The sequence below is a fragment of the Jaculus jaculus genome, chromosome X (assembly GCF_020740685.1).
Source record: "Jaculus jaculus isolate mJacJac1 chromosome X, mJacJac1.mat.Y.cur, whole genome shotgun sequence".
In the NCBI taxonomy this organism is placed as follows: Eukaryota; Metazoa; Chordata; class Mammalia; order Rodentia; family Dipodidae; genus Jaculus; species Jaculus jaculus.
In genome coordinates this window covers 78,576,228-78,648,316 of record NC_059125.1, presented here as the reverse complement: position 1 = coordinate 78,648,316, position 72,089 = coordinate 78,576,228, and the positions used below count along the sequence as shown (strand labels likewise).

The 72,089-nt window shown below is 37.1% G+C and overlaps 1 pseudogene; it reads right to left on the bottom strand.

The window, feature by feature from the left end:
- Window positions 1-47,622: 47,622 nt before the first annotated feature.
- LOC101605450 lies at window positions 47,623-49,749 on the bottom strand (annotated as a pseudogene).
- Window positions 49,750-72,089: the final 22,340 nt, after the last annotated feature.

The following is a 72,089-nucleotide window of genomic DNA, read 5'->3' as shown; positions in this document are numbered from 1 at the left end:
TTGTTTAAATCACCATTTCATGGTTAGCTATCAGCAAAAGTATAATTTCACATATTTTCCTTATTTATGACTTGATTGCATTTAGAAAGACCACCACAAATAGAAAAATGAAAAGGTTGATTGTATTCTGTGATGCGCTAAGAAAAGCAAGTAATATGTTTTTCAACTGCAAATGTAAAATCAACCAAGAGTCAGTATGATATATTTCAAGTTGTTAACATGTGACTCTAAAGTGAGAATAATAAGAGCCTATCCTTTATACATAATTATCTCAACGTTAAATACTTAAGAACTGATGTTCCCTAATCTCTATTAACTGTGTCAATGAATTTCTAATGTACAAACTTTTGTGCTTAAATTCTAGATGGCTATTACCTTTATTGTCATTTTTCCCTAGGTGTATTTAGATTTGAGAAGAACATATGTGAAACAAAAATCATTCATATGTTAATTTGTCTAATATTTTTGACATGTATAATAAATTTCTACCTATCTTAATTGCTTTTGCAATATAGTATTTCCTATATAGAAGTTTATTTAAGTAGGAAAAATCGACAAAAATATATAAAGTGATGAAAAAGTCGTTCTTTTTGAGCTTAGATGTCATATTTGTTAATAAAATACACTTCGATTTCTCAGGAATTATAGTACACTTTTTTTTAAAAAAATAAGGCTTTAGGTATTGATGCCATAGTGGGTCTTCTTTTTTAAGAATAAGTTATTTACAAATAATTTACATTAAAAGTGACTTTAGTGCAATTCAATGCCTAAAAACTAGTCATTTTCTTTCTCCCTTTTATCATTTTAATCTAGTTTTCTTGCCTTTCCCTATTTCTATGTTCATTTTTGTTCTTTGTTCTATTCTCCTTTATTTGAGAAGGTTCTCACGGTATAACTCAGGCTGGCCTGGAATTCAAATGATAGCCCAGGAAGGCCTTGAATTAAGAACCCTCCTGCCTCTGTTTCTGGCATGTTTGCAATGTCCCACAAAAACACTTTAGCTTGCTTGCTCAACATACATTCTCAGACACCAAGTTTTCCTTGTTTTCTTTCTCTGAAGAGACTAGGAATAATAAAAAACAGTCCTTTCAAAGTTATTTCCATCAAAGAATGGCCAGATAACATGACTTTGGTAAATGACATAGAAGTAAAACTTATTGGAAATTACATATACTTTTGCCTCCCTATTCTTTCTTCTTGCAAAGCCCAGGTGCACAGCAATTAGAATAAAGAAATGATTTATAAAACCCTTATTAAAGCAACAATAGGGAAGTAATAGAACAGTAATATATAAAATGCTCAATGGCTGTGATGACAATATTTCATTTTTATATCAGCTTTTCACTAATTACCCAGATTTTGTTCTCAAGTGGGGTAAACCAAAAGAAAATGCATTACTTTGTAAGTTACTACTTAGGGATGTTTTCAATTACCTTTGAATGACCACAACTTTAGATGATAATTATCTCATTACTCACACATTACAACAAATATTAATTGGGAAATCAAGAACATACCTCCAGATCCTGGCCATCTCTAACACAATTTACCATCCATTTGTTTTCATTCAAGATTTCTTCCTCCCTCTCTCCCTCCTTTCCTCCTTCCCTCTTTCCTTCCTGCCTTCCTTCTTCTTCCCTCTCTCTCTCTCTCTCTCTCTCTCTCTCTTTCTCTCTCTCTTTCTTTCTTCTTTCTCTCACCCTCCATCCCTCCATCCCAATCTCCTTTTTTTGTACCTTCTTTCTTCTCTTCTTTCGCTCTAACTTGTTATCACTAATTCTATTACTTTTTTCTCCTTTCATGTTCAAAGACTTTTTGTAGTTGAAAATCCAGGCTTCTGAGCTCTTTTTATTAAACATAGCTGGAACTCTGACTTTGTGTTATTTTATTATTTTGTTTTTGAATGGAAGGGAAGGTGTTTGTTTGCATTTTTTTGTCATTTTACTGGAGACTCATGCATATTTTAAATGGGAAAAACATGTTGATTATATTCAAACTCAATTAATTTAACTAGTCTTGTTATTACTTATAGTCAGGAACCATTTTAATTGTATTTATAATATATATATATATATATATATATATATATATATATATATATATATAGAGAGAGAGAGAGAGAGAGAGAGAGAGAGAGAGAGAGAGAGAGAGATGAGTATGCCAGAATCTCCTGCCTCTGCAAACAAAGTCCATATGCATTTGTACTTTGTGCATCTAGCTTTAAGTGGATAATGGGGAATGAAACCAGAGTCCTCAGACTTTGAACTCAAGCACTGTTAACCATTGTGCTGTCTCTCCTACCACTCTTCTACCAATGTAAAATTATCACTCTCATTTAAAGAACGTTCCAGAGGTAGGAGAGAGGGCTCAGCAGTTAAAGGCACTTGCTTGAAATATCTGATGGCCCAGGTTCCCTCACAATGCCAGATGCACAAAGCAGTACATGAATCTGGACTTTGCACTGACAAGAGGCTCTGGCCTGCACATTCCCTTTCTTTCTTGCTTTCAAATACATGCATACATATACATACATACATAAATACATAAATATGTGAATACATACTGGGATATATGGATATATGGGATTTGTCTCATCAACAACAGTAAACAACAACATATTTAACTTTTTAATTATTGTATTGGTAGCCATGTTTTCATAAAGACAAGATGCTGTTTCAATTTATTTTATAAATCTTGCTTACATCTTATATATTCATTATCAGGCTACTTAATTGTTCTAAAGTACTACATACTAGGAATTATTTATGAGATCAGTACACAATTAATTATTAATGAGCATTTACAATTGGTTATAATTTTTTGTCACTTGCTTAAAATCAGATAATAGTCTAACAGCCCACTTTCATTGAAGCCAGTGGAGAATAGTTCAGAATGATTACTGCTGATTACTTGCAGTGATTGCATCAAGGTTCCAGTTAATAAAGAATAATTGTGGAGATGACATGTGTGGCATGGCTGGTAATTATATGGATGGCATTATTTCACTCACTTCATGGCAAATATTCACTGTACAAAATGTATATGAAGCTGCAGGACTAACAAGTTAACAAGGAGTATTAATGCTAAAGCAAAATAGATATGCTGATTAAGCATCTATCTATTGCAACATAAAGCGAAAGTATCTACTGGTGCTACAAATTTATAAGAGAGTGGAATACTGATTAAGAGAAATCAATGTATAGGCTGACTCGAACTTTTATCAAGGAAAGAACATTGTCAAATTTAATATACTGTACACTGTACAATATTTGTTTGTACAATGTTGATTATCTTTGTTGAGCACCAGTCAAGCAATTCAAATTGACAGTTAAAATCAATTAAGAACACAGGTAAAAATATCTGTGTTAGTAACTGTGTAGAGGTAAGTCCAAAATAACTGGAAAATCTAATTTTTGATGTTTTCATATTTTGTTCTCAAATCAAAATGTAAGTTACCTAAGAATATATAAGCTAACAATAACACGTCAACTAATGAATAAAGAAATTATAAAAGTATAAATTTATGTTGTACTTTTTATTGAATAACTCATTTCTAAAATGTAAAGTTGGCCAAAAATCATTTGCTCCTTTTTAAAATTTTATTTTTAGTAATATCCTTAGTATGAGAATATGGGGCACATTTGGTCATATTTTCATCAGGATGTGCTCTAATGTCCCCTATTCCCCACCTCAAGACATATTTATACACTCAATTATTCAGAAATTTCTTTGTCACTCCTATGCTATCTGAGGCATAGAACAGGTTGAATATTCTGGGCCTGAAGTGTTTAGAGACAGACTTTTCAACTTCAGTTTTTCTGACTTCAGAATATTTTAAAGTACATATTGAGATATATTGTGCATGACAGCCAATTATAAAAATGAATTTAATTCATGTTTCATATGTACCCATGCACATACACTCAAGGTAATTTTATATGATATTTTAGTGTGCCTGCATTTTGCCTGTGATCTATTTTTTTTCTTTTAAATATGTTTATTAACTTATTTGAGAAAGAGAGAAAGAAAGGCAGACAGGGAGCAGGGGAGTATGGGCACACCAGACCTTCTTGCCACTGCAAACCAAGTCCAGATGCATGGCTCATGTGCCAATTTGTGTATCTGGATTTGTGTTAGTCCAGCAGAATTGAACTCAGGTCTGTGACCTTTGTAAGCAGGCACCCTTATCTGCTAAGTTATCTTCCCAGCTGATTTATCCTATTTTATATCAGTTGTGACATTATTATGGTATTTTGATAGTGCTCAAAATGTTTCACACGTTGCAGCATAATGGATTTTTAGATTTTGTGATTTGGAATAAGCAGTTGGTGATTTATCATTGCTTACCAAATTTGAGTGAAATTAGTTGAGTATGCCACTGAACTGAGAACTCCTCTAGGGCAGAGTCTATTGCTTACTAGTTTTTTTTTTGTATTTTTTTTTGAATCTTTTCTCAAGCTCTTTTCCAATGCCCATAATAGAATTTTCACCAGAAATATTTAATATTGACTTCATCAGCTGCTTCACATCACTCTGCTTTCTCCAGTCTTATTCAACAATAATATAATCACCTAAAATTTCCTAAATAAAAAGTAATATTGACTGGAACATAAGTATTAAATGTTATTGACCTTATTAATTTTTAAAGGGTTATAATTATTATTTAATTTTTGAGAGAGCTAGAGAGAGAGTAGGTACGCCAGGGTTTTTCAGCCACTATGAATGAACTCCAGATATGTGTGCTCCCTTGCGTCACATGTGCAACATTGCCTGCTTGCATCCATGCAGCTGGCTATGTGGGACCTGGAGATTTATATGGTTCTAAAGGAGGAAAATGGACATTATCAGGAACTGAGCTGGAGAAAGTATATATAATCTTCTGACAAAGAAACAGGATACAGTTATCCCATGTCCTCAGAATTTAAGGGAGGTTAAATTTAAAGGTACTGGACTTGTTTATTAAAACAATTTAAAGATAGTTCAGTATTCTAACTGTGCAACCCAGCTTTTGTTAACTGATCTTATTCACATCCACATGTGAAAATAAAACAATTAAAATACAAAACAAATAAAAAAGATCTAAAATATGTGAAATTTATCTGACCTAGGCTGATAGCAGCTTTATCCTAGGAGTACAAAAGTATTTAGAAGAAAGTTCCCCTAGGGCCTGTATCATGCCTAATCTCAGGCTTTTAACTAGGTTGATAATATTAAGCATGAATTCTCTTCAGTGGAGTGGATTGCAAAATGAATCAGAAAGCAGTTAACCCTAAAACAGCCATATTACTATTATACCAATGGTCACAGCTCATCTGGCATGTTGATTTTATATAATGCAAATTCCATAGCTCGGTCAACCCATCCATCACTACTTCTTTCAGCCTGGTATTGTCTTCCAATATTATGAAAGCTAGCTAGCAGAGATGAAGCTTCCTGCTAAGTTCTAACTTTATTTTTCTGGATCCTGTATTCAAAGTGTGTGATGTCTTCAGCAATAGTGTTTTGCCATCTAGTTCTGGTAGGCAACCAACAGCAATGCCAATATGTTGGGCTTCCCTGACCAACAACTCACGGGGAAGTATCCCACACTTGACAAGGGGATTTCCTATAATAAACTACTACTTCTGGGAGCAGCATCATCTAGTTATGTAGGATAATTCTGTCCAAACATTGTGAAATATATATATTTAAGTTATCATTTTAAGCAGTAGGTTTCTGTTTAAGTTTTCATATATCTATACCTCTCCACCTACCTTTCCTCCATCTGCATGATATGAACATTTCAAGCCTTGTATTCCTTCACCTACATTTACATATCACACGTGCTTTAGAATTTCCTGCCCCTTTAAGACTATTTTTCACATACATATTTCCTTTTGTGCTTCCTTATCTATATGGTCAAAAAAAATCATAAAAAACCAATAATATAAAAAATATTGAAAGTAGGATTTACACATGAGAGAAAACATGAGGCATTTGTCTTTCTAGTTCTGGGTTATCTCATTCAGAATACTAGTCCTAGCCATTTTCTAGAAAATTTCATAGTTTCATTTTCCTTAATCATTGGATAAAATTCTATTCTGTATATGTACCACCACTTTATTATCCAGTCTTCTGTTGATGACATTTAGATTGGTTTCATTTCTTAGCTACTGTGACTTGGGCAGCAATGAACATATGTGCACAAGTATCTATTAAGTAGGGTATAAAGTCCTTTGGGTATGTGCCTAGGAGTGGTATAGCTGAGTCATATATGTTACATCTATTATTATCCTTCCTTCCTTCTTTTCCTCCTTTCTTCCTTCCTTTCCTCCCCCTCCCTCCCTCCCTTCTTTCTTTATTTTTCTTTCTTTCTTTCTTTTGAGGCAGGATCTCAGTCTAGCCCATGCTGACCTGGAACCTACTCTGTATTTCCAGGTTGGCCCCAAATTTACAACAATGGTCCTACCTCTGCTTCCCAAGGGCTTAGACCTATGAATTAAGATCTCCCCAGTCACAGACTTTTGATTAGGTTTCCAGTACCAGGCATGAATTCCCTCACATGGAGTGGACCTCAAGTCAAATCAGAAAACAGTTAGTTTCCACCTATAACAGACATGCTACTTTTGCATCAGTTAGTATATTTGGTTTGACTGGCAGCCTGTAATACTGGAAAGGTCTACTGCTGGTTAAGACCCTTGATTACTTTTCTCCCAGTATTCTGATAGCTTCTCAGCAAAGTAGAGGTATCCAGCTCAGCTCCAGTTTTTGTTCTCAGTGACCTGCAGCCCAATCATTTAAGACTTCAGCAATAGGCTCTTACCATCTAGTTCTGGTGGGCAATGAAGACTCTTGGAAAAAGGCAGCAATGTTTTGGGGTCATCAAAAGCTTCATGACCTACAACTTAATGGAAGGTATCACCCCTGACACTGAAATATTCTTGGGACAATATATGGCTTCTGAGCATAACATTATTCAACCTCACAGGGTATTTCCACCCAAATTCTCTATGTTTTAGTATATGTACTATTTAGCTAGAAAAGAATCAAGTTTCCATATGGCATATTCATAACCTCTTTAAGTTAGATTAATCTTCTCCTCACCACTTCTTCTTTTAATATTACCTTTTGAGAAACCTCCACACACATTTCCATGGTGGCCATAAACATTTGTACTCCCACCAGCATTGAATAAGGGTTCTTTTTTATCCTCATCCTTGGCAAGATCTGAAGTTATATTTTTCCTTGATTAAAGACTTCTTTTTTTAAAAAAAAAAATATTTATTTATTTGAGAGCGACAGACACAGAGAGAAAGACAGATAGAGGGAGAGAGAGAGAATGGGTGCACCAGGGCTTCCAGCCTCTGCAAACGAACTCCAGATGCATGCATCCCCTTGTGCATCTGGCTAACGTGGGACCTGGGGAACCGAGCCTCGAACCGGGGTCCTTAGGCTTCACTGGCAAGCATTTATCCGCTAAGCCATCTCTCCAGCCGTAAAGACTTCTTTTTGAGGTAGGATCTCACTCTGGCCCAGGCTTACCTGGAATTCACTATGTAGTCTCAGGGTGGTCTTGAACTCATGGCAATGCTCCTACCTATGCCTCCCAAGTGCTGTGATTGAAGGCATGTGCCACCACACCCACTTGATAAAAGCCAGTCTTACTGGGGTGAGATGCATTCTCAAAACTTTTTTATTTGTATTTTCCTGATTGATAAGGGAGGTATAGTGGTGTCCATTCTCTGGTTTATGAGCTGGGATATATTTGGTATAATGAGGGGCTGGTGTATAGGGAGCAGGAATGGTGGTTGTATGTCCTCTGGCCTCGTGAGCTAGAGAGCATGTGTAAGATTTAGGTGACCCCTTTCACTAAGTAAAGTATATCACTCTGTGAACACAATTTTTTTTTCTTTTCTCCATCAATATTTTCTGATGATAATTTCATATAAGTAGGTATATATTCTTTTCATTATCTTATTTTTGGAAAATATTACTTTATCTCACTTGTTGATGTTATTGTAATTCCATAATCAGTGTTCTATAGATACTGATACTGAAATTGGCTCTTATTTATTATATGTAAGAATACAATGCATAGCTTGGTATATAAATTATTCTTTACTTTTGGAAAAGTATAATTAGAGATTGTGTTTTAAAAGTAAAACTGAATGTTTTACCTCTGAATCAAAGTGTAAATAGATGTAAGGATTTTATACATAGATATCACACTGTTCTTCATTTTTACTGAGAGTTTTAATGTTATTATTATTATTATTATTATTATTGTTATTATTATTATTATTTTCATATGGATGCATCATGTGTTGATACCCATTTTTCCCTCATCCTTGTCCCCATTCCATTGGGGACACTTCTCAGTTTTAGTGCATAAATATGCTGCAATTTGATCATAATGGCCTCCAGTTTCCTATTTTTGTTCCCCTTCCCCAACTACATTCCATTGAACTTACTGCTATTACCATGTAGTCCTTACATCTTCATTCCTATTTTTTTTTGACCTCTATTCTTTGGAGCACTATCCTCCAGATGTGAACTGAGTAGTACATTCATTATCTCACAGTAGATGTCATAACCTCCTCAATTCTACACAATATTTACACAGCTCTTCTTAATAGGGTTTATACTTTTTGATCATTTTTAGCATTGGTGTTTGAGGGAGCTTGAATCCTAGCAGAAATGAAGAATGTCTGCTGTCAAAATTTTAGACACATAATGAATAATCCACATGGGATTATCTGCAACCCCAATGAGGAGGGCCCCTTTCAGAAAGGGGGCATGGATGAAAGGAAGGATTATACAAACACATGGTGTTTCCAAACTAAGTATGTCTATAGTCAATACAAAAAGAATTAAAGAAGAACAAAAATTTGTATTTGGGAAACAAGTAGTTAACCAATAACATACATGTGCAGTTTTAATGTCTTTATCTAAATATGGCTGATATTAAGTATGTTTTCATTGATTAAAACTTTCTATTAATTGTCCATTAATTTATTTTCCATATTTTTATCTAAGGTGTTTAACCTGCTCATATCTTTCCATGTTTAATAGTTCATTGTCAGTGATAGCCATATTAACACTTTTTAAATAATATTGTAGAAACACATGATTTCAAATTATAATTTTTACTTTTATTTTGTCCTAAAATTCACAGATACTCATTACAGAGGAACTCTCAGCAAAATGATGTTAAACAAAAACTATCATATCTTCTTTTACTTGCTAAGAGACCATGACAAGACATATGGTCTCCTCGGTTATGTTTTTTCTCATGGCTTCCACAACAAAGGATCAAAAGCTTAATGTTTTAAAACAATACAAATGTGTAACCTTGGGGTTATAAAGTCTTACAAACATTTTTTTAATTTATAACTATCCAGCATGAGGCACGATGTTCTGGAACAAGTCTATAATAACAGCACTCTGGAGGTGGGAATAGGAGTATTACATGTTTACATTCAGCCTGTGGTACATAAGAAAAGCCACCTGAAAACAACAACAAGAAAAAGGTATCTGGCCTCAAAAAATACAGCAAAATATTATCCAGCCATAAATGTTTTGTTATAGTAAGAAAAAATATGTAATGATTTTTAAACTTATATGTTTTAACTTTGTAATTGTATTATATTTTCAAACACTATGTGCATATCAGATATATGATTTTATATATTTTATTTTTTTATATTTTAGGTTGTTTTTTTACCTCTTTGAACAATCAATTATATTAGGTAGTCAAATTTTATTACATATTTAAAATCAATTGCCTATGTGTGGGGACTTAGCCCAGTGTTAGAGTACATGCCTATGTGATGTGTGAAGACATGAGTATAATGCTCAGAAGTCAAAAACTCAATTGCCAAATCTATAGTTAAGGAGACTTAACTTTTGCTTTTTTTAAGTGTTTTATTGTTTCAGTTCTTTGGATAATTGATGCATTTTGATTCCATTTTTAACTTCTTTTTCTAATGTTATTATTAGCATTATTATTATTAACAATATTTTTTGTATGGTTATATCATGTGTTGGTACCTTCTTTTCGCTAGTACTTGCCCCATTCCGTTTGGGATGCTGCTCAGTAGGGTTGCAGGTATTCCCCATGCTTTTGTAGTTTATGTGTTGTGGGAGCAGTAGTCAGTTATTTTAAATGTGATGCGAGGTCGAGGTCCACCATCATTGTTTTACATGTGTGTACTTAGTTTCCCTAGAGCTGTGTCTTAAGAAACTAAGCTTTCATTATTGAATAATCATGGTATCATTGTTAAAAATTCATTGTGTATAGATGTATGGAATTACTTCTTGATTCTTGGTTCACTTCCATTGACCCACATGTCTATGCTGATGCCATTATCATGCGATTTTGAATACTTTATACCTGTTAGATCTGTATCAAGCATACAGATTGGAAACTTTGAGGCCACTAGTTTTGTTTTTAACAAAGATTGTTTTGCCTGTTGGTGGTTCCTTAAAATTCTACATGCATTTAAATATATATATATATATATATATATATATATATATATATATATATATATATATATATATATATATACATATATGTATATATAATTTCAGAAAAATGGCTTAAATTTTGATAGGGTTTTCATTGAGACTGTAGTGGTTTAGGGTATAGTATGAACATCTTTATTTAAATTTTGTTTATTTTTATTTATTCATTTGAGAGAGAGAGAGAGAGAGAGAGAGAAACAGGCACAGAGTGAGAGAAAGAAAATGAGCATGCCAGGGCTTCCAGCCACTGCAAACAAACTCCAGACACGTGTGCCCCCTTGTGCATCTGGCTAAAGTGAGTCCTGGGGTATTGAGCCTCCAACCAGGGTCCTTAGGCTTCACAGGCAAGCGCTCAACTGCTAAGCCAACTCTCCAGCCCTAGTATGAACATCTTGACAATGTCCAGTCTCATAATATCTGAAAAAGTGACATTGTTACATTTATTTAAACCTTAGTAACTCTCAATAACTTATTAGTATAAAATATTTTCATTTCCTTGGTTAAGTTTAATTCCAGATATTTTCTTTATGAGGTGAATATTTTGATTTGAATTACTCATTTGGTTTCCTTTTCATTCTTCCCATTACACACACACACACACACACACACACACACACACATCACTGTTGGCTATTAATCTTACACTGTTTAATTCTACTGAATTTATTAGTTGTAGTTTCTCAATGTTATTTTTGAGGACTTCACAAGGAATCAATTTATGTGAAAGAATGTTTTTCTAATTTGGATGCCTTTTATTTATTTCTTAATTGGTCTGGCTAAAATTTCCAATATATCTTTAAAGAATAGCAATGAAAGCTGTATTCCTATTATAAGTAAGATAACTTTCAATATGTCCCTATCTATTATGCTGTTAATTATAGAATACTCATGATTTACCACTACTATACTTAGAAAGTTTATTTTATGCAGTTTTGTGTAAGTTTTCAATTATGAATAGAAGTTTGATTTTTGTCAAATGCGATTTCTGCATAAATTTTTATTTGGGTGATATCAGTAGTAATGTTTACACACTGATTTCAAAGTTTTTTAATTTTCTCCTTCGTATATTTTGTAATGGTACCTAAAATTATTTCAGCTGTATTATTTTGGGAAGATAGAGTTGTATTTAGTTTGGAACAAGAAGAAAAAAACTCACAAAGATTTTGAGCACTTTAATTTGCTTTTTTTCTCAATTTCACATTTGTTTGTTTATTTTGACATTTTAGCTGTTTTCTAAAGCACTAGCAATGTTGATTCTTGGAGTTTTCAAAAGTTTCTTAGGTGAAGTAAATGTTAACAGTTCATTTGTCCAATATTTTTCTGATATAATTCCTTAGGAGTTTTTTTTTTTTTTTTTTTTTTAATTTTTTTCTAGTATCATATCCTTGGGTTTATTTATCTATGAAAGTTTGCTTCAGTTTCATATATATATATATTATGCATTACCAGACATTGTTGTAACAAGTTCTGAATCTTGGCTATATTAGACTGAGTAAACTCCCTGAGTTCAAGTTGGAATATTTATTTGTGTTTATGTGTTCATGTGTGTGCAGGTACATTTGTATATGAAGGTGTGTGTGTGTGTGTGTGTGTGTGTGTGTATGTGTGTGTGTAGGCCAGAGGACAACCAACGTGTCATTGCTATCAATTTATTTTTATTATTTTTATTTATTGGTTTATATATTTGCAATGAGAGAGAAGAGAAACAGAAAGTGTGCACCAGGGAATTCAGCTTCTGCAAATGAACTTCAAATGCACGTGACAAAACTTTGTGCATCAAGCTTTATGTGGGTCCTGAGGAATTTAACCCACGTTGTTAGGCTTTGTAGGCAAGAATGTTAACCACTGATCCCTTTCTCTGGCCATCCTTTTCAGAGGTTTTTTTGGTCAGAGTTTATCACTAACCTATAGTAAAGCAATATGGCTAGACTGGCTGTACAGCAGGCCCCAGAGATCCTCATATCTCCAACTCTCCATTGCTGAGAATAAAACACAGAACATTATAGTTGGCATTTTTATGTGGGTTCTGGGCATATAACTGAGATCTTCATGCCTGCTCCCAGTCACAAATTGTAATATGTAATTTTAAATTGTAAAATGCAGTCTTTATAGCTTTGGTCAGGTTCCCTCAGCAAAACCAGCCAATGATCCTCAACAACAGAGCTTTGTTACCCTTGCAGATTCCAATGAAGGCCATTTGGGTTGGTTGATGAGGGGTATGCAGAAGAGGATTTTAGGAGAGAAATAATTAGATGTTATGAGCAGATAGTAGGCTTCAAATTATGCCTTGTAAAATTTAAAAAAAAAAACCATATAACTTAAACATTTCCATTCAGTATCTTTGCATATGCCTTTTAACCCATGTTTCATGAAACTTTCCCAGGGGAGACATGTACACATGCCTATTTACCTAGAAAAGAGACAGAACAAAGAGCAACTGCATCCAAACCAGTTTTGTTTAACCAATGGGTTTACTGAGGTTACTTATAAATTAAAGTGTGGGGTTACTTAGAGGAGCATGCATGACTAAAAGGCAACTGTATCATAGGAAAGCACACCCCAACATAGTTTGCACTCATGGTAGCAACACCTCTGGAGGCCACTGCAGGACTTTCAGGAAGTTAGGGTGGTTGGAAAGTCTTCATCGAGTATTTTACCTTTATATTACCTTATATAGCCTTGTGACCTTTCAAGGTACAGTTTTTATATACTTTCTGACTTCCTGGGTCTCCTAAATCTCCCTTCTTACCTGAGGAAGGAAGGTTTCAAATCAGAGAAAACAGCTATACAACACTAGTGAGTCTGGCCCTCAGATGTTTACTACTCCTATAATCTTAAAAGGTCACCTTTTAAGGTACAGATATCCCATTCTTAACGTCTTGCGTCTCCTGAGCCTCCCTCCTCCCTTTGGAAGGGAAATTTCAATTCAGAGGAAATTATTAAACAACAAATCAAAATTGCAATTACTCATTTGGCAGGGTCTTATTTTTATTAACATTTATTAATGTTATTTATTTAGTGAAAACATTATTTTTAAATTTTTGTTTATTTTTCATTTATTTGAGAGCAACAGACAGAAAGGGAGAGAAAGAGACAGAGAGAGAGAGAGAGAATGGGCGCACCAGGGCCTCCAGCCACTGAAAATGAACTCCAGATGCATGTGCCCCCTTGTGCATCAGGATTAAGTGGGTCCTGGGGATTCAAGCCTTGAACCGGCGTCCTTAGGCTTCAGAGGCAAGCGCTTAACCACTAAGCCATCTCTCTAGCCCTAGCAAAGACATTATTACCTATTTTAACATGAAATCCAAAATATTTATCTTACATACATTTACTCCATACATTCCAAACCTAGGTATGTTTCAGTCTAAATTTAAGTACATTCAGAATCATCCTCACCTTCTATTTCCTCAAGGTGATCTATACTGTAATCAGAGCTGTTTTCCTTGCTGAACTCAGTATACTGACTCTCATGTAACAATACGTTGGTGGACCCATCCTTCTGTCCTTCAGACCCAAAGGATATCAGTCTTGCTACAAATGAATCACTTGGTGAGTTTACTGTGAGTTTCAGATTCCTAGGCCACTTTGGGGCATTCTGATTATATAGCTCTCCAGCAGGTCCTCAGGTACCTCTACTCTTTGAAAGATCTTTAGGGAAGGGCACTTTCAAATAAATGCTCTGTCTTGTCCACATCACAGGGAGAACATGGCTCAGTATTGGGGCCTTGTACACAAAGGGCTTGGTTGAGGTTCATGGCTGAGTGGGCAGGAAACCACCTCATGGTGCGATTGCCTTTTTCACACAGTCAGCCAGGAGGGCTGAGCTTTATAAGCCCTCCTACTGGGTCATCACAAACCTTATCATAAGCATAAAGGTTGATAGAAATCTTTTAAATCTTTTGTGTTGAGAATAATTAATATGAGTGCCCTATTCTATTTATATCTAGCAAGCTTTATTTTTTTTATTTTTTTACTTTATGCTTACAAGTATCTATTCATTGCCTAGTTTTCCTGGCACTCAAAATGGTTAATGGACTTTTTAGTGATTTGGCTTGATTTTCTGTCAGGAAACTTAGCTTGAAAGATCAGAGTGCAAAATTCTACAATAAAGATGGAAATTAATTATAGAGGCAGGTCTGTTCTAATAAATAATAAGTCAAGACAAAGACAAATTTCTGAGGAAAGCATTTTATCATTTATGAGACAACTTGACTAAGTAGGAGCTACTTCTAGTAAGATATTTTTGTTGAATTGAATATATCAATCTGCAGACCAGACTGACTATATCTTTGTGAGAATTACCATATTCTGTATACTGTAATTGGCAGCCATATCTTTATAACACACACACACACACACACACACACACACACACAGGGCCCCAACACACATGGCATCATCTATAAATAGTGAAACTTAAAGAAAAATGTTTTTGATGTATTTCTGAAAAATAATTTTTACAAAGAAAATGTAGGTAAAATGCACAAAACATAGTGCTAGCATGTTTTCATCATTGCTTGTTATCAGAATTCTCTATCCTAGAAAAGCCTGAAAAATCAATATGATTTACTTGCTTTATGGAGCATGACATTGAAGATAGCATCCTACATGCTACATTGCTTTGTTCACTGAAGTATCATACTTTGTGAAAAGCATTCAACTTCCTTTGCTCTTGAATAGCCTTCTTTTGAAAGTGAATTCTACATATTGTATCAATTATAAATAGTTTATGAACATTTAAAATTTGTTCAAATAATTTGAGTATCTAAGAGATTCTATATGAAGCAATAGAAGACTTGTAGAACATAAAGAAATGAAAGGCGGACTTCCGGTTAAGATTGCGGCGTAGGTACCACGCCAAAGCAGCCTAGGGGGGAAAAAGACAAAAAAAAACTCAGCAAAATACACACTTTTACTAAAAAGTGAGGTGTATAGGAAATTGAGGCGGCAGCGGAGAAGTGGAAGAGTTATAGAGCATCCAGAGCCTGCACAGGCGGGAACAGCAGCTCCGGGGTGGCTCGGCCAACCGCCGCAGCCGCAGAGCGGCAGAAAGCCGCTGGACTCTAGGCTCGAGCCGCAGGAAAAGCCAGGTGCGGGATTTTCCCCTCACACCGCGCTCTCCGCAACTCGGGAAACGTGAGGGGAGAGCGGCAGCGAGCAACGGAGGGAGGAGCAGACCGCGAGGTAAAAGCACACGTGGAGAAGCGATACAACCAAAGCAGCTGCAGCTCCCTCCCCTCCCCCGCCGCCTGAACCCAGCTCCAGCGAACACAGCAGAGGCCCGGGACCGGCCACGCCAACTTGGGCTGACGGCGGGACCCAAGCAGGAGCAGAATTCGGCAGCAAATTCAGCGGCTCCAGCACCGGTACCAGTGGCCCCAGCAGCAGCGGACCCAGGAGCGGCAGCGGTGGCAGATCCCGCAGCAGCGGCTTCGGGGTGAGCAGCAGCGGTGGACACGGCAACGGCAGCTTCAGCAGCGGTGGTGGCTCCGGGGGTTGCAGCTACAACAGCAGCAGAGGCGGCAGCAGCGGCTCAGTTTGCCCCGTAGGAAAAGCAAGTGCCCAGCTCCAGAAATCAGAACAGCAGCCCGACGACCCAGACAGCAACTTGACTGAGACCACAATCACCCAAGGTAACTGGGATTGCACCAGGGAAGGGTCTCACTTGGTCACAAGCTGACTTGGATACCTCAACAGACCAGAAATCTAAACCTCTTTGTTGATAGAGGATCTGGTCATTATAATAACTACTCTTGCATACATACTCAGGGCTGTTTTTGATGGAATGGGTACAGTGTTTAGTTAAATTTTAGAACCTACCAGTATATTATTCCACTCAGCCTGCTTGAATACTCCTATAGCAGGGAAACTCAAGCCCTAAGAACATCTTTGTAGATACTCTGAGAGTCTTAAGAGCCACACCTAATACCTTAAGGTCCCACCCTGAAAATATATTACATCAAATCAATTGATACAGCTAAGAATACACAGCTAGCTAGAAAATCCAAGCATTAACTTAACCCAAGATGCAAAAATATATACATTATAACACAAGAAACACTAAAAAGCAAGACGATATAAATCCACCTAAAAGTATTAATGCATCAGAAATGTCCTCCAGTGAGAAAGAGTTAGAGGAAATGCCTGAGAAAGAGTTCAAAAGAATAATTATAAATATGTTCCAAGAGGTCAAAGAACACATGAAAACAATCAAAGAAGAAATCAAAGAGGAAATCAAAGAGGAAATCAAAGGAATCAAAGAAGAGGCAGGACACCAATTTAATGAAATAAAGAAGGAAATACAAGACATAAATAGAGAAATAGAAATAATAAAGAAAAACCAGTCAGAATTACTAGCAATGAAGAACACAGTTAATGAAATAAAAAACTCTGTAGAAAATCTCACCAGTAGGATGGATGAGGGAGAGGACAGAATATCTAAGCTAGAAGATCAGGTGGCAGACCTAATGCAGTCCAACAAAGAGAAAGACAAACGTATAGAAAAGTATGAGTGGGAATTTCAAGATATTCGGGACACTATGAAAAGATCCAATATAAGAATTCAGGGCATAGTAGAAGGAGAAGAACTCCACTCCAGAGGCATAGTAGGCATCTTCAACAAAATCATAGAGGAAAATTTTCCCCAAATTGGGAAAGAGGTGCCAATACAGATACAGGAAGCCTTTAGAACCCCAGCCAGACAAAACCCAGAAAGAAACTCTCCTCGCCACATTATACTCAAACTTCCAAACACACAAACCAAAGAAAAAATATTGAAAGCAGTTAGAGAGAAAAATCAAGTTACCTACAAAAGCAAGCCCATCAGGATTACAGCAGATTATTCAACACAAACTTTTAAAGCCAGAAGGGCCTGGAGTGATATATTCCAAGTTCTGAAAGATAACAACTGTCAACCAAGGTTACTTTATCCTGCAAAGTTATCCATCCAAATAGATGGAGAAATAAAGACATTCCATGACAAAAGCAGGTTAAAGGAATATCTGAAGACAAAACCAGCTCTACAGAAAATACTTGATAGAATCCTCCATGCTGAACAAAAGGAAAAGCACACATATAAGGAACCTAGAATAAACCAGCCATACTCAAATATCAGTTAACAGAAGAGAGCACAGGTAGAACAAGTAACACACACACACACACACACACACACACAAAAATGGCAAACATAAATACACACCTTTCAATAATATCTCTTAAAATCAACGGTCTCAATGCCCCAACGAAAAGACATAGATTTGCAGACTGGGTTAAAAAGCAGGATCCTACAATTTGTTGTCTCCAAGAAACTCACCTTTCTACAAAGGATAGACATTATCTTAGGGTGAAAGGTTGGAAGACAGTGTTTCAAGCAAATGGGCCTAGAAAACAAGCAGGGGTTGCTATCCTAATATCAGACAGGGTGGACTTTAGTCCGAAGTTAGTCAAAAAAGATAAGGAAGGTCACTTTATATTGATTAAGGGCACACTACAACAGGAGGACATTACAATCCTAAACATATATGCTCCTAACATGGGGGCTCCCAAATTCGTCAAACAAACACTATTAGAACTAAGGTCACAGATAACACCAAACACAGTGGTGGTGGGTGACTTTAACACCCCACTCTCATCAATTGACAGGTCATCCAGGGAAAGAATAAACAGAGAGGCATCTGGACTAAATGAGGTCATAGAAGGAATGGACCTAACAGATATATACAGGACATTTCATCCAAAGGCTGCAGAATATACATTCTTTTCAGCAGCACATGGAACATTCTCTAAAATAGACCATATATTAGGACACAAAGCAAATCTTAACAAATTCAGGAAAATTGAAATAATTCCTTGCATTCTATCTGACCACAATGGAATTAAACTACAAATCAGTAGCAAGAAAGGCTATAGAGCATACACAAAATCATGGAAACTAAACAATACACTACTAAATGATGAGTGGGTCAATGAAGAAATCAAAAAGGAAATCAAAAAATTTATAGAGTCAAATGATAATGAGAACACAACATACCAAAATCTCTGGGACACAATGAAGGCAGTTCTAAGAGGTAAATTTATAGCCTTAAGTGCCTATATTAAGAAATTAGAAAGGTCGCAAGTAAACGACCTAATGCTTCGCCTTAAAGCCTTGGAAAAAGAAGAACAAGGCAAACCAAAAAGTAGTAGACGGGAAGAAATAATAAAGATTAGGGCAGAAATTAATGAAATAGAAACAAAAAGAACAATCCAAAGAATTAATGAAACAAAGAGTTGGTTCTTTGAAAGGATAAACAAGATTGATAAACCCTTAGCAAATCTGACCAAAAGAAAGAGAGAAGAGACACAAATTAATAAAATCAGAGATGAACAAGGTAACATCACAACAGATGCCAGAGAAATTCAAAAAATTATAGGGACATACTATAAAAGCATATACTCCACAAAGTATGAAAATCTGAAAGAAATGGATGATTTCCTTGATCTATATGACCTACCTAAATTAAATCAAAATGAGATTAATCACTTAAATAGACCTATAACAAACATGGAGATCCGAGCAGTTATCAATAATCTCCCAACTAAAAAAAGCCCAGGCCCGGATGGATTCACTGCTGAATTTTACCAGACTTTTAAGGAAGAGCTAACACCATTGCTTCTTAAGGTTTTCCAGGAAATAGAAAAAGAAGGAATCCTACCAAACTCCTTCTATGAGGCCAGCATCACCCTGATACCAAAACCAGGCAAAGATAGAACAAAAAAAGAAAATTACAGACCAATCTCCCTCATGAACATAGATGCAAAAATTCTCAACAAAATATTGGCAAACAGAATACAAGAGTATATCAAAAAGATCATTCACCCTCACCAAGTAGGCTTTATCCCAGAGATGCAGGGATGGTTCAACATACGCAAATCTATAAATGTAATACATTACATAAATGGGTTGAAGGACAAAAATCACATGATCATCTCATTAGATGCAGAGAAAGCATTTGACAAAATCCAACATCCCTTCATGATGAAAGTCCTGCAGAGACTGGGAATAGAAGGAACATATCTCAATATAATAAAGGCTATTTATGACAAGCCTACAGCCAACATATTACTAAATGGGGAAAAACTGGAAGCTTTTCCACTAAAATCAGGAACAAGACAAGGGTGTCCACTGTCTCCACTTCTATTTAATATAGTTTTGGAAGTCTTAGCCATAGCAATAAGGCAAGAGACACACATAAAAGGGATACAAATTGGAAAGGAAGAAATCAAGTTATCATTATTTGCAGATGGCATGATTCTATACATAAAGGACCCTAAAGACTCTACTAGCAAGCTGTTAGAGTTGATCAAAACCTACAGCAATGTAGCAGGATACAAAATAAATACACAGAAATCAGTAGCCTTCGTATATGCTAACAACAAACACACAGAGGATGAAATCAGAGAATCACTCCCATTCACAATTGCATCAAAAAAAATAAAATACCTTGGAATAAACCTAACTAAGGAAGTAAAGAATCTATACAATGAGAACTTTAAAACACTCAAGCGAGAAATTGCAGAAGACACTAGAAAGTGGAGAAACATCCCTTGTTCCTGGCTTGGAAGAATCAATATCGTGAAAATGGCAATCTTACCTAAAGCAATCTACACATTTAATGCAATCCCTATCAAAATTCCAAAGGCTTTCTTCATGGAAATAGAAAAAACAATCCAAAAATTCATTTGGAATCATAAAAAACCTCGAATATCTAAAATAATACTGAGCAACAAAAAAGAGGCTGGTGGTATCACCATACCTGATTTTAACCTATACTACAGAGCCATAGTAACAAAAACAGCATGGTACTGGCACAAAAACAGACATGTAGATCAGTGGAACAGAATAGAGGACCCAGATGTAAGCCCAAGTAGCTATAGCCACCTGATATTCGATAAAAATGCCAAAAATACTCATTGGAGAAGAGACAGCCTCTTCAGCAAATGGTGTTTTGAAAACTGGATAAATATCTGCAGAAGGATGAAAATAGATTCTTCTCTCTCGCCATGCACAAGAATTAAGTCCAACTGGATTAAAGACCTTAACATCAGACCGGAAACTTTGAAACTGCTAGAGGAAAAAGTAGGGGAAACCCTTCAACATATTGGTCTTGGCAAAGACTTTCTGAATACAACCCCAATTGCTCAGGCAATAAAACCACAGATTAACCACTGGGACCTAATGAAATTACAAAGATTTTGCACCGCAAAGGACACAGTGAAAAAAGCAAAGAGGCAACCTACAGAATGGGAAAAAATCTTCGCCAGCTATATATCTGATAGAGGATTAATATCTAGGATATACAAAGAACTCAAAAAGTTAACTAATAAGGAATCAAACAAGCCAATCAAAAAATGGGCTAAGGAGCTAAATAGAGAGTTCTCAAAGGAAGAAATACGAATGGCATATAAGCACCTAAAAAAATGTTCTACGTCACTAGTCATCAGGGAAATGCAGATTAAAACTACATTGAGATTCCATCTCACTCCTGTCAGATTGGCCACCATCATGAAAACAAATGATCATAAATGTTGGCGGGGATGTGGAAAAAAAGGAACCCTTCTGCACTGCTGGTGGGAATGCAATCTGGTCCAGCCATTGTGGAAAACAGTGTGGAGGTTCCTAAAGCAGCTAGAGATTGATCTACCATATGACCCAGCTATAGCACTCCTAGGCATATATCCAAAGGACTCATCTCATTTCCTTAGAAGTACATGCTCAACCATGTTTATTGCTGCTCAATTTATAATAGCTGGGAAATGGAACCAGCCTAGATGTCCCTCAACAGATGAGTGGATAATGAAGATGTGGTACATTTATACAATGGAGTTCTACTCAGCGGTAAAGAAAAATGAAGTTATGAAATTAGCAGAAAAATGGATGGACCTGGAAAGTATTATACTAAGTCAGGTAACCCAGGCCCAGAAAGCCAAGCGCCACATATTCTCCCTCATATGTGGATCCTAGCTACAGATGACTGGGCTTCTGTGTGAGAATGAAAATACTTAGTAGCAGAGGCCAGTAAGTTGAAAAGGAGACATAAAGGGTGGAGAAAGGAAGGGAGGAGGATACTTAATAGGTTGATATTGTATATATGTAATTACAATGATTGTAATGGGGAGGTAATATGATTGAGAATGGAATTTCAAACGGGAAAGTGTGGGGGTGGGGAGGGAGGGAATTACCATGGGATATATTTTATAATCATGGAAAATGTTAATAAAAATTTAAAAAAAAAAAAAAGAAATGAAAGGCAATCTAAGATTGCACTGAATAAAATAAGTTTAAGTGGAGAAGATAATTAAAAGAAAGAAAACATGCACTATAATCTTAGTTCTAAGATAGCATGCTATCTTAGAAGAGATCTGTAGAGAAAAGGCAGATAATTATTTTATATCTGTTGTGGTTGTGTTTTTAGGTTTTATAAATCATACAAGTTTTCTTAACTAGTCCAGCAGAATACTTTTTTTTTTTTTTTTTTTTTTTTTTGGTGTATCAGTTTATTTTGTCAGAGGACACAGGACAAATTCTCATTAAAACATGATGAATTTTCCATATTAAGAAGCCATCAGTTTAGACAATGCAAAAGTGATGGCACACAAAATTGTTATATACAAGTTTACAGATAAAGCTGTTGAAAGTGAAGAATGCAGAGAACAAGATGAAGATGGTTAAAAAGGACAGATATTTCAACAGACCAACTTTTTCCCATCTTACCATTCTATCTCAGTTAAATCTGTATATAGACAGATGATGTTGACATGTAAGATGAACAGCTTTCAAATACACAAATGTATAGTTAGAGAACATTATTTTATTTTTTGTTGTTGTTTTTCTATTGTACTGGAAATCAAATGCTGTTCTTGCTCATGTGCTGGGTTCTCCAGCAGGTAAGGCTGTGGGAGAGCCATTCCCACCGGTGTCTCCTTGGGGCTGAGTGGGATGGAGAGTGTCGATGACCCAGACCTTCTCCTAGTCACCAGAGAGAAACACACTAAGTTGGGAGACTTGTCAAAGCAAGATCTTGTTTTATTGTATCAAGCAGGCACTTATATAGCATCAAGGTAGGGGGTGGGAGTCTTAGAATGGGGTGAGGATTAAGGGGCAATAATATTTCACCACATTAGTAGTAGCTGGGCAGAGGCAGTTTTAGGTCAGGCCTTGCTGAGTCACTCCTATGCAGAAGTCATAGGCCAAAGACAGGTCACCAAACTCTAGCCAGGCTCAGGAAGTTCCACTGGGCCTCATGTCTGGGCTTCTTTAGGCCCAACATTTCCCCCTTTTGTTTTTGTAAGTATGGCAGAAAGCATGGCCCCTGTCTTAGGTTGTACCCCTCAGGGGATCTTACCCATCACTGGGTACCATGTATCCAGCTCATTGAGAATCCACACTATGACCTGTCTTGGGTTGTCCCAGCCTGTCTGAGATTTTGCCCGTCATTGGTCAGGTGGAGGGCGGAGAAGGGATGCTCATATGAGGACATCCAGTCATATGAGGTACTTGACTCCTGAGTAGTAAGCCTGTGATAATGATGAAATTTTATTGCCTCTAGTAGTTGGTGAATAAATTGTGTAATCTTATTAATCAAGCAGGGCCCAATAGTGAGGAGAAGGAGGGACCCAAGTAGAGGGAGAAAGCAGGGTAAGAAGCTATGTGAGCCCATCCACAGTGGGTTGTCCTGATGGTCCCACCGCCTCCTCTCCACGTCTTCCTGAAGCCTCTTCATCTTGTCCTGGACAATTCCTGATTTATTGGTGTAAAAGCAGCATTGTTCCTGTAGAAACAAACATATGGCTCCATTTTTGGCCATTAGTAGGCCTAGTCCCCTCCTGTTTTGTAGGATGACCTCAGCTAGGGAATCTAGCTGTTGTTGGAGATCAAGGATAGTGTTGTACACTGCTTTTATGTCACTAATCAACTGTAGAGGGAGCTTTCTGTGTAGATGGACTGCCATATCCATCCCAGCTGTCCTGGTGGCCATGCCTTTGGTTATTCCCAACCCAATGAGTAAAGGTATCATTTGTACAGTTCCCTTAGGTCTCCTTCCAATATAATCAGAAGAGGGCATAGGTAGGGCTTCATCTCCAGGAATGATATCCACATCTGGGATCAAGGTGGCTCGGGCATAAAGGCCCATCAAACAAGTGGATAGAAAGTCATATGCCATCCCACTTTCACAAACATAAACCATTCCAGAAGTGGGTAGCATTGAGCACTGGGCTCAGTTTTGTTGAAAGTACAGAAGGAAGGATGAATGTAACCCATATCTGTATTCGAGTTATTAGGGGAAGTTGGGGCCCAAATGCAAGTTCCAGAAGGAGACATTGGGAAAAGCTGGATGGGGATGGGGAAGATGGCTGAGCAATTTTTTAGGGTCATATGGGCAACAGTACTTTTATCATTGGTGATTACTGCAAGTGGCCGGAGAGGCCCAGATTGGAGGCAAAGCCAGCAATCCTCTGGAAGGGAGGGAGCTATTTGGTTTAGCAGGGTGAAGACCATTTTTAATATGGATTCAGTAGGGGGGTCAAGGGCTAAATGACCCTGATTCTTAGGAAGGGCAATAGGGTGATAATTAAGCTCTGGGTACTTGGCCAAAATGAGTTGTTCTATCCTTTCATGGACTTGTTTCACCCTGACTTTATCTTGAACTCCCCTGCCATCCCAATAGCCAATGGGCGGGGGGGCATAATTCCAGCAGACTGTCTTGCCTGGGATGCCAAAACAGGGAAAACAAGTGCTTCCAGAATCCCCCACTATCCACCCACTCTCGCCTCCAGGGGTCACTTGATTCCTGACACCAGTAAAGTATACCTCTCTGGTATAATTACTGGTGCACTATTGGATGGTGGAGTAACAAGCTGAGTGCATTGTTTGATAAAAGGTAGTACAAGGGAAGGGTCCCAGCTTGCCTGCCACCATGGGTATAACTGGGTTTTTCTATGCATACCTATTTGTTAGAGAAGGGGACTGGGGATCCAGAGGTGTCAATATGATGGATTGCTGTCTTAGTACCGCAGTCCACCTGTTGGATAGCCCATCCTTTTGTGGGGGATATGGGGGATACTGGATGTTCCACCCTGGCAATCACAGTGTTTTCCCATCTTTTTGGACAGGATGGCTATGGCATCATGTGAGTTTCCAAACCCTTCATCACTGGGCAGAGTGAGCATCACCAGCACCAAGAAAAGAGGTAGCATACACATCTCCAAACGCTCCTGGGGGAACAACAAAGGAATGGTCCTCAGGGGTGGCACACTCCCTGGAGAGGTGATTGCCAGTGTCCCCTTGTTGGGGTAAATATTTTAGGTCCCTCACTGATATCCAATTGGGTCTTTTTTCATCTTGAGGGAAGACACATCCAAATCCTCTCCCTGCTGTGAGGAGTGGGTCTGGTCTCCTCCAAGCCCCAGTTAATGGGTCCCTCCATCTGACCCAGATAGAACTGTAGGTAATGGATGAGGACCAATGATTTTGAAAAGGGGACAATTGTTTATCTTCTTTATAAAAAATTAAAATATTTAGGGTAAATAATGCCTTTTTTAGTTGGTCACATGGGGGTAAAGATTCCCCCTTTTGTTTTTGTAATTGAGACTTGAGAGTCTGATTATATCTTTCAACAATTGCTTGACCCCAGGGGTAATATGGGATGCCTGTGGAGTGTGAGATTCTCCAGGTCTGGAGAAAATTTACAAAAGCCTTGCTTACAAAGCAGGGGCCATTATCAGTTTTGATCTCATCAGGTAATCCAAGGGTGGCAAAGCATTGAAGCATATGGCTAATTGCATGTTTAGATTTTTCCCCGGTATGTGCCGATGCCCAGCAGGCATGGGGAAAGGTATCGACTGAAAGAAAAATATATTTAAGCTTTCCAAATGGAGAATAGTGTGTGACATCAAATTTTCAAAGATGATTAGGGCGGAGCCCTCCAGGATTGCTTCCTATAGTTTGAAAGGGGGTACTTGGAGGAAAGGCTGACAGGACTTAAAAGTCTGGACAATTTTTTTAAGGTCCTTGATTGGTACGTGTGGAAACCTGTGCTTGAGACCTCTCCAGTTGACATGGGTCAATAAATGGAAGCATGTAGCTTCTGTAATAGTATTACACTGAGGCATAGAAGTGATTTTATCAGCCAAATTGTTTCAAGAGAGAAATCCTGGTAAGTTTTGATGACCCCTGAGATATTGAAGAAAAATGGGGTTAACTCTTTGTTTGAGTAGGAAATGAGCTTGAATCATCAGAGGAGATATAGGGTTGGAGTCCAGTCTAATATGGGCCTCAACCAGGTTGGGTAATAAATTAACAACATAAAGGCTGTCAGAGAATAAGTTAAATGACTCTTGTTTAGTGTCTAATGCAAGGACAACAGCCAATAGTTCTTTGAACTGTGCTGATCCTTCAACCTCATGGGAGATTGATTTTATGGGTATTGGCTCCTTATCCTGTTTTAAGGGAGGGTAAATGACTAGGGTATCCCCCAGGTTTCTTCCATCTGTAAACACAGTAAGAAAGTTGGGGGCAGGGTGTGCAAGGCAAATTAAGGGCTGTAGGAATTTCAGGGTTATTCTTGGCCCAGTTGGGGCACTCTCTTTTTTTATAATTTTATTTATTTATTTATTTGAGAGTGACAGACACAGAGAGAAAGACAGATAGAGGGGGAGAGAGAGAATGGGCCCGCCAGGGCTTCCAGCCTCTGCAAACGAACTCCAGACGCGTGCACCCCCTTGTGCATCTGGCTAACATGGGACCTGGGGAACCGAGCCTCGAACCAGGGTCCTTAGGCTTCACAGGCAAGCACTTAACCGCTAAGCCATCTCTCCAGCCCATTGGGCACTCTCTTTTAAAATGACTTTCTTTACCACACCCAAAACAGGACCTCCTCTTCCCCCCTGAGGCCTGTTGAAGGGTACAAACTAGGGCAGCCATATCTTCATGACAGGCACTCTGTAGGGCCAATGCCATTGCCCTCACCTGATGGGAGCTGGATCCCAAGTCTTTGGTGGCTATAATCCATTTACTCATAAAGTGATCTTTAGCCCAGCACAGGCAAACTTATGGTCACTCGTCATGCCTTGCCACACCAGCATTTGAATGAACTGGTCTCTCAGGGGGCCAGAGGGAAACTTTCTTTGTAGAATTTTTTCAACCCTCTCTATGAAGGTAGCCAAGTCTTCACTAGATTTTTGTGTGATTCCTATGATGGGGGAATCAGATGGGCCTTCCTCCAGTTTCCTCAATGAGGCAATTCCCAAAGTCCACACCTGATCCTGGTATGGATCAGGGATGGCAGCTTGCTGGAGGCCTGTGGAAAATGCATCAGTGGTGCCCAAGAGCATGCCAAAGGTGATTGGGACTGGGGGCTGAGTGACCTGATTCCGCTCAGCCCAAGTATGGCACTCATCCTGAAAGAAGGCACACCACTTTATATACAGGGGGCCAGAAAGAATAGCTATAGGAAGGCTTTTCCAATCTTGGGTGGTACACTGATGATGAGCCAAACCCTGGAGGACGATCTCCGCCCAAGGCGAATTAGGTCCATCCTCTGACACAGCCTTTTTAAGGTCCTTTAGATCATAAGCATTCCAGCGGTACAAAGCAGTGGGGTGATTACTGCTGGGCTTAATATTGACAGGGAAGAGTTTGGTTGTTTCTCCCCCGGGTGTGCCATCCCTGTAGTACGATGGAGGTGCAGAGGGGGTCTGAAAAGGATTTGCCTGAAAAGGATTTGTAGGGGGATCTGGGGGTGTAGGAACCTTAGAGGGCCAAGGAGCACTTCCAAAGGGGTCTAGGGAAGGATACAAGGCTCAGGTGAGTGTGAGGGATTTGGGTTGGATGAGGACTGCCCCATAATTTAAGAGGGTACACACGCCCGTGAACTGATTGGCCCATCAGTGTTCTTCCTTTGAAAAGGTTCCTCACACGGGGCACCAGTCTGCTGGGTTCTCTGGCAGGTAAAGCTGTTGGAAAGCCAGTCTCTCCTTGGGCTGAGTGGGATGGAGAGTGTCAATGACCCATACCCTCTCCTAGTCACCAGAGAGAAACACACTGAGTCAGGAGACTTGTCAAAGCAGGATCTCGTTTTATTGTATCAAGTAGGCACTTATATAGCATCAAGGTAGGGGATGGGAGTCTTAGGACGGGAAGAGGATAAGGGCCAATAATATTTCACCACATTAGTAGTAGCTGGGCAGAGGCAGTTTTAGGTCAGGCTTTGCTGAGTCACTCCTATGTGGAAGTCATAGGCCAAAGACAGGTCACCAAACTCTAGCCAGGCTCAGGAAGTTCTACTGGGCCTAACGTTGGGGCTTCTTTAGGCCAAACAACACACATGCTTGGTGAGTGCTCTATTATTCAGTTGAATCCCCAGGCAGATATTCTTAATTTAAAATATATGTTAATTCTATCAAAAAATACCTTGAAAAAGGTCACCTTTTAAATTCCAATTAATTTATTTATTTGAAAAAAATGCTCTTTCCATGACAGCAAACTGTTATATTAGCTGAAAATATTTTCTTTAATTTCCAATTTTAGAATTATAAAATAGATCCTGAGGGGCTAGTGAGAGGCTGAGCATTGCTTGCCATGCAAGTATGAGGTCCTAAGAGGACCTGGGATCTCAGTTTGATTCCCCAGTACGCACATAAAAATCTAGGCAGGGCCTTGCATATCTGTAACCCCAGTCCTATGGAAAGCAGAGACTGAATAATTGCTAGCGCTTTGTGACTGCAAATACTGATCACAGTGTGAGTGAGAGACTCCATATGAAGCATACAGATGGAGGAGCAAAAAGGGGGGAACGTCTGATTTTTCTCCTCTGACTTCCTCAGGCATGTGCATCTGCACATAAATCACATATATCCCACACCATAAATACTCTATACACACATATATTCCCAAAATTTCCTGAGTGAATTACAAAACTTTCAAGAATGAAAACAGCATGCCAACATATGTTAAATACTACAAACTTAACAGTATCTATAGAAATTTAAATAATGAAAATGAAATAGACTATACTAGAACAATGTATGTGTACCTATGAATATAATATTTGTGATGAGTGAGGAACTTATGACATTTACTTATAAAATATGTGTCCACACAGCAAAGAAAGCAAGTCATACAGAAAATCAAACATGAACCCCAAAGTGGAAGCCTTAAATTTAAGATATGGGCAAAATATTTGAAAAGCACACTGCAACATATAAAGGATTTAATGTAAAATACACTGGCATCAATGAACAAAACACATATCAACCAATAAAATGAGGGTTGCCAGAACCAAAAACTTCTCAAGCTAAACATGATTTATAAATAAGCACCTGAAGATATCTAAAAATAATAAAGTTAAATAAATGTAAATTATTATATTGAGAATATATTTTGATTTACAAAGTTTGTAAAATAAAAATATAATTATAATACTTGCATCCACCTGTAGCCTATAATTGCCACTTTTCAAATCATAAAAAGGATTCCATGTTGACAGCTGACCTACTTTTTTTGTTTATATCATTTTCTGTACCTTAGAGGCATTTGATTTTTATTTTTGGCAGCTATGATATAAAACCCAGAATGTCGAAATTGTATCGTGTCCTAGTGGGAGAGATGGTAGTTACATTGTAAGATCTCAGACTCCAGGCTGACAAGTTTGTGCTTCATCCTGTATGTAATGTCTAGCTCTGAAAATATTTGACTATGAAAGCCTTCCAGAAATATACCAAATTAATATGAGAAGTAGAATTGAAAATTTACTCATTTCTTGCACACATATCTTAGTATGTTGTCAAAGGGCTTTGATGCTCCTAATAAAGTAGTATGGAGAGATTTTATAAATTGTTATCTTTGATTAAATTTTTGAAGTCTTGCCTATAGCTTTATAAATTATTAGACACTACAATTGAAACTGCATTATTTACTGAAGTTTTGGTAGATTTACTTAGCAAATTAGCAATAAAAAAGATAACATAAAAATATAGATCTGCATTGTGAAAATATTAATCATCAATGAGGGTATAAAAATCCCAAATGTTTCTGATGAAAAGTTGATCAAACTATAAAGATACAAACTATTAATAGTATTGTATAAGCAATCTGACCCATGCTATACAACTAACATGATAAACACAAAAGTTAGAGCACATATCTCTAAATAACCTGGCACATTTATATTTTCAAAGATAATTGGTATATATTATAACCATTTTCTCTATAAAGATTGAGAGATTTCATATTAATTGATAAATAATTCAAAATAAGCAACCCATAGTCTTTGGGGACTTTCTGCTTGTTTCTCTTATCTATTATTAGTAGTTTCTGAAATTCCAACTATTAGAATTTCACATTTGAGGTACAGTACCAGGTCTCTAGAAAAATATAATTAAATTACAAATTGCAATCACTTTGATGGTGCATGCCTGCTATCCCATTTTACAGCATGGTGTGGTAAGGGGATTGTGAGTCAAAGGTTAGCCTCAACCACATAATAAGGCCCTGTCTTATAATAAGTAAATAAATTAAATAATTAGTAAGCCAGAAGCCAAAGGTGGCACATGTGTCTGGAGTTCATTTGCAGTGGCTAGAGGCCCTGACATGCCTATTCTCACTCTCTCTCTCAAATAAATTGCTTAAAAAATAAAAAATTAAAACTTTGTTTACAAAAATATATTCCTCTTATAACTGGTGTATGGGTACTTTGGGTATTTATGTGTGTAAAAATATTTAACTTGATAAATGAATGGTTAAGAAAATGGGTTTTTAGATGAAATAATTGAGTTCAAATGCAATGCCTTAATTTTCCCTTTGCCATATTGATTCTAATCCCTACTTTCTTTAAGATGTTTCACTAAAAATCCAATGCATTTGTCAAGCAATTGGTGTCAAGCCTAGTTACTAGCTAATGAATAACTAAAATACTATTATAAATCACAGAAGTACTATTTGGCTTTAAAATTGTTTTAGATTATAATTTAAGAATACCAACAGATGTAAAAATTAATATATTATTTTCATACCACAGATACATCACAGGATGAAATATTAACACAGAATAAAAAATAAAGCTTTCACATCATGACTGTTTTCATAGAAGATGATTTTGGCATGCTCTTAAGGACATTTCATTCTAAATATTAGAAAACTTTGCTACAATTTCATGAAATTATGGCAAAATAGACTCAGATTTAAGCTAAGTAAATGATTATTAGGGACAACATATAAGGATTCAGGAAAATGTGTGACACAGATTGGATAGAGAAGCAATGTTTAATGTGAGTTAGGTAAATAACACAATAGTGACAGACTATGGAAGTTTGAATGGAAGAGTACTCTGGATGGGGTACAATCAAGAGTGACAGCCAACTTATTATTTCAACCAGTATGTATGGGTATTTACTGTTACAGAAACTTTTAAAAATCACTGAGGGTGAAACAGTGAACAAAATAGCTCGTTATGGAGCTTATGATTCCAATGGAAGATATGTATATTATGAATGAGTAAAACATAAGGTGGCAATAAGTTTAATTAAAAAAAAAAAGGGCCGGAGAGATGGCTTAGCGGTTAAGCACTTGTCTGTGAAGCCTAAGGACCCCGGTTCGAGGCTCGGTTCCCCAGGTCCCACGTTAGCCGGATGCACAAGGGGGCGTACACGTCTGGAGTTCGTTTGCAGAGGCTGGAAGCCCTGGCACGCCCATTCTCTCTCTCCCCCTATCTGTCTTTCTCTCTGTGTCTGTCACTCTCAAATAAATTAAAAAAAAATAAAATAAAATAAAGCAGGGCTGGAGAGATGGCTTAGCAGTTAAGGTGCTTGCCTTAAAAGCCAAAGGACCCAGGTTCAATTCCCCAGGATCCATATAGGCACAAAGTGGCACACATGTCTGAAGTTTGTCTGCAGTGACTGAAGGCCCTGGCATGTCTATTCTCTCTCTCCCTCCCTCTCTTTCTCTCTCTCTTTCTCTCCATCCCTTTCTCTGTCTCTCTCAAATAAATAAATAAAAGTATTTTAAAAATACTAAAGCACTATTGAATAAGTTGTACCTTGTTGAGTAAAGTATGTGTTGATAATTTACTGAGAAAGTGGTCACCTCTCTTACAGGAAATTCTTTAACCAGAGATCACAAAGAAGCCAGAGAGCAAGCCATACAAATAACATGTTGGAGATTTCTCCAGAAAGAGAAAATTACATATGAAAATCATGTGTTCCTTGTATTAAGTGTGCGATAAAGCAAATAATATTGCTGGATTATTTGAACAGGGTAGGTAATAACTTAATTTTGTGGTAGTTTGAACCAGACATCCTCCATAAATTCCTGTGTTCTGAATGTTTGGTCCCCAGCTAATGACAATTTGGGAGATGTAGTCCTGCTGGAGAAGGTTGTTGTTTGGGTTGGCATTTGGGGTGTTATAGCCAGCAACACATTTCCAGAGCTTTCCTCATTCTCCTGCTGCTGTTTTCCACCTGTTATGGCAGAAGTGATGTCCAGGCTCTGCTCATGCCATGCTTTCTCCTGCCATCATAAAGTTTCCCCTTGGGTTCATGAGCCACAGTAAACCCTTTCCTCCTTTTGGTCAGTTGTTTTGTCCCAGCAATGAGAAGATAACGACAACCACTTTATAGAGGTGTAGCATAGAGCAGCTTATCTTCTATCCTCCTAGAAATTATAAATATGTGGGAAGCTATTCAAAGATTTTGAGCAATGGATGTGTTTATTTATGCAGTCCTACAAAATGAAACCAAATGATGTGATCTAGAGAAATTATAGCTTAAATATTGAAGAATGTTTTGGGTACCTGTTACTGATTTATACACATTGGATTAAAATGTATTGTACCATTAATCCTAAGAGTTTCTTGGAACCATGATGCCAGTAAGTCTGTGAATCATGTAAGAAGGAGAGCGATAGGGATTTTAAGCTCCAACTATTGCTGTAAAGAAAAGGCATTGTAGTTGCAAATTGAAGGACAATGTAATCATTGCATGTAATATTTGATTATCAGATACATTAACCTGGCCAATTTTAGAGTTGAGTCAGTTGCACAGGAATTGTGCCAGATACTTCATGTCTTACCATGCTATAGATCATATTTCATGTATACTGAATTATAAATATTTATTGGAAAATATATCAAGTACAGAAAAAACCTTGATTATATTGTGAAATTTTTCTGGTTAGAAGAAGATTAGTGATTATTATTTGCTACTTCACATGATTTACCTGCATTTTATAAAGTATCTATGACCAGAAGTATTAATAAGAGCCCAAAGAGTAAAAACAGAGTTCCCGTTTGACCCTAGAAAAAACATTCTAATGGTAGTAATGTCACTTATGTTCACAGAAGGCCTATTTTGCTACTCTCTAGATGATTGTTTTATATGAAATTAGCTTGATTTTTTATTAGTTATGTATAGAGTGTGTGTACAGCCATGTTGGTATCCTCATTAGCATCCTCCCTGTCTTACCCACTCTGCAGGGACCCTCCTTGCTTGACTTTTCACCTTTCTAAAAATTGATCTCATTATTGAAAATATTACCAGTGATTATTTTTAAAGTTTCCCCTAATTTCAACAACCTGAAAAGGCTAGACTTTATAAAATAATCAAGATAAAAATTAAATTACAATTTTTAATACAAATAAGTATCAGGAAACTATTCATATTTTAAAAATTGATACAGACTACTTCAGTCTTGGGGTTTCATCCAGTGGGCTTTTATGCACTGCTTATTTAACAACAGCAATTTTTAAACATATATGATTTATTTATTTGTTAGAGAGAGAGAATGGGCATGCCAGGGCCTCCAGCCACTGCAAATGAACTCCAAATGCATCTGGCTTACGTGGGTCCTGGATAGTTGAACCAGGATTCTTTTGGCTTTGCAGGCAAATGCCTTAACCGCTAAATCATCTCTCCAGCCCAACAATAGAATTTTTATGGTAATTAAATTTCTTCCTATTGTCTGAAAAAATGTATAAGTATTTTTACTTTGCTCAGTCTAGATAATTTATTATGTGTTTGAATATTATTTGAACAAATTTCCATTTCTCTACTTCTGCTAACTTGGGCTGACAAAATTTAAGCTGTTCCCCATTTTGAGAATATTTTTTGTAATTTCCACATAGCATAATATGTTATCATTACTTAAGTTACTATTTGCTTTAGAAAATATACTAGAATGAAATTAATTAAATTGTCTAAATGTATAATAACATATTTAAAAATAAGCAAAACAAGAAGGCAACATTGTGAAACTCACATGTATTATTTATTTTACCAATTAAAATATATAATTTTAGTGATTAACTACATTTTAGGGCAATTGAGGATAGAACAAAATGTAAACAAAAAACAGAAAAAATGGCAAATGATTGGTGAAATTAGCAATAAATGCTTCATGATGTTTACTTCAGCAATTCAGGTCTAAAGTCAGATGAGGGTAAAATGAAAAGTACCTAGTAAGGATGGAATAAGATAAATTATGTGGAAATATTTATATTATGAATGTTACAAAAATAATTAATTGTGAGATGATTTTACAAATGCTAATTAATTAGTGAGTATAAATGACAAGTGGTATAATTTTCTTCTGGACATGTAATGTTAGAAAATATATAGTTTATTTACAACAGATAGAAATAGACAAAACAAAAATATTTGATTTATTGCATATAAAGCCAACATGTTTCTAATAAAACTTATGCTTAGTTTATACATGAAAGGGAAAGGAGAACAATTTTTAGGATTGTGTTTATTATTCCTTACACTTTTGCATTTTTATTTTTCAAGATGGGGTCTTGCTATAGCCCAGGCTGTCCTGGAATTCACTTTGTGGTCTCAGACTAGCCTCAAATTTACAGGGACCCTCCTACCTCTGCCTCCAGAGGGCTGGAATTAAAGGTGTGAATTGCATATGGTTCCAGGAGCTGCTGCTGAGATGTGGCATGAGGCAGGGCCTGATGTCCTGATAAGCTGAAAGAGCCTTTGGAAGATGGACCAGGTTTGCAGGAAGACCCGAAGACATTTTAGATATACCAGGACTATGCAAGGACTACCATAGAGCACATTGTTGGCCTGGGATAGAAGAGTTCCCTGGCTACTCTGCCTAGATGGTGGGGCAGAATTGGAAAATCTGGAGACTGCCAGTCTCTGGTTATATTGAAGTTGTACTGCAGAAGTTTGATGACTGCTTGATGGTGGTTGAGTTTGCAATGTTTTAGTCTTTCCTTGCTATGCATTATATCTGTTGAAAATGTTTACTCTGTGCCTTTATACATTGGGAGTATTTAACTTGTTTGATTTACAGAACTTAATATTTTAAATTGGTCAAGACTGTGGAGACCTTTGAAATTGAACTGAGTACAATTTAAAATGTGTGATTGTTATGAATGTATTGGGGGCCAGGGGCAAAATGTGGTAGTTTGAATATATGGCCGACAATATATTCAGTGTTTTATTGGTTTGTAGTTTGCATCTGCAGTCACCTAGATGGAGGTAATGTCACTGGGTGGATCTTAAGGTGTGGTGGTGGGTTTCAGATTTCACCCTAAAGTGTGCCTAGGTGGAGTTCCTGAAGTGTGCTGTGTGGTGTGGCTTTTGGTTTTTTGACTTGTGCTTCTCTCTGTGTGTTTGGTCCAGTGAAGGCAGGCCAGCTTCTTCTGCCATTATGGAACTTCCCCTGGATCTGTAAGCTTTAATAAATCCCTTCCTTCATAACTGTGCCTGGTCTGGAAGTTCATCTCAGTGAAACTGAAGCTGTCTGCTACAGTAGGCAAGGTAAAAAAAAAAAAAAAAACAAAACAGATTCAGCAGTAAAAGTCAGCAAACAACTGTGGGGAACAGAACAGGTGCACATTAAAGGTGATTTTCAGAGAAAGATTGAAGATGTCCAGGATATTATGGAAAGCATGCCTTCAGTTTTGCCAGGATCCAAAGACATAGAAAGGGAGAAAAGTACACATTCTGCTTCTTTGAGTTAGAAAAGAGGTAGGCTTAGGAATGAGAATCTGAAAGCACTAGAATCAAGGGGGGCTTCTGTGAGTGAAAATACATTATCTAATTTAGGGAGAAATTCTCTCTCAGCTCCTTAGCATGGCTGCAAGTTTATCAGATTTCCTCAGAGGTGGTCTACTGGCCAGGTGATTGACTTTAGAGTAAATCTTAAAGGAGAGGAGAATAGAATGTTTTCTTTTATTTATTTATTTATTTTTGTTTTATTCATTTTCGTAGCTTAGGATGTTCTATCTCTATCCAGGGCCAGAAGTAGATCAAATATTTCATTATTTTGACTGGAAGTAGCATTTTATTAATGGGTCTCAAGAAAGCCCTGGTATATACACCTTCCTGCTTTTCTTATGGTATTTTTCATATGGTATTTTTCAGAAAGAGAAATTATCTGGCATAGTGGCACGCCCTTTAATCTCAGCACTTGGGAGGCAGAGGTAGGAGTATCACTAAGAGGTCAAGGCCACCTTGAGACTACCAAGTGAATTCCAGGTCAGCCCTGGGTAGAGTGAGACCTTACCTTGAAAAACCAAAATACATAAATACATAAATAAATAAATAAATAAATAAATAAATAAATAAAATAATTAAATTAAATGAAAAACCTAAAAAACAAAACAACAACAAAAATGTTCATCCCTATGGAGGAGAAATTGTGATGCTTCCCTGACAATTTAGTTTTACCACGATAAAAACAAATTGGGATCCAATGCTAATTATGAAGGAGGGGGTTCCATCTTCAATAACCTCCAAGATTTCAAATGCCTGTCAAGCTACTTAACACCCCCACTATGTATAATGAAAATATGACAATATTTTCTGTTCTGTCTCAAAAGGAGCCATGCTAGCATATGTTGACTGATTAAATTTATACAAAATTATAGATAAGCTAATCTATGGAGGAAGAAAACAAAACGTTGTTTTTCCATTCCTTGGGGTAATTAACAGTGTGTAAGTTTTTGCATTGCTAACGATTGAATTCAGGGTCCCACATAGGGTAAGCATGTGTTCTACTGCTAATCCTCTGTTCTTCACCACCCAAAGTAGTATGTTATTTATCTTGACAGCACTGTAATGAGATTTCTGACATGAACAACTTAAGGAAGGAAATAATTACCTTGACTTTGTTTCAGAAGGCTTAGTCCTTTTCCACTTGTGCCTATGGCTGTATTTACAATATCATAATCCAGACAACATGTGGCAGAAACTGTTCTCTGGTTGGCAGGCAACAAACAGGGAGAGATGAGGGGATTGGATATCTGACATAACCTTCAGGGCCACATCATCCAGCTATACTCCACATTCCAGTGTTTCTATAACTTCAGCAATAGTGGTAACAGCTGAGTATCATATATTGAAAGCATGAGATTATTGAGGACATTTCATGTTCAAATTAAAATGGTAAAATTTTATAGAAGAGCAGAAAATGTCTACATTTTAATTGTGTTGGTTTTGTAAATAGAGTTATGTCAAAAATTATTGATCTCTTTCAAATGAATGATTTATTTTGTGTAAATTTTACCTGATTTAAATAGATTAAATGTATTCAGAACAAGGCCACAATGGAAACCTTGGATTAACAGGATTAGTCATCTGAATAAGAGTGCAGGTCGTAAAAATGTATCTTGAATTAATGAGTATAAGTAGTTCAACTCCCCAAATCTATAGTCCCATCCAAAAAAGGGTTGGCATATACCTCCACTTATTCTCACATAATTATTTCTAAAAATTCTACATCTTATAATATTTTTTTTAAATTTAAAACCCTTTCAGGTTGAGCTGATTCTGCCGATCCCAGGATACAAGTCTGGAAGGTATCAGAAAATCTACCTAAAAGTTGGACTTTGATATTCAACTGTTCAGTCTCTAGAGCCTTAAATCATCTATCTGTGTACTGTGACTTTACAAGACTGTATTTATTTTCCTTAATTACTCCACATCTAAATACAGGTGACTAGATACCTTTTTTTCCACATCCTACTACTAAATGGGGGAGGCTCTATGTAGCCTCTGATATAGATGAATCAGGTCCACTTAGTGTAGTAGCCCATCAAATAGAGAACCCGCTCTCTATAGCCCAAATCACTTTGAAATTTAATCATAAACACTTCACTCTGCCCTGCCTTTTCTTCCCAACAGCAAACCCAATAAAAGCATTATCTTCAACATTCTTTCCTCTTGCTTTCAACGTCCTAACAACCCTGATATCTTTTCTGTGTGGTCACGAGTGGCATACTGGGCCTGTGGCTCTTATCTTTAATATATATATAATAAACTTTGTTTGAATTTTCTGAAACTCTGTCTTCTCTAGTGGCCTCAAATTACTATTAGCAATCTCATGAAAGAATTATAAAATGCTTCACCCAGTGCATGACATACTAAAGCATTTATTTGCATGATGGTTGAGGGACCTGCCAGTATACCATAACTGATGTTAAAATAAGGGAGATGAATTTCATATTATTAGAAATAGGTCTAAGGTACAAAAATGATGACACAGGGCTGGAGAGATGGCTTAGCGGTTAAGCTCTTGCCTGTGAAGCCTAAGGATCCCAGTTTGAGGCTCGATTCCCCAGGACCCACATTAGCCAGATGCACAAGGGGGCACACACGTCTGGAGTTCATTTGCAGTGGCTGGAGGCCCTGGCATGCCCATTCTCTCTCTCTCTCTGCCTCTTTCTCTGTCTGTTGTTCTCAAATAAATAAATAAAAATAATAAAAAAATGATAACACAATACACTGTATATTGGAAAGTATTGTAGTCAGTTCAACATTGTTGGGCTGAACTTCAAAGAGACATAGTTTTTGGAAGGAATGGGATTTATTTCAGGCTTACAAATACAGGAGAATTTCCATAATGATAGAAGAAACTGGCTCCCTTTCACAGATCCAAGCTGAGAACACTACCAGTCAGCAGCATAAGTAAGCACAGACAACAAAACTACAGGTCAGAATGATCTGCATACCTTTCACCTGGAATCAGATCCACCCTCAAACATAACTTAGGGCTGAATCCCAGTACTCACTGTCAGTGACACTTCTTCCAGTCAGACAACTGGAAATCCAAGTTTTAATAAAACACCTAAGTCTATTGGTGGGCATTCATTCAAACTACCACAGCAAGGCAATGTTTACTTCTGCACAAGGGTGAATATCTTTTAAAAAGTTTAAACAAATCACATCAACAGGAAGTCTTCTGATGTTTTATTCCTTAACACAAGGATACTGGGTCTGCTCCACTTTACACTCTTACATGATTGTCTGAAATTTGAGAAACAATGCAGTGTCTAATGGAAATCAAAAGGAAGGGAAAATTTAGAGACCTTTTATCAAGTGCAAAGTATAAGCTTTGGTGTCAAGGATCATTGACCTTTTTGGTCTCAAGGATTCTGAACTCTTCTGGTCCCAATTACACCTAATCCTTTGCGTTGGTGATGGCTAACTCAGGAAGGTCTGCTTCCCACAGAATGGTGTTCTACCAGAAGTGAGTTTCTATAGCTTTTTAACTCCTTGCCTTAAATAGACAGCATCTCTCTTCCTCTCCTAGTCTTCACAACATGGGCAATATGTAATGGTTATCATTACTTCAACACATAATTGTAAAGTTTCCCATTTCTAAGAAAAAGCTCAGATGGCCAAAGTAACATATGAATCTGGGCTGGGGAGATAGTTTAGAGGTTAAGGCACTTGACTGCAAAGCCTAAGGACCCAGGTTTGATTCCTCAGTACCCACATAAGCCAGATGCACAAAGGGGTGCATGTGTCTAGAGGTTGTTTGCAGTGGCTAGAGACCCTAGCACATACATTCTTTCTCTCTCTGTCTCTATCTGTCACCTATCTATCTATCTATCTATCTATCTATCTATCTATCTATCTATCTATCTATCTCTGGCTCTATCTCTCTCTTTCAAATAAATAAATAAAGTTTTAAAAAGATGAACCTGTGACATTAGCAGATGAGCAAGACTAAGTAGCATGTGCTTTGGTATATTCCTTCATATATTTGTTCATGTCAATCATTTCAATTACTAATTTGCCATTCTTCAGTGCCCATATGAATGTTGTGCTCTTCTAATGAGAATCCCAAATTTGACATTAGTATTCTATTATCATTATTTGTCAGAGTATATGTTCCCTTGCTTGAATGTATTTGATATCTTTTTCTAATTTTATGGGTTCAAATGTCAAATACTGAGCTACATCTTGTGTTTTATATGTAGTAAGACAAAACTATAGTTGTTTTTTGTTCAGATCAGCTGACTTTTTTCACTGGTTTATAGTAATAAGAGGTTTTCAAATAATCTAAATGAGTAACTAAAAACATTAAAAGACATAGTGGGTAAAAGCAAATTGTGTTTCTTTTGCTTTAAAAAATAATGCTTTACTTCATCTAACTCTCTGTGCTGAGAAAGGACACATGTAGTAAACATTTGTATAAGACACTTGGTATTTTGGTAGAGAGAAAAATGCTATGTTCTAGTTGAAAAGCATTATGTATTCAGAATGAAATTCTGTTACTTCATGTACTCATATTCCTTAAATCCATAGATAAATACATATGCATCCACAAGTAATTTAGTTGAATTATAACATAACAGTTAAGTTACTGTGTCAGATAATTTTCCAAGTAGCTTATTAAACTGCAGTGGTAATAGTGGAAACAATTCAACTTAATGTAACTGTAATTAAAAGCTAATTAGTTAATTAATTCATTGTCCTATAATAGCACTAACATCAATTTGAAATGAGGCCATTCAACTATGTATTAATGAGAATATGTCAGTTTGAAAGTGTCCAAAATGAATGAAGATAAGTGTTGGAGTCCTTCTTTGAATAGAAAAACATCAACAAAATAACTGAAATTTGTTTAGTAAATTTCATGTTTGTCTGATTCAAATTTAAATAAGGAAAAAGTAATTCTGAGTACTTATATTATTTGTAATGTTCTCAACTCAAGGAAGTAAGCATTATTTTTACATTATTTTAAGGAGACACCCCCATTTTCTCTGGATATTTTTCCACTGGTCCTGCAGAAAAAAATAAAGGTTAAATCTCCATTTATTACACATTTTTATCTTTAAATTTTTCACATAAGAAATGTCCAATTTATGAGTATTATCAAATTCTATGTATATGTAACTTGTTCAGTGTTCCTGTGAGTGTAGTGTTTATAAGTATCTATATGTGTATAGGGGTAAGTGCATGTGTGTGTGTGTGTGTGTGTGTGTGTGTGTGTGTGTGTGCATGTGGGCATGTATGCATTCAAAAATCCAATGCCAGGTGTCTCCTTCTATTGTTCTCCCTCATATATATTGAGACAAGTTCTCTCAATAAACTCAAAATTCTCCAGTTAAGGTAGCGTAGGTAGCCAGTGAGGCCCAGAGACCTAGCTATCTCTGCTTCCTGAGTGTTGGGATTACAGACAAGTCATCATCATGCTCTGCATTTATATTGATACTTAATATCAGATTTCAGGTTCTGAGGTTGCATGGAAAGCAGTTTTATGGACTGAGACATTACTCCAACCTTTATTTTTTTAATTAATTTTTTATTTATTTGAGAGTGACAGACAGACAAAGAGAGAAAGAGGCAGAGAGAGATAGATAAAGAATGGGCACACCAGGGTCACCAGCCACTGCAAACGAACTCCAGGCGCATGCACCACCTTGTGCATCTGGGTAACGTGGGTCCTGGGGAATCGAGCCTTGAACCAGGGTCCTTAAGCTTCACAGGCAAGTGCGTAACCACGAAACCATCTCTACAGCCTACCTTTAATTTTTTTTAAATGTTGAAGTGTTGACTTATATAACATAAATGAACATTTGGCACTTTAAATTATGCCAAACATAGAGCTCATAGTTTTACATATGCTTTTGTTCATAATTAATACAGTTATACATGTTGTTTTCCTTCTTTGGAAGTGTTTATGGAAAAACAAAGCTTCACTGATCAATCTGAGACCACAAATATATGTTATGAAATTTGGATGCTGTAAATAGTAATCTTTGATTATTGTCACTTGAAGAAATACAGATAATTTAAATGTAGAAAGCTACCACATATAGATGATAACAGTTTCACACACAAAAAAATTATTTTTACTACTGTTAATTTATCCACATTGCAATGCTTCATAAAGGACTAGTGCATACTTTTTTCCTAACTTGGGCCCCATAGATAAGTTTTCAAGAATATCATAATATCACTAAGATCACACAAAAGTTTACATTTTATGTAAATAAGTAGCTACTGTTCATAGATTTTGTCAGGTCCTCTAAAGGATTTATGACCTTTACAAAAAATATAGTAGCGCATGATATATATCCTATCTCTTATCTGCCTGTGGTGGTTTGAATAGAATAGATGGCCCCCAATATATTCAGTTCTTTATTGTTTGTAGTTTGCATCTGCTGGCTACCTGGCTGGAGGCAATGTCACTGGGTGATCTTAAGGTGTGGTGGTGGGTTTCCCATTTCAATCTAAAGATATGCAAAGTGTGCCTAGCTGGAGTTCCTGAAGTGTGCTGTGGCTTTTGACCTTTAGGCTTGTGCTTCTCTCTGTCTGCTTGGGCCTGTGAAGGCAGGTCAGCTTCTTCTGCCATTATGGAACTTCCCCTGGATCTGTAAGCTTCAATAAATCCCTTCCTCCAAAACTGTTCCTGGTCTGAAAGTTCATCTCAGTGAACCTGAAGCTGTCTGCTACAGAACTTGGTACTGAAGAGTGTGCTGAGATGTATCTAGCCATGTGGATGTTGATCTTTTGGAACCTTTGGTTTGGAAGAATAGGCATGGACTTGGTGCTTGCAGCTGAAGATGTCTTTTGGACTGGTAAGCCAAGTTTTATGGACTATTCTGATGATAGTGTGAGAATGCTAAGTACAGACAGCATTGAACTTCGAGGCTTGGCTTATGAGCTTTCTAAGGGGAAGGAAAGACTGCAGAAGACTTTGTTGGAGCTGGGCTACTGGCATAAGGGCTGGCTGCATCTTACTGCCCAGGCCCAGAGAGTTTGATCAAGGCTAAATTTGTAATGGACTGATGTGCTTGGCTAGAGATATTGGACTAAGAGTCTTAAATTTTTAAGCTGGAAAACTTTAAGCAAGTTAAATTTATTGCCCCAGAGACTGGCTTTAGATTACTAAAGCTGCTATTGTCAAACACATTAGCAATCTTAAAGGACCATGGAAAGGGTGCCTGAGGAAAGACTATCATAGAAATGCAAACACTTTTGGAAAAAGTTGACTGGAGAAGGAACCTGCTTTTCAAGGTTATGACTTATTTTGTCTGTGAATTAAGAATATGGCTATGTCCTACACACCTGGTATTGGTTTCAGAAGCATGAAAAATACGAAGAGTGGTCTCTGTCTGCTTGGGCCTGTGAAGGCAGGCCAGCTTCTTCTGCCATTATGGAACTTCCCCTGGATCTGTAAGCTTCAATAAATCCCTTCCTCCAAAACTGCGCCTGGTCTGAAAGTTCATCTCAGTGAACCTGAAGCTGTCTGCTACACTGCCTAATAGAATTTATCACCCTATACCTTCATGCATGTTATAAAGTACTAACAGTTATGGGACAGTTTGTTGTCAAATCATTTCCTTTTAATATAATAAAACATTATTCCATATTTATTAGTAACTGTTGTAGTCACTTCCACATTGCTGGGATGAACTTCCCAACACAAACAGTTTCTGGGAGGAAGGAATTTATCTTAAGCTTGCAAATGTAGGGGAAGTTTCTTCAATGGCAGAAGAAAATGCATACTTCCATATACCTAGGCAGAGAGAGAGAGAGCTAGGGAGAGAGAGATAGAGATCTGCCACAAGCAAACCCTAAATAGCAAACAGGGCCACAAGCAAGCACTACCAGAGCACTTTGGGGCTGGAATTAGATTTGCTCCAAGTGACACAACCCCTCCAACAGGCTGCTGAAGAATTAAGCAGAAAGGTTAACTTTAATTAAAAAAAAAAAAAAAAACTTGACACTCTGGAGGGTGCAGTGCACAGAGTGAGTAACCCAGAGCTACCAGTTCCTTCCCCACCTCCCAGTTCCCTGGTACAGGCATTCCTGCTTCTGGTTGTTGGCAGCCTGGTCCCTGCATGTGTACTACTGCAATAGTCCTGCTGTTCTGCCTTCCTGATTGACCTGGCCCTGAGTCCCCAACTCAGGGATGCCCTGCTCTTGAGGGTGTACACACTGAGAGAGTAGTCTGAGCCCCTTTTTCCTTCCCAACCTCTCAGTTCCCTGGACCCATTACCACTGCTGCTGGCTTGGGGTGGCCTGGTCCTTGTGTCTCTTCTGCAGAAGCAGGCCTTTTGCTAGGGCTTCCTGCTTGACCAGCCCCTGGGTCACCAAATCCCTGTTCCCCTGAGCCAGAGGGTATGCAGTCCACTGTGGGATCTCACTTATTGGCTCTGGCTCTCCAGCTTCATGGCTTATTATTCACCAGCCCCTGGTTCCCCTGTACTGAAAAATGCATGCAAGTGGAGTGAGTAGGCCAGACCTCCCAGTTACCCACCTCCCAGTTCCCCAGGTAACTTTCAGGTACATTCAGTCTCTATCATCTGCACATCTGGGGTTACAACCAAATCCTACAACAATTAGGTTCACAATTGAAACTCAATGCTCATTGAAGATCCTACAAGGACAATTTGCTTCTTCCTCAATAAAATAAGACTTTTCTCTGAGATGGGTAGACCACAATGCAAAAGAAAAAAAAAAAAAAAAGAAAGAAAGAAAGAAAGAAAAAGAAGAGAAAAAAGAAAAAAAAAAGCAACTAAAGTCAGAAAACTGAGGGATCTCCACCAAAACATCCCTGTAACCCCTTACTAGCAGAGTCACTCATGTGGAAGACAGAATCCCTGAGCTGGAAGAAAAAAAGAAATTGATTGGGAGTCCATAAACATTGCTAATTTTAAAAAATCATGTGTAAAGAATATAAGGAAACTGTGGGATACCCTAAAACAACCAAATATTGGGATCATGGGTATAGCAAAGAAGAAAGAAATCCAGGCCAGGGACATAGGTAACACATCCCACAAAATTATGAAGAAAATTTTCCCAGTCTCACAAAAGAGAGGCCCATCCAGATACAAGAAGCTCATAGAACAACCAACTTATAGAACCAAATAAGAAACTCTCCAAGGACATCATAGTTAAAACTCTTAACAATGAAAGCAAAGAGAGAGTACAAAAAGCAGCAAGATAGAAACAACTCATTATATACAAAGTCAATTCCATTAGGATTACCTCAGATTTTTCAATGGAAACCCTTAAATCCAGAAGAACTTGGAATAGAATACTTCACAGTCTGAAAAGTCATGGCTTCCAACCCAAGCTACTGTATCTAATGTAAATATCCCTCATAATAGATGGTGAAAGGAAAACTTTCAATGAAAAGTCAACTCTAGGACGATATAAACTGGAAGCCAAAACTACAGAGAATACCTCAAGAAATACTCCACAGAGGAGTCAAACAACCAATCTCAAGAGCCAACAAGAAGATCACAATAACTAAATACAGCATAATCAAAAACGTGCAAACTTCAGAAAAGCACCAACTCCCATAAAGCACCTTATCATGGCAGGGATTAAATGAAACCTCACAGGTATAACCTAAACTGTTAATAGTCTTAAATTGCCCATCAAAGACACAACTTAGTAGGTTTGATCAGAAAAATGGAACCTACTATCTGCTGTTGTCAAGAAACCCACCTCATCACTAAAGAAAGACACATGCTCTGGGTGAGAGGATGGAAAATTGCATTTCACACAAATGTAAATAAGAAACAAACATGCATTGCTATATTAATATTTGATATAATAGACTTCAAACCAAAAGTAATCAAAGAGGACAAGGAAGGCCACTTCTTAGTTCTCAAAGGAATGATTCAACAGAGGATACCACAATCATAAATATATATGCACCAAACACAGGTGCACCACAGTTTATTAAACAAAACTGACTGGACAACAAAACAGAAATAAACACCAACACCTTCATAGTTGGAGACTTCAATAATCCACTATCATCAATAACAGATCATCCAAGCACAAATAATAGAGCTCTATAACACCATAGAAAAACTAAACCTAACAGGCATCTATGGAACTTTTCATCCCAATTCTACTCAGCAGTAAGAAAGCATAATACAACAAAATTTATAGGAAAATGAATGACTTGGGGATAGATCATACTCAGTGAACAAACACAATCACCAAAAGACAAATCCCACATTTTCTCACTCCTCTGTAGTTCTTAACCTGAATCAGCTTGAGTTGCTAGCATACAAGATAGGCAACTTGATGCCCAGACAATAGGGATGGAAGGGTTTGGGAGTAGGAGACTGGGAGAGTGGGGTGGAATAAACACAGAACTAATCCCAAAATGAACTGGCACCATAGAAACCTTTCTCCTTGAAGGTAAACGAAAAGATATAACCTTCAACAAGCGTATAGGGAAAGTACCCAAAAAGAAGGGCCCTGGAGAAGGTGGGATGAAGCCTAATCTTAAAATAAAGTTGGCTTTGACCTATACCTCACAGTATCAAAAATATGTGATACATACATTGAACTGTTGATAGAAGAGACCTACAAGATCCCCAAAACAAGACAAACTTCTGCTAAAGCACTTGATTACTGGTCTGATGTAAAAGATATGACCCTATTGCTGAACACACCATATGCTGCTGGCACTGAACACAGAGAGACCTAGATAAAATCTGAAAGAGAGCCAGTCCCCAGACTGTTACCCTGTCTAGTACTGTAAAGTGCTACACGAGCTACCAGGGGAAAGTGGCAAATGAAGGTGTGACTATGCGGCAGTCTAAGCTACTCAGAAACAATCAGCCTGGCAAGAATACACACAAGTGCAATGGTGGCACACAGCCTTTGTTAGCTTTCTGGTTGGCTAAGAGATCTGCTCAATAGAACGGAACCCACATCTGGAACTGGGAACCATGTCTGAATCCTATGGAGACAAAATTATTCTCTCCAATGTCAAGTTCCCACTAGTTTTTGGCTAAAATAGAGGCTACATCCATCTAACTCTTCCCAAATTAACAAGGCTTATCCAATTAAACCTATTCTGACTTTCCTCTCTGTTGGAGAATCTATTTTTAGTTTACAGAAGGTAGTGAGACCCAAGGGAATAATCTATGTCTTGCATCTCAGTCAAGATCCAGGCAAAACTACAGAAGAATTGGGGAGAGGAGCAAGAGTGCTATTTCCATCGTGAATCTGACAGTAAGCACCAGAGTGAAGGAGACACATTCTGAGGTTATTCAACACATGTGAAACCAGAAATCCAGTTTCCTAAAAGCTCATCACTGATGTAGACGTAAAACACACCCTCTAAGGCTCAGGGGATTTTGTGGAAGAAGGGGTGGAAATATTGTAAAGGTCACAGGTTGGGATGTAATGACCAGAGGCACTATCACCCCCCCCCAATAACTGACTGCTGCTCCCATGATGCACAACCCAAAACCCCATGAGGAATATCAGAACCCTATTGAGGAGGGCCTCCTAGGGAATGGGAACAGGGAGGAGGGAAAATATGGTACCAATATTTGATGTGTCCATACAAAATATATTCTTTTTCTTTCTGTTGGCCAATGGTGTTCTGCAACAAACAAACTACCATTTCAATTTGTTGGCACTATAACTTATTCTACCAACAGGTCTCTTCTTAACATGAATTAGCACATTTCTTCCTGTGAGGAAGTTGGTAACAGCATTCCATCCTATTTTTCATGAGAAAGCTTCTACTGCATTAAATTGACTCGGTCCCTTCTCAGCCTCTATGCTCCAGGTATTGCACCTATATGGTTTCTCCTCAGTGTGAATTCTCTGGTGTATAATTAATTCCAACTTGTAGCTTCTACTGCATTAAATTGACTTGGTCCCTTCTCAGCCTCTATGTTCCAGGGTCAAAGGATGCTGACAGTGTAGAAAGGGCCTTCCTCTTCCCCATACAATACTTTCTCAGATGCCCTTTTCTGAGAAGGTGAGGTATTCTCAGGTGAGAATTTCCACTTACAATCATACACATATTCTTCTCTTGCATAGAGTCAATGTAAACTAAGACATGTCTTCAGTGAGTTTTTTCCTCATACTATTTCTTTTAAGTGTGAATACTCTGAAGCATACTGAGCAATGATTTCTGAACAAAGCCTTTCCCACAGATTACACACTTATGAGGCTTGTCTCTAGATGTGTTGTCTGGTGTTTATTCAAATTTGACCGATCAATGTAGGCCTTCCCACACTTGGCACAAACATAAGGCTTTTCTCCAGTGTGAATTTACTGATGCACTTGAAGCTGTGATTTCGTAGCAAGCGATTTCCCACAATCACCTCATTCATAAGGCTTCTCTCCAGTGTGGATTCTATGATGTATAATAAACTCTGAGTTCTACCTGAAGGTCATCCCACATTCAGAACAGATGTAAGGTTTCTCACTAGTATGCAATTTTTGGTGCTTACTGAGGTTTGATCTGCCACTGAAGGCTTTCCCACACTCGACGCATATGTAGGGTTTTTCACATGTGCAGGCTGGTTGGTGCCCCAGGAGTGGAGACTTGTAGGTAAAGACTTTCATCAATCACTGCATTCATAAGTTTTCTCTACAGTATGAATTCTTGGATGAGTTTGACTTTTGGATGAAGGCTCTTCCACATTCAGTACATACATAGGGGTTCTCTCCTGTATGGATTTTCTGGTGTACAATGAGTACGGCTCTCTGATTGAAGGCTTTCCCACATTCATGGCATTCATACTGTCTCTCCCTGGTATGAATTTTCTGATGTATATTAAGGTATGACTTCTGAGTGAAGGCCAGCCCACACTTTGTGTACACATAGGATTTCTCCCCTGTGTGAATCCTTTGATACATTGTGAGGGCTGACTTCTGAGTGAAGGCTTTTCCATAGGTATTGCACCCATATGGTTTCTCTCCAGTATGAATTATCTGGTGTATAATTAACTCTGACTTGTAGGTAAAGGCCTTACTATATTCAGTGCATATGGACGATTTCTATCTAATTTGATCTTTCTTAAATGTAATGAGGTTGGAACTATTGCCAAAGACCTTCCCATACTCATTACACACATAGGGCCTCACTCTTGTGAATTTGCTGATGTACCTGGAGTTGTGACTTGGAAGGAAAGGATTCCCCATAGTTGTTGCATTTGTATGACTTTTCTGTAGTGTGATTTCTTCGGTGTGCAACTAAGTGTATCTTCTGGATGAAGGCTTGTCCACATTCAATACATATGTAGAACTGCTCACCTGTATGGATCTTCTGGTGCATCTTGAGGGTGGAATTTTGTGTGAATGCTTTGCTACACTCACTGCACTCATGGTGTCTCTCTCCTGTATGAATCTTCTGATGTATACTGAGTTCTGAGTTATATGAAAAGAGTTTCCTACATTCCAGGCATTTATAGAGCTTTTCTCCAGTATGAATCTTCTGATGTCTGATGAGAGAAGATGCTTGAAAAAAGGATTTTCCACAGTCATTGCATTTATAGTACTGCTCTCTCATATGGGCTTTTTGATGTGTAATGAGTTCTGGCTTCTGGGCAAAAGCCTTTCCACATTCAATACATACATAGAATTTTTCTTCTAGATGAGATTTCAGATGTATCCTGAGCTGTGATTTCTGGGTGAAGATTGTTCTAAACTCAGCACAATCATAGGCTTTCTCCCCAGTGTGAATTTTCTGATATTGACAGGGTGCTTGTTTATAACTAAAGACTTTTCCACACTGATTATGTTCCCATAATTTCTCTCCTGTGAAAGTGTGCTCATAATCAGTATGGGAAGGAATTTTACCATATTCATTGATCTTCTTAATGCTCTTTGATGCATTACTTCTCATAAGACTATGTAAATCTAAATCATACTTCAGACAATCCCCAGATGAGTCACCATGACGGAGTCTTTTAGGAGACAAAGCAAAGTTTGGGCTCACTTGAATCATTTTTCTTATGTCTTTATAATGACTTTTTGTAGCCAGTATCTCCCTGATAAAAGTGATGTCACTTGATGACTTACTTCCTGTTTTCTGAGAGCTCATTTTCTGGTCACCAGTCTGTTCAATTCTCCCACAGAGAGCAGGTGGCTGTAGGCCTCTTCCATCACATCCTGGAAAAGGGTTCTCTGATCAGGGTCAAGGTGTTACCATTCCTCTCTGCTGAAGTCTGTTGTCACATCCATGAAGGACACTGATCCCTCACATGAGCTACCATCATGCTCTGGAACGAAGTTTCCTGGGGTGATGTCCAATTAATTGGCATGGTAACCTTGGGCCTCAACTGCTGTTGTATTGGCAGCTTGAGGCTTAGTATTTCTCTATGAATTCTAGCAGAGCTGGTGCTAAGAGGTGTCCTGGAGTCTGGAAGATCTGCTCCAAAAAACCAAGGGATGGGGATCTCCAGATTAATGAAGGCTAAAAATCAATGAGCTGAACTCTCATCTCAAGTTAGAAAGCAAGTGTACCTACAGACCCACACAGCGGGAGGCACAGACCTCAGTCACTGACCACAGATTTCCAGATGACAACCCCCTCCCTCTCACCCAAAACAAAAATATTCTCTAGTAAACAGATTAATCCTTCCCAAAACAAGATTAACAGATATTCATACAAAGTGGGTAATGGATATAAAGAAACCATTGACAGTCTAAGGTACCTACTATATAAGGATTTATATATTTTAAATATTTTTATTATTTATGTATTTTATAGATGATATTAAAAGAAGTTAGACATAATGTCTGGTACTAGAAGTTTATTATACAGGAGGATCTGATATTCTTTATGTTGGAGATTAAGTTTCAAATAGAATAAATAAGAAAGGAAATAGGTGAGACAAATTATAATTATTAAAAAAAAGTTTCCAAGCAGGGTGTGGTGGCACACAACTTTAATCCCAGCACTCAGGAGGCAGAGGTCGGAGGATTGCCGTGAGTTCGAGGCCACCCTCGAACTCCATAGTGAATTCTAGGTCAGCCTATGCTAGAGTGAGACCCTACCTCGAAAAACAAAAAAAAAAAAAAAAAAAAAAAAAAAAGTTTACAGTACCTTAGCATTAGTTAATGAAAATTCAAATGTGTTTTATCTAGAAGTACTCTAGTATTTAAGGGATGACAATAAAATTTTATTTTAGTAATATGTTATAAAAGAATCATAAATTATAAGAATATGTGAAAATATTCAGTCAATTGAGATTCACAGATGTATAAATGAAATTTGAATGTTAGATATATATTGTAACAGGAAATGCATCACTTTGAATTGTTTCAAAGATAAAAATAGTAGTGATATTATTCATCTTGGTCAATCCTAATGTCTCTATGAAATTTTATATTTGATTTGTTCCATTGTAGGTTTTTAATTATATTATCAAAAAGTAAATGTTATAAGAATTCAAAGTGTGTGTCATAATTTTAAATGTATTACTCATATTATGATGAAATGTTTTATTTTGTCAAATATAACTGAATAGTTATATATAGAACTTTAAAAAGTTTTTATTATTTAATTATTTAAGAGACAGGAAGATTAAATGCATGAGTACTCTAAGGCCTCCTACTTCTGCAAAGGAACTGCAGGTGCATGTAACACTTTGTGTGTCTGGCTTTATATGGGTACTTAAAGAATCAAACCCAGGGCATCAGGTTTGGCAAGCTATCACCTATAACTGCTTAGCCAACTCTCCAGTCCTCAAATCTTTGACAAATATATCAGATAATATAAAATTGATAAATGTTTACTATTTGTCTTTAAAGAATTTCATGTCTAGGAAATATGTTAAATCATGCAATAGGTTACTAAAATATAGTGTATAAACAATATTACATGGAATTAAATAGGTAGCAATGTAGGGATGTGATTCCTGTCATCATCAATAAATGTACACAAACAATATAGACAACAATATAGGTGATACATTATTCTTAAGAACTCTAAACTATGAGTAGGTGAGGAAAACAAGAGCAATAGCAGAAGCTATCATATGCTGTTGGGGAAAACTGAGCAAAGGGTAGAGGGCCTCAAAAAAACAAAAATCTGCAATAGTCACTCAGGAAATTTTAGCAAGCCCACTTTTTAACAGATGTTATAAAATGCATGTTTATGTTTATGATCATATATTAATGCTGCGCTAAGTTTCTGCTAGAGAAGCTACTCCTTTCACATGGTAGTGACTAATTTGTAGACTCAAATTTCTTCTTAATCCCAGCATTCAGGAGGCAGATGTAGGAGGATATCTGTGAGTTCAAGGCCACCTTGAAACTCCATAGTGAATTCCAGGTCACCCTGAGCTAGAGTGAAACCCTTCCTCAAAACAAAACAAAACAGGGCTGGAGAGATGGCTTAGCGGATAAGCGCCTGCCTGTGAAGCCTAAGGACCCCGGTTCGAGGCTTGATTCCCCAGGACCCATGTTAGCCAGATGCACAAGGGGGCGCATGCGTCTGGAGTTTGTATACAGTGGCTGGAAGCCCTGGCACGCCCATTCTCTCTCTCTCTCTTTCTCTCTCTCTCGTTTACTCTCAAATAAATAAATTAAAATTAAAAATTAAAAAAAAACAAAATGAAACAAACCAAAAACAAATCCTCATCAAATGTGCTGAGAAATGACAGCTTAATGTTCAGCACTAAATGAGACATCTCTTTCACACTCTCCAAGGCTCAGTAACCATTGTGGAAGAGATGGAAAATAGAATTTAAGAGTCTGAGGATTGGGAGGAGTTCTTTGGAAAGCTGCCTTCCACTCACGAAGTAGTCTGCATTTATGATCTCACAAAAAACCTGAAAAATATTGAATCTATAGACATGTTGTCATAGGTGAAGGAAGAGGGCAAAAAATGATATCAAGGGCTGGAGAGATGACTTGATCGTTAAGAAACTGGCCTGCAAAGCCAAAAGACCCAGGTTCAATTCCCCAGGACTCACATATGCCAGATACACAAGGTGGTGCATTTGTGTGGAGTCCCTTTTCATTGGCTGAAGGCCCTGGAGAGCTCTCTCTCTCTCTCTCTCTCTCTCTCTCTCTCTCTCTCTCTCTTTCTCTCTCAAATAAATTAATAATAATAAAATATAAAACAAATTTTAAAATGGTATCAAAATTGAAGAGAGACTAATTGAAGAAAAGGTATTCACTGGAAAGGGGACTGGAAAGCAAAAGACAGGAATTAATAGGAGAGAAATATGATCAAAATACATTATGTATATGTATGAAAATTTTCAATAAAACTTTATAAAATGAGAAATAATTTTAAGATTCCAAATTCTAGTTAAGTACAAATGGAACACATGAGTTCACAAAGATCAAATGATACTGGAGATTTTGGGATGCTAAAAGATACACTTGGATAAAATAGTAAAATTAATGAGTGTATTATGTCTTCTATTGATCCATTGACTAATTATTCCCCTATCTCTCTACCTTCTTTGGATATTATTATCTTATAAGACAAAACAATATTTAAATTAGACAAATTCATAACCCCTCTTTAGCCTCTATGTATTCAAATGCAAGAAGAGTCTCAGTTCCCTCATTTTCTCACCCAGCTAGAAATCATTAAGAATAGTTAAAAAGGAATTTAAAATCAAAGATACAATAAAATCTAAGCTTCTTTCATTGAGCACTTGTTAAAGTTATGAATGCAGAAGAAAGTTTGGAAGAAAATTGAAAGTTCTATTCCCGTGAAGAAACACACAATTAAAATATGAAATTGCATTATTAATTATATGAGAAAATTTTAGTGATCAGGGTAGAATATCAAACTGGCCACCAAATTCTTAAGCTCAAACCTAAAGTAACCCAGAGCAAGACTTCCATGCTCTATGAAAGCTATCAGAAATGAGGAATCTGGTGAACAGTATTTTGATATTGGCCAAGCTTGGTTCATCAGGCTTAAGGAAAGAACCTTTCTCCATGGCATAAACATCCAAGCGGAAGCAGCAGAAGCAGCAGTGTAGACTGAGGAACTGAATCAGCTTATTCTGAATATCTAATAGGATCACTAATGAAGAGAATCACACTAAATAATAAGTTTTCTATATAGATGAAGCAGCCTTTTATTGGAAGTATATTCAATATTTGCCTTCATAGCTTAAAAAAATAAAACAAACTCTATTGTTAGGGTTTAATGCAAATGGTGACTTTAAATTGAAGACAATGCTAATTTACTATTCTGACAATACTACTTCTCTTAAGACATATACTAAATCTGATATGTGTTCTACAAATTAAACAACAGATCATAAATGAGAGAACATGAATTTATAACATGGTTTACTGAATATTTTAATCACACTCTTGAGACTTATTGCTCAAGAAAAGAAAAGATTACTTTCAGAGTATTACTGTTATTTGATAATGGACCATAGATGTTATTAAGAACATTTGTGATACTTTGGAGGAAGTCAACACATCAGTGTTCAAAGAAGATTTAAGAAATTGTTTTTAACTGTTGTGGATGATGACATTGAGGGACTTTGGTGGATAAAGTAACTGCAGATGTGCTAGAAATACAAATTGAATTACAATTAGCAATGGAACCTGAAGATTTGTGTAAGTTACTTCAATCACAGAATAAAATTTAATGGGATAGTAGTTAGTACTTATGGATAAAGGATGTGATTTCTTCACATATAATCACCTGGTTAAGATGCCATTGACATGGTTGAAATGACAGTGAAGTACATGGAATGTTATAAAATTTTAGTTAAAAAATGAAGCAGTGCCAGCTTGAAATCATTTGTAAGAATTATTCTGGCAAAATTCAATGTTGTCTCAACTTATGAAATTGCCACAGCCACCCAGACTTAGCAATTGCCATCCTGGTCAGTTAGTAACCATAAACATCAAGCCAAGTAAGATAATCAGGCAACAAAAAGATTAAGACTTTCTAGTGGTTCATATAATCATTAGCAGAATTTTGTATGTGTGTGTATGTGTGTATGTTTGCGTGCATTTGTGTGTGCTAGTGTAATTGTGTGTGTGTGTTTTGGACTTCAAACCTAGAGACTTGCACATGATAGACAGTCTATCACTGAGCTATATCCACAGTCTTCATTAAGAATTTGAAGAGATAAACTCAGAACTGGAAGACAAAACAGAAGAAACGGTTCATGAGTCCAAAAGTTTCAATAAGTTCAAAACTTTTTGTGAGCAGAACATGAGGGAACTGTGGGATACCCCTAAATGTCCCAATATTCAGATCATGGGAATACCAAAAGAGGAAGAAATTCAGACAAAAAGCGTGGAGAACTTATTCAACAATATTATTGAAGAAAACATTGCCACTCTCTCAAAAGAAAGGTCCATCAAATTACAACAAGCTAACAAAACTCCAAACAGACTGTACCAAAGGAGAAATTGTCCAAGACATATCATCACCATCTAAACATCAATAACAAAGGGAAAGTCTTAATAGCAGCTAGAGAAGAATGACACATTCCATATAAATGTAACCTCATCAAAATTCCTTCAGACTTCTCAACGGAAACTCTGAAAGCCAGAAGGGTCTGGAATGGAACACTGCAAAGTCTAAGAATCTATGGCTTCCAACCCAAACTACTCTACCCAGCAAAAGTATCCTTCACAATAGATGGTGAAAGAAAAAACTTTCCAGCCAGGTGTGGTGGCACAAACATTAATCCCAGCACTTGGGAGGCGGAGGTAGGAGGATTGCTGTGAGTTCGAGGCCACCCTGAGACTGCACAGTGAATTCCAGGTCAGCCTGGTCCAGAGTGAGACTCTACCTTGAAAAACCAAAAAAAAAAAAAAAAAAAAAAAAACAAACAAAACTTTCCATGATGAAACTCAGCCTTACAACCATATGAACACACAGACAAACCTACAGAGAATACTTCAGGAAATTCTCCTTATAGAAGAATCAAATAATCAACATCAAGTGCTTATAAGAAGCAGATCACAATAACCTAACTCAGAAAAGGCACAAAAATCCTTCAAAGCCCATGAAAACACCAAACCACATAAACCACCATGATAAGTCAAGGATCAAATCAAACCTCACATTCATTACCCTAAATATTAATGGCATTAATTCACCCATTAACATACCTAAGCTAACAGGGTGGATCAGAAAATTAGACCCCTGAATCTGTGTCTTTAAGAAACCCACCTCACCACTACAAAGACCTCCTCAGGGTGAAAGGGTGGAAAATGATATTCCAAGCAAACAGGAATAAGAAACAAGCTGGTGTAGCTATACTAATATTGGATAAAATATACTTCAAGCCAAAAGTAATAAAAAAAGACAAAGAATGCCACTTCCTACTTATCAAGGGAATGATCCAACCAGAAGATATCAAATAATCAATCTTTATGCACCAAACACAGGGGCACCACAATCCATAAAACAAAGCCTACTTGACAGCAACACAGAAATAACCACCAACACCATCATAGTTGGAGACTTCAATACTCCACTATCAGCAATAGATAGATCATCCAAGCAGAAAATTAACAGGAAGTAAGAAAGCTCAACAATACCATAAATCAATTGGATATAACAAATATCTACAGAGCATTCTCCCCCAAATCCACAGCTTACACCTTCTCAGAAGCCCATGGAAGCTTCTTTAAAATTGATCCCATACTGGGTCATAAAGCCTGACTATATATTTAAGAGGATTGACATAATTTCCTGCATGATATCACATCACAAAAGATGTGCCAGGAACCCAACCAACTCCTGAGACTACATAGCAAACTCTAGGTCAGCCTGGAATACAGGGTGAAACCCTACCTCGAAAAGCAAAAAAAGAAAAGAATTTAAAGAAATATAGTAATTTAAAATTCATACATGTATTATTTTCTGAAGATATAAATTTGCATCCTTGAAATACTAGAATATAGTTGAAAGATAACATCTATAGGTTTTAGGACCCAAAAATTTGTTATACCCCTAACTGACAAGTTTATTATTATATTATTATTATTATTATTATTATATTATGCTCTGTAACTGAACTTGCAATATCTGTAAGGTATGACTATAATCAGAACCCATATTTGAAGATGACCAATTCAGGAGCAATAGAAAGAGAAGATATAATAAAATACTTGAAAAATACTTTACTGAAATTTAAGTAGACTAGAACATATATTTTGAAACAGAATTCTATATACACTGGAAAGTGAACATATTTGGCTCTCATTGAAACACAATGAATAAGAGTGCTGAACTTACAGAAAAATACAGCCAGTTTTGTTTAAAAATCAAATTTCTGGGGCTGCAGAGATGGCTCAGTATTTAATTGGCTTTTCTGAAAATCCTAATGACTCTGGTTTTATTGTCCACTACCCTTGTAAAGTTAAATGTACTTTGTGGTGCAGGCATCTGGAGTTTGTATGTAGTGGCTAGAGGACCTCTCTCTTTCCTTACACATAAATAAATAAATAAAATATTAAAAATAAAAAATAAATCAAATATCTGCAAGGTAACTGTAATCTGCTTTACATTCATCATTTTAGCTATGACTGTTTATCTAGTATTTCATTTCATGGAAAATATCTTAAAACAATATTTCAAAGGTTTCATATTCTTTCAAATGGATCTTGAAATATAAAAGTCATGGACTAATTCCTTCAAAAATATAAAAACTCAGATCACTTATTCCACCGAAGCCCTTTCTAAGAACCCTAATAGAACACAGTTCTATAGAAGGCATTACAATACGAAATGACTTCATGCCTTGATAACCTACATACAAATAAATTCTTTAAAACAATATTGAGAAGAGATTTAACATGTTAAAGTAAGCTAATCCACTGGCTATTACTTCAGTATTAACTAGAAATAAATACACATGACATCACACTAGTAAGGGTAAGTGAGGAAGAACATTTTAATAAGTAATGCATTTATTAATTAAATTATCTCCTTTGTTTTTTTGAGGTAAGGTCTTACTATAGCTCAGGCTGACCTGGAATTCACTATGTAACTCAGGGTGACCTCGAACTCATTGCAATCCTCCTACTTCTGCCTCCTGAATGCTGGAATTAAAGGCATGAGCCACCATGCCTGGTTTTTAATAGTTAATTTTGAACCTGGTTATAGAGAAACAAATATGAAATAGTTCCTCCCCAGAGAAAGTAGATTTAAATGTGTTGCACAAAAGCATTCACATAAATGGAATGGTTTGAATTCCTTTGTAAGATTATAAAATCATACAAATATAAGGAAAAAATGGTAAACCAGGTAAAACAGACCTCCATATTAAAAAATATTTTCATTATAAAGCAATGGTTTAAATAAAAGGCTACCATGAAAATCATATCATAAGTACGAGAATCCAAAACCTTTTTCTATGAAACTACCTTATAAAATTGACAAAAAGAAAAAAAATTACAGCATTGAATTGAGGCGTTTGGAGATGGATCAGTGGTTAAAGGTATTTGATTACAAAGCTTGATGGAGAAGTTCAATCCCCAGTACCCATGTAAAATCTAGATACACAGAGGTAAATGCTTCAGTAGTTTCCTTACAGCAGCAAGAGGCCCTGACATGTTTATATACTCTCCCTGTCTCCATTTCCACCATTCCTCCTTCTCCCTCCTCCTCTTCCTTCTCTCTCTGCTTCCATCACTCCCTCTCCCTTTTCCTTCCCTCCTTTTTCCTTTTTTTTCCCTCTTTCCCCCTCATTCTCACCCTCATTCTCATCCTTCTCTATCCTTCTTCCTCATCCTCCTCTCTCTGTCTCTTCCTCTCTCTTTTCATTTCTCCTCTGCCCTTGGCTTCTGAGAAGAGCAAATTTTCTCTGTCCTGTCTCCCCACCATGATGTTTTGTTCATCATGGGTTCAGAAGCCATGGAATCATCCCCCTATTGGCTGAAACTTCTAAAATCGTGAGCCAAAATGAAACTATCCTCATTATAATTTGTTTTCTCAGATGTTTGATTATAGTGACAGAAAGCTAACTTGTACACATATTAACAAGTCTGCTATGCAATATACTTACCCTCAAAATGTATTCATGCACTAAATTTCAAAACCTATAAATATGTTATTTCTAAATGGTAGATTAAGGTTATCTTTAGAGGGATTGAGTTTGCTAATAAAATTATTATGTGATATGATTATAAATGAGCCCTTGTATTCATAAATTGTTTTTTAATTACAGATTCTATTTGATTTATGATGACATTACAACACTACAAAGCCATCATAAACTGAAAATATCATAAGTCAAATATACTTTCAGTATTATTGATAGCAGAGTCCTAGGTCGGAGGAAGTCTAACTTAAGGGAATTCCGACCAACTATATCTATTTGTTCTCTTATCTTACAAAATGCATGGAGAAAAGTAAATGATAAATGTGAAATATTTTAATCTATTCCAAGAATATAAGGGAAGTAAGTACCCTCAATATTAAAATTTGGGGGTACTGATACAAGGCTCAAGTTTAAATAGGAGAAGAAGTGAGACAAGTGAAGAGAGATCATGGTAAGGTAGTCTTGATTAAATTATGGTCTGGTTAATCATTATCTTTGGCCTGGTTCAGAAAGGTACTGTAGAAGTTATTTTAATTTGAGGGAATAATTCAGTCTCATCATGAGATGACTGCTCATTATTGGGGAGGGAAAGCCTTACTTCCTATCTTATGTTAATTGTTTTTACTTGAAATAGCAGTCAGTCCCTGAGGTTATTTCTCCACTGTTCTTGGCATCCCAGGTGAAAGTAGTACAAATCCAGTGTTCTGCTGAAGTTCATGGTAGACAGTGTATTGATGTGTTTATGTGTGCGTGTGTGTGTGCGTGCGTGCGTGCGTGCGTGTGTGTGTGTGTGTGTGTGTGTGTTGGTAAAAGGATCTTGTTATGTATCTCTGACTTCCTAACTGGCATGGCACATGCTATCATAGCCCAACTTGTGGCAGATCATCCAGAATTCTGGGATGACAGGGATGTGCCCTCTCACACAGCTCTTGAACAGTTAGAAAATATCTGTTACTCTTATGTTGATACCTTCTTCAGTGTTGTAGAAGAAAGAATATCAGGCTTATATGAGCACTTCTTTCATGAATTACATGCTTACATACAGAATTGGTCAGAAATCTGATCAAAAATTGTAAGTTAGTAAAGGGAACAGATACAAAAAGAATGCAAATATTTTAAGCATTTATCCTGTTTTCAGTTACTGTCTGGGCATCCATACTATATCAATTGAAAAGTTAGTGGGTTTTTTATTTTTTTATTTTTTTTTGCTGGGTGTGGTGGTGCAAACCTTTAATCCCAGCAGTGAGGAGGCAGAGGTAGGAGGATCACAGTGAGTTCAAGACCACCCTGAAACTACGTAGTGAATTCCAGGTCAGCCTGAGCTAGTGAGATTCTACCTTGATAAACCAAAAGAAGAAAAAAAGAAAGAAAGAAAAGTTAGTGGCATTTCAACAAAAGTATCCTCTAAATCCTTGTCACATAACCTACTTAATATCATAAAGATATAAAGAATAGAGTATACTACAAAAGACTAATTTATATTCTCATTAGATAATGACTGACTAGCTCTAAATCAATGAATACATTGCAAGGGAGTTAATATCACATATGTGCAAAAATCAAAATTCAAAGTGGGGGCTGGAGACATTTTTCAGTGATTAAAACCTTGTCTTCAAAGCCTAATGACCTAGGTTTGATTCCCCAGTACCCATGTAAAGACAGATTCACAAAGTGGTGCATCAGATTCACAAAGTGGTGCATGCATTGGAGTTCATTTGCAGCAGCTGGATGCCCTAGTGCACCCATTCTCTCTCCGTGTCTGTTTCTCTTCTATCTCTCTCCTTTTGATTTTTGAATTCCAGTCCTATAAGACAATAAGTTTTTCTTGTTTAAGCTAGATAATCATGTCATTTTTTATATAAGCAACAAAATTGATAGTTAGCACTAGTAATCCTAGTTTATACATAAAAGAAATGAAAACATGTTTTCCCAACACTTATACAGTAGACTCTGACATGGATGAACCTGGGAACTACTATCCCACATGGAAGAGGTTGTCAGAAAGAGACACATCTATCATAGTTCTGTAGGCATATATATCAAGAAAGAAAATGAACTAAAAGTCACATAAAGCTGCTAAAAATTGAGGCAAAATGAGGAATAATTCTTTTTATAATATTTATTATTATTTATTTATTTATTTGTCAGTGAAAGAGGAGAATGGGTGCACCACTGCAAACAAACTCCAGATGTGTGTGCCCCCTTGTGTATCTAGCTAATGTGGGTCCTGGGGAATTGAACCTGGGTCCTTTGGCTTTGCAGACAAACACTTTAACCACTAAGCAATCTTCCAGCCCAAAGAATGATTCTTAATGAGGACAGTTTCTTACTAGGGTAGTGAACTGTTCTAAAAACTGATTGTATATCTTTGGGTGTATGATAAAGTACTTCAAATTATATACTCTAAATAAGTGAATTATTTGGAATTTGATTTAGATACTTTAAAGGTATTGCCAAAAATAATTTTAAAAAGGATTTGGCTTGGCCTATTATACTACACAATACTTTTCTTACCCAAGTGAGAAGGTAATGGGTTTGTGTTAGTTATAAAGTATAGGAACAATCAACCTAGAATTGTCTAAAGAAATTGATCCATCCTAATGCTATTTTTCTCTTCATATGGAGGGATTCTTTGTAGAAAAATTCTGCTATAACTTTTTAACTTGCTTCCTAAGATAGGATGATTCATGAAAGGTAAATTTGGAATTTGGAAACAGAAATATGTTATTCCTAATCTCGTTTTTTTTTTTTTTTTTTTCATTTTTGTAGTGATGAATGGACAGGCTTTGCTTCTATAGAATGTAGTGCTGGCATTAGTTTTGTTATGATCAGTGAGTCTGACCTTTCTATTGTTTAGAATTAGGAAGCTCACTCACCCGTGGATATAAATCATAATATATAATTCTGAATACACAATAACACATGGAAATAAACTAAAGAGAGTTGACAACATTCTCATGTTTCACTTCTCTATGCTTAAAGCAATGCTTATAAATATCATTCTACCTATGTATTCTATTAGTGAAAAACTTATGTTTTAGAAGGTTTTGGCTTGTCTTTGGAAATATAATTACAAGTAGCTCATACATTCAAAACTCACTAATATTGCAATTGTGGACATATTTCACAAAATATTGCTTACAGAGGTAAATGAGTGTTGACTATCTGATTCACCTGTATCTATACCTATAGAAAGAGTTACAAATAGTCTCAGAGAAGTTTATTTCTTCTTTTGTTAAATTTTATACTAAAGATATTTATGGAATTATATCCATGTACTCTGGAACATTCTCTTATGAATTGAAATTAGGTCATTACATTTGAATAGCAAAACAGTTGGTTAAAACTAAGTATTAGAACATTGAACATGAGTATTAAATTCCATACTTATAAGGTGAAGTGATAATTCATGGATATTTTACTCTGGAGATGAGCTTATCCTAAAATATTTATTGTATTTAAATGGCTTTAGAACCTTTATCCCTCTTGTTATACACTTGTTGAATGTGACCATCAAATATACCTCTAGGTGCATGGCTTTGTTCCTGAACCTTGCTATATTTATTTTAATACATAATTTTTAGATAAAAACTTTTAAATATATTATTTGAGTTACACATTAACAAACTAAGCATATGTAAATTTGATTACTAACCATTAAATTGGTAACATAAAGGTGTATATCCTGTAAAATTTTCATCACTTTGCCCTTATTGAGATTGAACATTAGTAGGCCCTCATAAAATAAGAGGTTTATTATTGAATAATAAACTACCATATTATGTTTGTACTCATTAGTGGACCTGACATTAATTATTCTGCATTGCTCTTCATTTTTATGTTTCCTACAAAAAATTCACTACTGCTGAGTCCAAGGAGTATTTAATCTTTCACCTTCAGTCTTCCAATTATCTCTATATTGTTTCATGTCAAACTACATAATCTCAAGCTTTTCTTTAAATGTCTGCCAGAAATTATACTGTGAAATAATGTTATTCTTCATTTCAATCTAATTGGAGATCATTTTAATTTTAGCACACATGAGCATGCTTAATTTTGTTTACATAGCGTATATTAAAACTACAATGCTTTAAAAGAATAATACAAACATTTGGGAACATATTCTCTCAAGTCATTTACTTTTTTATTTACATTATGAAATAGAAAAATTTGATAACTCAATTCCCTCTATGTCTTAATCTCCTATCAATTCTTCCAAAATAAGCATAAAATCAAATAAATATTTCACATCATTAGCACTAAAAGGATAAGAGAGCTCTCTGACACTTAAAATTAGTATAATAAAAAATGCAGCACAGCTCTAGTTTTCTGACTTGCTTCTAGCTTATCCATTTTTGTAAGCCTGTAGACACAGAGCAAAAGGAGCAGAGGCTGAAAAGATATAAACAAATACAAAAATAAAGATCAGAAGGGAGTAGAGTTCATAGAGGCAGACAATATCAAACCATGCCCCAAAATAGAAAATAAAATATTGATCTCAAAATACTGAACACTAGTCATTATTTGATTATTTTTAGACCCGGATATCAAAAAGGGGTCAGAACTGTGTGAGGTCAAAAGGGTAAATTCATGAACGTAGTATGTATTGAGTAAAAATCTCATATACAGAGCCATGACCCAGAACTTAGAGGTGAGGCAGTGTAGGGAATATTTAACAAAAAACAGGATTTCGCTAGTTATCCTTATATATAGCCAATATATTTCAAGAAACCCCAGTGTTTTCTGAAGCCACAGGTAATACTGAACCCTATATAAGTTATGATTTTTTTTGATAGACAGTATGGTAGATTTAGGCCCTCTTATACCCCGTGATTGATGGTAGCTTGATATTGAAGAGTGGGCTTGTGTTTGGGTATGGTTCTGACTTGTTTCCCAGCTCCAGCTATGGGTCTAGTACCGCTGAGTGGATCAGTTGGCCAAATCAAGAGCAATTGATTCCTCACCATGGCTGTGTACCACTATTGCACTTGTGTGGGCATCACATCCAGTTATTTGTTGCTAATTAGGTTAAACAATGTGTTGCTTGGACAGTTCTTGGTCATTTCCCCCAGTCGCCTATTTAGCGCCTTCTGGCACTAGACACGCTGACTGTCTGGGGACTGACTCTCTCCTGGCTTCCGGCCATGTCATTCCATTTTACACGTCAGCTGTGTATGGAGTCTTCAGCAATAGGGTCTTACCACTGGTCTTTGGTGGGTCATCAAGTACTCTGACAGAAGTCTGTCATTGTTTTGGGAAACCTTGTAGGTTTCTCTGATCAAAAGCTCATTGTGGATGGTAGCCCCAAGCTGGAAGTGGGGGTTACAGGTCAGTGTCCACTAAGAAATTGAGGAAAAAGATAACTAATATACAAGAGTTAGAGAGGATAGAGATAGAGGGGAGAGGGGGAGAGGGAGGGAGGGAAGATGTAGAAGATTTAGGTCAGTTTTGATCCTACCCTCTCCAGTGTCTTGTAGTTCAGGTGTTTCCTGTAAGGGTCTAGTGAAGGCTCAGCCATTTGGTCTGTCTTTTAGGAAGGAGAATTTAATGGTACCATTGCCGTTTGTGTCCAGATACCCACAGAATGGGAGAAAATATTTGCAGGTTATCCAACTGATAGAGGCCTTATCTCTAGAATTTACAAAGAACTCAAAAGTCTAAACAATAAGAAGACAAATACCCCACTCACAAAATGGGGCACAGAGTTAAACAGGCAATTCAAAGAGGAAGAGATACAAATGGTAAACACACACCTAAGAAAATGTTCCTCATCCCTAATCATCAGAGAAATGCAAATTAAAACAACTATGAGATTTCACCTTACCCCAATAAGGATAGCCAACATCAAAAGGTCAAATGAAAATAAATGCTGGCGAGGATGTGGAGAAGCAGGGACACTCATTCACTGTTGGTGGGAATGCAGGATGGTACAACCACTTTGGAAAGCAATATTGAGACTCCTGAAAAAGCTGGCTATAGAAATACCAACAGACCCAGTTATACCATTACTGGGCATCTACCCTAAAACCTTCAAACCAAAAGCCAGAGAGATTTGCTCAACCATGTTTGTAGTGGCTCAATTCGTAATAGCTAAAAGCTGGAACCAACCCAGATGTCCATCATTAGAAGAATGGATAACAAAGATGTGGTATATCTACACAATGTAATTCTATACAGCAGTAAGAAAAAACGACATAAAGAAATTTGAGGAAAAATGGTTGAACCTGGAACAGATCATTCTCAGTGAACTTACCCAATCACAGAAAAATAATCGACACATAGTCTCACTCATCTGCAACACCTAACCTGAATCTGCCCAAGATGCCTTACATACCCAGCAAGCACCTCATGGACTAGACAATAAGATGGATGGGAGGGCGGGGAGGGAATCAAAGGGTGGAAAACAGTAATTCTTCATATTCTTATTTTATAAACTTTATATTTTATCTTGCATTTACCTATCTATTTGACCAGGAGAGGTGGCACATACCAGCAATTTCAACAATATATGAATTCAGGTAATATTACTGGAAGATTGATGCTAGTTTGGGCTATGTAGTAAGAAACTTTCTTAAAGTATCAAGGGCTAATGTTACAGCTTAGTAGTAAATAGATCATTTACAATGTACAAGACCATTTTGATTGTCATCACTGCATAAAAATGTTAACAACCAACACACACACACACACACACACACACACACACACGCACCATTAGGCCAAAAAAGAGTTAAGATGATCAATCCTACCATGTTTATACTGTTATCATGACCCACTACAAATCCTTTATGTATAGAAATATTCAGAGGAGTGTAATCTCCTTTCATCACAATTCTTTCTTCTGGAATTTGTTCCAACATGCCTTCTTGAGTATTTTCTTAAGCAGTTATTGTTCATCTCAGATAATGACATTTGTAAAATTTTATCATATGCTTGCTGATCATCAGATAATTCACCATGGATATTCTTCTCTACTAATGAAAAAATTTGGTGTGGGAATCTATATTTTTCAACTTCTTAAAAAAATCTGTTTGAGCCGGGCGTGGTGGCGCACGCCTTTAATCCCAGCACTCGGGAGGCAGAGGTAGGAGGATCGCCATGAGTTCAAGGCCACCCTGAGACTACAGAGTTAATTCCAGGTCAGCCTGGGCCAGAGTGAGTCTCTACCTCAAAAAACCAAAAAAAAAAAAATCTTTTTGAAATCTACAAAAGCTTCTACTAAACCTTTCACTATTTATTTATTATTTAGCTTCTGTTTTCATAACTCTTCTATCTTTATCTGAGTTGCCAAGACAACTGAAATACTGTTGCAGTATTAGGGTTCTGGGGAAATGCAAGAGACAAATTGGCTCTAGTATTAACAATCCTTTAGACTCATGACTTCCTTGGATCCTTATCCATGTTTACCAAAGAAGTGAACCACATGGACTCAGAGAAGAGTAAGTTATGGAGTGATTATTAAGTTAAGGAAGGAAGCAGGAGAGAAGAAAAATCATGAAAGCTCTCAAGATAAGATGAATTTCTCCCCTTCTGGCACTGCTGAGGATTAAGTGAGGTGGAAAGTCAGAGAATCTTTATCATATGAGAAAAAGGTACTCTCACACTTGTCTCATGTCCATTTATATGAATTAGACATTTAATTTGAATGGAAGTCATTGACACTTTCAGGTATACAGGAAGGACCCTGATTGGTTAATGAGCATCCAGGTGGTACACAGACTCATGAAGGGCCAACCCACAGATGCTAAGCCTGGTAAATATTCCAGAAGAATCAGGAAGGACCAGAAAGGTGCTGCTACTTGTAGATATCTTGGATGGCACTGAATCAGACAAGAATTCCAGTCTCTCCAGAGCAAGAGTGGTATCTTTGAGCCAGTCCCTATCTGACTACCTACAAAAAAATGTACCTTGGGCTGGAGATATGGCTCAGCAGTTAAGGCACTTGTTTGTAAAGCCTAAGAACCCAGGTTCAATTCCCCAGTACCCACATAAGCATGATGAACAAGGTGACCCATGGGTCTGGATTTCATCTGCAGTGGTTGGAGAACCCGGCGAACTTATTCTCCCTTCTATCTATCTGCTTCTCTCTCTCTCTCTCTAATAAATAAATAAATAAAAATATTTTTAAAATCTTCCTTGTGGGGGTAGGGAGGGTATTACCATGGGATATTTTTTATAATCATGGAAAATGTTGTTAAAAAATAAGAAAAAAAAATAAGATCAAAAAATTCTTCCTTGCTCCTAATCCATATCAAAAACCTCCAATCCCTGTCTTGAGTGGAAACTTCAATTGCTATTAGTTAAATGGGGCAATGACTGCTCTAACTTCTTGGAGAGATGGCTGTAAAAGTTCCTTAGAAAGAATAATGAAAAGGTTTTTTCATTTCCTATAAACAAGTGTGATGTCTCATTACCATCTCTGTGTGTACATAAGTCCTTTAGTTTGTATTTTTTTCTTTTGAACCTGAGCTGACACTTATAAGAGATTACATTAAGAACATTATGATTATTATAAAGACAGCAGTAGAGGTTCTTATCCTGTTAAGAAGAAGGAATAAGTCTATGCAAGAGCTTAGCCTTAAGCATATAAACAACTTAAGTAGATATATACATTTAAATGTAAATAGGAAACAATGAGAGTCTGAATATTTGTTTATATTATAATATTTTTTGTTATATACTCTTTTGTGTCTTCATTAGTCCATGTGATCATCATCATGTTGGCTAGCCCACATGTTTTTCACCATGTAAATCATTGCACAGAGTCTAGCTTAGAAAATCATATTCAGGAACACTTGAGGGTAGTCAGGCCAGTATGTATTTCAAAAGCTCAGGCAGGCAGAGAAAGTGAATAAGATTGCCTTTGAGTAAAGGAGGAAAACAAACTTTAAAATAGGGTTAAGTGGAGCATACCAACTTTAAAGTTGTTGACCTTATATATCCAAAAGCCTCTGAGGGAAAAAAGGCTCGAATCCCAGGCATTAGCATATATATATAGTAGGTTTAGCAGTGGAAACAAGCCAAAAGCTATTTCAGTGCCCAGAATAAAAGGTTATGCAGGCTGATCACACTCCTTAGAATGAGGCGCTGTGTAGGTCACCCAGAGCCCAACATAGGCAGGGACAAGGAGGAGCCAGCTCAATTTCTAATGTGCTCAGCCCAGACCCGCTGAAAAACTTCCCTTCCACATTCACCTGCATTAAGGCTGACCAGGCCTCTCAAAACTGGCTCCACAAGAACTGTTATTACTGCATTCTCAGAAAGACAAAAGGACTATCTGGAGATGGACAAACCTTAATGCAAAGCAAATAATGGAATAAATCCAGGCAAAATAGTCCCACCAAGAATGCCTAGTCTCATGATGGAAGTCACCAATTAAAATTACATAGAAGAAACTCCAGACATAGAATTCCAAAATGCAAGCATGAAAAGCACACTCAACCAAATGAATAGGGGCCTGAAAAAATGGCTAAATAAAATGAAATATTATCCAAAAGAACTCAGTACTTGGCTGAATGAAATGGATGTGAATCAACAACAACAAAATGAACTCAGTGGGCAACATAATCAACTCAATGAGAAAATGATCAAATGCAGGTATTAAGTTCAAGAGACAATAAGAAAATCACACTGAGAGGGAATACAGTTAGGGTAACTGGATTCCTGAAGGTAAAAAAAGGCATGAAACTCTATACTTGTTAGAAATCAATGATCTGACTTTTTATCTTGTACCTACTTTCCTAGACCTGTTTTTCCACAAAAAAGCAGGACCCTTCCTGAGAAGGAGGTCTTTCATAGGACTTAAACATTGTGGCTGGTCAGGTTCAGCCCTTGGAACTTGCTGTCAGAGGTATCCTCTTCCTGAGACAGCTCCTAGCCCTAAATGATCAACTGTCCCTCTGGTTTACCTGAGCTGAAAGACAGCCCACCAGTAAAAGGTTATGAATACATTTGCAAGGGAAGGGCAGGCTTTCTGACCACTTGGGAATTTATTTCTTTGGGTAAGTTTTTCCCTTGGTTGGGCCTGAGCTGCCTCAGCCCAGATGTATGTCCAAGCCTGACCAGGACAGCCCCTTAGCCCTTACTCTACACATGGGCTCCTTTACCCCTGCAGCTTCACACATGGCAGGAAAGCCTTGAACTTTCCTTTTCCTTTTTTCTTTCCATGGTTTTCTCAAGCCCTCCTCATGGGATCTCTAGCAACGTGGGTGACTTTCCTTGGCTAACTAATCCCCTCAATAAATATAATAATTTAATACTTATCCCTTTCAGCCTTTTTAATTCAATTGTTTGATTAAAACTAAAAATGAATCTAGGGTTTTGGGTTCTAGGACATTTCTGGACCCCGTGCACCCTGATAAATATGGTGACCCAGATGCAGATGTCATGAGAAGGAAAATTATATTATTATGTTATAGAAAAAAATGAAAAGCATGTTTTCCAGCTGTAAGCACAACTTGGGGTATTTCTATTGCTTCTCTCAACTTGTAGGTAAAGTAGCGTGCTTTCCCTTCTTGCTGGAGGTTAAGATTTACTTACTCTGAATAAGCTGAGGGGAATGAATGGTGCATAGTATTGATGGTTCCCAAGCAGGTAGACAGGCCTCCCTTCTGACTGTGATCACTCAGGCCACAGCCCCCACTAGCCACATCACACATCAGCACCTCAGGCCACCTGGAACTACTACACCCTGCTGGGATTGCAAAACCTGTTGATGTAAGTGATAACCTGGGGCCAAACTGGAATAGAGCCTGGTGTGTTGCTTCTGTAAAGGTGACAGTTTTGCCTTGGAGGGAGATGCACTTGGTTGAGCTTCCCTGACACCCAGCCATGAGGCTGAACTCCTCTGGAGCTTTGGAGCTTGTTCTGTTGAGCCAATTGCAGGGGTCTCATGGCCACATGATGGCTCAGGGAACCAAATGTGGCAGGGTGAAATGGCTTCTATGTGTATCTTTCCTCATTTCCTTTTTGCTTTACAAGCCACTGTGCCACAAGACAAGTGGTTGCCAGTGGTGGTGATTGGTGGTGGTGGGAGGACGACAGTAGAGTTCTGATTTCTGCTCTGGGCTCTGCCCCTACTGCATGGGCCTCTGGCCAGTTCAGTTGGAGACTTGAGACCACACCTTCAGACTGCAGCAAGCCACCAGCCAGGGACTGTGGGTCTCCGAGACCTTAAATGAAAGGGAGACAGAAACTGCTGCAGCCAAGCACTAGGCCTAGGTATAAGGCTGGAAAGGTTACTTCAACAGGCCTGAGTCCCAGCCACATGCCTCCTCCTTGCAATGGAGCTGAGGCCTGCAGCTGTGTCAACTGGGGGCGGGGAGGTAACCACCCTGTCCCTCAGGAAAGACAGAGACACAGTGGGAAAGGCATGCCTGATGGCACTTGCTAACTGGCAAGACAAATATATTTTTACATAATAGTAAATTACTTATTCATACAAATAGTATATAAAAAAAATGAGCTAGGCCTGATGGCATAGACCTATCATCCTAGCTACTCAGGAAGCTGATACAGGAGGATCACCAGTTCAAAGTTCCAATGAGATAGCTTGACCCACATTTAAAAACTATATAGCTTTTACATTACTTGGAAAAAAAATAAGTACATAATTTTAATTTGTTGTTTTCCAAATTACTTAATAATTAAAAATAACTTATTTGTAAATGTACCTGATATTTTCTCATTTGTTTATGCTTTGAACAATTAAGATGTTAAACCATTTGGTTTCTTTATGTGTGTGATAATTACGGTATGGCTTTCCTAACCCAAACAGTCCAACAGATCTTTCCTAAGGTTTTTGTAGGCATTTGATTTATTTCAAGACTTTTTTTTTTTTTTTTTGGTTTTGTCTTTAAAGGTCAGCTTTAACTAAAGCCTACAACAAGCTAAAATTTTATATGAACAGGCCATAATTTGTTACATAATGTCATAACTACTGAGTTTATATTGTAGGTTAAGCTCCCCCTACATAGAGGACAATTGAAAAGAACAAAATTCTCCCTGAGGTTGTGACTCATAATTTGCCAGGTATTTTATAATGGTGTCACTCAAAAGGAGGAAACAACGTGCCTGATTTTCAGGGCAACCTGCCTCAAGATAAAAAAAAATCTGCTTTAGATACTATTAATAAAATCCTTTACAGGTATGTTAGAGTTACTGATAAAGACTATCCCCTAAATAGTTGTCATGTTTTGCATGGATTCAGAGACTTATAACTTTTAAAAATGTATTTCATATTATTAACAGTAGGTGTCTCAAATCAATGGGTTATATAAAATTTGTAGGTATCTATACTGGTAACATAAGCCAAGTTCGGCTGCCATTTTTGTTAAATTCCATTTAAAGTGTAGTTTTTGATAATATAACAATATGGAGATTCTGAGATTCTGCTAAGGCTGTTTTCCTACAAATTTCCAATAATAAGATGGTTATTTAACTATTTGAAGCTAAACTACTTGCTTCTTTGTAAGTGGGTAATAAGATTAATCAATTGTGTAGTCTATCATAATAGTTTTATATTTTTTTTGTTCATTTTTTTTTTATTTATTTGAGAGCGACAGACACAGGGAGAAAGACAGATAGAGGGAGAGAGAGAGAATGGGCACGCCAGGGCTTCCAGCCTCTGCAAACGAACTCCAGACGTGTGCGCCCCTTGTGCATCTGGCTAACGTGGGACCTGGGGAACCGAGCCTTGAACCGGGGTCCTTAGGCTTCACAGGCAAGCACTTAACCGCTAAGCCATCTCTCCAGCCCTCATAATAGTTTTATAAAAATTAATGATTATTTATGTGTTGAAATGAGATGATTGAAGGCATTGGAAAGAAATTTTTCAATTTTGCACATAAATTGCTTGTCAAAAGTTTTATTTTTAATAGAACTTATATCAAAATATTAAAATATGTGGATGAAGGTGAACATATGTAAAAAGGATATAAGAGATCTGAAAAGATCTAAAATGATGAAATTTTGCCTAAAATTAATTTCCTTTGATAAGTAACAAATAGCCAATTTTCAGGCTAAACATAGATAAATACTATGCCTAAATTAAAGATTTTAAAACTATTCATAGTCTCTTAAGGTTGCTCTAAAAATCTTAAGCAGGGAAACAGACTTGATCTAAATTGAACTTACAATAGACACAGGTGATGTCCTGTCCTGGTGGGTTACCAATTCATAAACCTGTCATGATGCTCACACAAGTGCAATAGTGGCTCACAGCCATGGTGGGAAACCAACTGCTCCTTATTTGACTAACTGATACCCCTCAGTGGTACAGGACCCATAGTTGGAGCGGGGAAGCAAGTCAGAACCATATTCAAACAAGAGTCCACTCTCGATTATCAAGCTACCACCAATTGTGGGCTACAAAAGGGCCTACACCTATTAAATTCTTTATAAAAAAGTAAGGGTTATCTCATTTTTCTGGTGCTAACTTACTCTCCATTGGAGAATCTGCTTCTCTTTTTCAGATACTTGTAGAACCCAAGGAGAGAGCCACACCATCATACCTCAAAAAGGTCC